The 72089-nt window shown below is 34.7% G+C and overlaps 2 protein-coding genes and 1 non-coding gene across 4 annotated transcripts; 1 reads left to right on the top strand and 2 right to left on the bottom strand.

Moving 5' to 3' along the window:
- Window positions 1-34664: 34664 nt before the first annotated feature.
- Window positions 34665-34736, top strand: TRNAD-GUC (transfer RNA aspartic acid (anticodon GUC)). The gene has a single exon. It is a non-coding gene; the product is annotated as a tRNA-Asp (tRNA).
- A 7835-nt stretch (window positions 34737-42571) lies between these two features.
- LOC105046676 (UDP-arabinopyranose mutase 1) lies at window positions 42572-46056 on the bottom strand. Of its 2 annotated transcripts, none has more exons than XM_073259817.1 (4): window positions 45592-46056; window positions 43527-43777; window positions 43266-43449; window positions 42572-43098 (listed from the first exon to the last, which is right to left on the bottom strand). In XM_073259817.1, exons 1-4 carry the CDS (start codon window positions 45919-45921, stop codon window positions 42760-42762), a joined length of 1104 nt encoding a protein of 367 aa, XP_073115918.1. In that variant the 5' UTR covers window positions 45922-46056; the 3' UTR covers window positions 42572-42759. The 2 variants fall into 2 exon arrangements, with proteins under 2 accessions (XP_073115918.1, XP_010923637.1); XM_010925335.3 differs by having other exon boundaries at window positions 43266-43434; window positions 45592-46055.
- A 9272-nt stretch (window positions 46057-55328) lies between these two features.
- Window positions 55329-59249, bottom strand: LOC105046675 (cytochrome P450 85A1). The gene is made up of 9 exons (XM_010925333.4): window positions 58963-59249; window positions 57600-57921; window positions 57170-57319; window positions 56838-57086; window positions 56643-56729; window positions 56463-56541; window positions 56226-56332; window positions 55993-56117; window positions 55329-55684 (listed from the first exon to the last, which is right to left on the bottom strand). The coding sequence occupies exons 1-9, from the start codon at window positions 59151-59153 to the stop codon at window positions 55597-55599; spliced, it is 1398 nt and encodes a 465-aa protein (XP_010923635.1). The 5' UTR covers window positions 59154-59249; the 3' UTR covers window positions 55329-55596.
- Between the last annotated feature and the right edge of the window lie 12840 nt (window positions 59250-72089).

Raw genomic sequence — 72089 nt, 5'->3', positions numbered from 1 at the left:
AGGATCCTACATCAGATGGTAACGAAGCTTTTCTTTCCTAGGAGTGGTAGGCATGATTTACTTTCCAGCAGAGATGTTTGTATCATGTTTCATGTCATCACTCAGACCCCCCTGAACCTCCCTGCACTTATGATAGAGGCCATGAGAGAGACTTTGAACAGATCCAAGGCACACTTGCCTTATGGTATGGCCCTTACTCGAGTATTTAAGAGGTTTGGAGTCAGCTGTGAGGGGGAGGCATCTACTAAGCTCTCTCATGTGGACACTTTCAACCAACACACCCTGCACCGAATGGGATTTACAAAGACTGATGGTGGTTGGATCAAGAGATCTGAGGAGAGAGCTGAGGAGAGAGCTGGGGAGAGAACTGAAGATAGAGCTGAAGACAGAATTGAAGACAGAGCTGAAGAAGTAGGTCCATCATCTCCTATTCATGACTTCAGGGCAGCATCACCAAATATCCAGTTCATTCCTGATACAGAGGCTGGCCCTTCAGAGTTTACTAGGATGCCCACACCAGTGTATCAGCCAGAGAGCAGAGCACCTCAATCAGAGTTCAGACTGGCTGACGATCAGATCGAGCAGATATCACAGCGTGTGGCTTCTTTGCTATCTAGTCAGTGGAGCAGTACTATTTTTGCACCAGGAGCCACTTCTTCTGATCAAACCATGACTCCCCACATATCCACTGTGTTTCAGATGATATCAGATCAGTCCATCCGGATTCAGCAGCTTGAGGACACTGTCTGGAGACTGACTGGCAGAGTTCTTGACTTGCAGGGGCAAGTCCTTGCTTTGGCCCATCCTCAGCCACAGGAGTCCACTATTGAGGTCACAGACCTCACTGCAGAGGCTGGCAGGCTCAGAGGAGCACTGGAGGGTGGATATGAGTTACTGAGGAAAGAGATCCGAGGATCGAGTGAGCATGCATCCACTCAGTTCACTGCTCTACTTCAGTCTATTTTCAGAGCACTGAACGTACTTGATTCCATCAGACTCACCCTTTCTGTTCAGTCCTTAGCCTCTCAGCATTCTCAGCCACCCAGTTCATCTCGCTCTCCTGCTCATGCAAGAGGCAGACGGGGTAGAGGACGCACTTCTGATCGAGATCCATCAGCTTCTCATTCCATATCTGATGACTCCGATCCATGACTTGTCTTGATCATTACTAAATCCTAGGTATTAGTGTCTTGTTCTAGGATCTGTATTTTGGGGCCATGTATTGACAATTAGCTGGTTGACTTTTATATTATGAACTATGTATTGAAACAATTATGGTTTTACAGTATCATCTTTTACTTATATTTCTACCTTTTGTAATGATGTCGATCATATTTTGGTTATATATATTCTCCTTGTTGAAATATTGTCTTCTCTTTGTTGTTGTTTGCTGTTAATAATTGCTGTATTAAGGGGGAGCAAACATCTGTGATAAACTCTAAAGGGAGAGAAATTAAAGAATGTTTCAGAAAAAGGAGGAGTTAACCATGTTTGATGATATCAAAAAGGGGGAGAAATTAAACAAAAAAAAATTAAAGAAAAAGCAATCCATCAAAAGCAAAACCATAAATTATGAGCAATTAAAGAAAAAGCAACCCATCAAAAGCAAAACTATAAATTATGAGAAATTAATGAATGAATTGGAGAATTTAAAGAACAATATCAAAAGTACAATGCTAAGTACAATGCAAATAAGTAACTTTTAAATTACTTCTTTACATATGCTCTGATTTGCTTTAAAAATTTAAATATGCTCTGATATACTTCAAAATTTCAACTTGCTCTGATACATCTTTTGAAATTTTATTTACCTTGATACATCTTAAGAAATTCAACTTGCCTTGTTACATCTTAAGAAATTTAACTTACTCTTATACATCTTAAAATTTTTAACTTGCTCTAATACATTGTAAAATTTTTTTTCTGATAACATTGTAAAATTATTTTTCTTGCTCCGATACATTGCAAAATTTATTTTTCTCTTGCTCTGATACATCTTAAACTCAAAATAATCTAATACACTTTCCAAATCAACTCTTAAACATGCTTTGGCACACATAATTATTTTTTGTATCAAAAGTAATTAAAGCACATAATTATTTTTTGCTCTGATACTAAAACTAAAATCAAATGAGAATGAGCAAATTTTCAAAATACAGCTTGATCTGATAACAAAAATAAGTTTTCTGCTCTAACACCAAAATCACATAATCCAATGAGCATATCTTCAAATCTTTAAGCAAATGGGCAAACTATTCTTGCATATGACCATTTATATCACATGCCAAAAGAATCATACTCTTTTCAAGCATATAAATCTATAATGCATTCACATAAATGCTTTTGTTCAAGTATTTTGTCATCATCAAAAAGGGGGAGATTGTTGCTCCTAGATTGATTTTGATGATTACAAAGCAGATTGAAGGGATACAAATATTTTTATTTGAAAAAGTCTTTATGCTCTTCAGGGGCAAAATTATAATTTTATCAAAACTCTGATTTGATAGTATCAAATGATAGAACAAAAGATTTGTGATCCAATGGTGAAAATTTTATTGATTTTGGACTTGTATTTTGAAAGTTATGCATGTTTGAAAATCATGAGTCGACCCGTGAGTCAACTCATGGCACAATGAGCTGATTGGCACGCAGATTTTTTGTTGGCACACCCTGTGAGTCGACCCCATGGGGTCGACCCCCAGGCATGAGTCGACCCTCATGAGTCGACCCCTACAGTTTTAGGCCAAAAGTTGCAGAAACTCATTTTCTGGTTGTTGCAACAGAGGTCGACTCATGAGTCGACCCCTGAAGCATGAGTCGACTCATGAGTCGACCCCTGCGATGAAAATTGTCCGCAACGACTAGTTTTTTGCCCGTTTTAGTTGTCTTTAATGCTCCCTTAAAATGCTCTAACGGCTCTTTTTCTGCCTAAAATATTTTCTCTTGTTTCTTAAAGCTATAAAAGGTTTCAAAAGGTGAAAAACAAAAAGGGAGATCCACAATATACACGAGAGATACAAGAGATCTACAATATACACAAGAGACATACGAGAGATTTTGAAAGAGAAAAGTAAGAGCGTTCAAAAGGGCTTTCAAGAGCATTCAAAGAGAGGGTTTTTCAAGCCAACTTTTCAACCTTGATCAAGAGCTCTTTCAAAGCCTTCAAGAAGTCTTCAATCAAAGTTCACCTTCTCCTCAAGCGTTCATTCAACTCTTCATCCACCTTGAGGAAATCCACAAGGGGCTTCTTCATTTGAGTAAAGTGTATTTAATATTTTATTCGCTCATTTAAGGAGCTATTCTTGTACTTATTTGTGCTCTAAACTGTCTTACTCTTTGTGAGTAATTGCTCTTGTTTTTGGAGGGTTTCCAAAACAAGAGAAGGTTGATCCGAACCTGAAATCGGAGTATTTTGGATTGGCTTGTACCCGGAAAATAAGTGGACTAGCTTGAGATAGCTAGTGTCGGAGTTTCCGACGTTTGTATTCGGGTTGAATACAAGTATAGTGGATTGGAATACCCAAGTAGGAGCTTGGGGAGTGGATGTAGGTGCAAGGTTGGCACTGAACCACTATAAATCCTTGTGTTTGTGGTGTGCTTTATTGTTTCTCTTTATTTCTTTATTATATCCTTGCATTCTTGCTTTAGGTAATTAATCTTGAACTAAAGTCCTTCTCCTCATTCATCAAGATTTTAACAAATACTTTTCATAAGTAATTAGTTAAGCTTAAATTTTTTAAAACCCAATTCACCCCCCCTCTTGGGTTGCATAGCTGGGCAACAGACAGTCATTAAGGTGTATCCTCAAAGAAATAAAGAAGGATTGATGAAGCTCATCATGGATCGAACTATATCTAATAGGGTCCAATTTTTTCATTCTGAAATTCTGTTGAGCTAAGATGTTCCAAGTAGAGTCCATTGAGAGACTATACCATCTTTCTTGAGATAACTGAAAAATTTTTTACTTGGACATTCTCCTCCTCGATCTAATCGAAGTACCATAAGTGATTTCTCAGTTTGCTTCTCTACCTCACATCTGAATTCTTTGAACTTTCAAAGACTTCATATTTGTGTCTCATAAAAATACATATCCATACCGTATAAAATTATCAATATAGATGATGAAGTAGAAATAAACTCCTCTGACCGGCACATCAAATAGGACATACATGTCAGTATGTATCAGAGCCAGTACCTCAATAGTCCTTTCTCTGTGTTCCACAAAAGAAAGCTTGATCATTTTTTTTAGAAGACAGAACTCCCAGACTGAAAATGACTAATCCGAGAATGAGTCTAAAAGATCACCTTCCATCAATTTATTCATTATTTCTTCTCTGATATGACCTAGCCTAAGATACCACATGTACTTCAGGTTAACCTCATCTCTGGATCTTTTAGATCCAACGACACTTATAGTTTGATTGGATAAATTTACTAACACTACACGAAAACAATATTTTTGTGATAAAATTATTCACAATGAAAATATTTTCATCCCCAGTAATATAATTTATGATGATAAAAATATTCATCATAAATAGTCGCTTATTAGCGATAGAAAAAAAATTTCATTATAAATGCTTATTATTTGTGAGAAATATTTTTATTATAAATAATGTGTCATTTATTTTAATTTTAAATTTTTAAATATTAGTGATCAAAATATTTTGATCATAAATAATTAAGTATTTATGATGAAAAATTTTTTTCATCGCCAATAAATTTATTTGCAATATAAATATTATCGTCGCCAATACTTAAAAAAAGAAAAAAATTCAAAAATTATTGATTATTTATGATAAAAATTTTTCATCATAAATAATTAAATACTTTTGATAAAAAAATTTATTATAAATACTTAATTATTTATGATGAAAATATTTTCATCATCAACATTTAAAAAAAATTAAAAATTTGAAAAAATCAAAAATTACTTATTATTTACAATAAAAAATTTTCATCATAAATAATCAAGTATTTTGATAAAAAAAATTTACATCATCAATACTTAATTATTTATGATGAAAATATATTCGTCACCAATATTTAAAATAATAAAAATTTAAAAAATTAAAAGTTACTTATTATTTGTGATGAAAATTTTTCATCATAAATAATTAAGTATTTATGATGAAAAAAATTACATCATAAATACTTAATTATTTATGATAAAAATATTTTAATCATCAATATTTAAAAATTTAAAAATTTAAAAAAAATTATAAAATTTAAATTTTTGATTTCGTATAAGGCAACTACATCTTTTTTTTGTAGCAGCTGTATACATCTTTTATCTTTTTACATGGTAAAGAAATAAATATGAGTTATGATCTAGATCAAATTTTTTGTATGAAAAAATTATATGAAAGTGGGTGATATTCGTAGAGTAGAATGAATAGATCTTTTTGAATGAAATGAGCTATATATTTATTTATGACGTAAAATTCATTCGTTCATCGTTGTTAGTGTTACTAGTGATATCAATGAATCTTTTTGATGGAGCGTCTATCCTAAGCTGTATGAAAGGAGCTTCTTTTTATGCAAAAACTATATAATTAAGCAGTGCATTCTAGCATGACTTCTATGATCTCGAAAGATACCATACTTTTCGCATCGATCGACACTCAAATGTATCTCTATAGGAGTTTCAATTATGAGAAGACAAATAATACGAACACTCATCTTCCTAGCAATGCAAAACATAAATATGAATATGTGCTTATAACATAACTTGCACTACCCATAAGTCTGCTTTGATTTTGATTAATTGCTCTTTAATGCTCATATAATTCCTTTTGAATTTCTCAAATTCGATCCTCAAATGTAATATACGAGCTTCTAGACCTCTAACTTTCTGTCCCTATCCTATCCTCCAAATCTTAATCTTGATAGATTTCTCTCGCGATCTCAGAATTACCGTGATATTTTTGTACTCCAACCTTTAGAACGAAGACTCCAAGAAGAAGACGAGCTTTTTAGAGATTGAAGACCTCAAAGCTATCAATCTTCTATAGTGCCCATTCATTACGAAAGTCGAAGAGCTGTTCTTATAACAATTATTAGCGACGTAAATTAAATTTTTTATTATAATTATATTTTTTATAATTTTTTTTTGAAAAAAAAATTCTTTTTAAAAAAATTTTAAATTAACTATTTATATAAAATTTTATTGATTAATAAAAAATTAATTTTTTTGATAAAATTATTTTAGAAAATTTTTTTAGATCAAAATTTTTTTAGATTAAAAAAATTAATTTTATTTTTCATCATGAGAATTTTTTTAATGTCATTTTTTTGTTAAATTTTTTGGATGAAAAATTTTTTTGGTGGAAAAAATCTAAAATTAATTTTTTTATGAAATTATTATTGAAAAAAAAAATTAATTAAAAAAATTTGGAAGGAAATTTTTTTTAATTATTAGCGACGTAAATCAAATTTTCATCTCAAATAGTCTTTAATTTTTTTAAAAAAAATTAAAAAAATTTATTTGTGACATAAATTTATTTTTTATTGACAACCATATTTTAAAAAAATTATTTTAATCAATTTTTATGAAGAAAAAATTTATTAATGGAAAAAAAATTTATTAGCCATAAAAAAAATTTTATCGATAAAATAATTTTAAAAATAATTTTTTTATTTTTTTGAAGAAAAAATTGTTATAGAAAAAAAAAATTTTGGACGGTATTTACCAACGATGAAAATCATATTTTCATCTCTAATGACCTTATTAACAATGCATATTTTTATTTATGTCGTCAATAATTTATTTCATAACTATTTTGGATGAAACTTTTTTTAAAAAAAAAATTAGTTAGAAATTTTTGAAGGGCCTTATTGACGAGAAAAATTACTTTTCCATCACGAATAAGCATTGTAGCGACAAAAATTTTCATCGTTAATAGTTGTTTATTTACGACAGCTCAAGTTGATGTCGCTTTCCTTCCCGTGGAGCTTCGTAACCCATCACTTCTCTTCCTACGAAACCCTCTCCTTCTCCCTCTCTGAGCTCTCCCCCCTCTTCCAGCCAACGACCGCATCTCCATCACTATCCAGTGCAGACTTCCACCATCGTGGGGATCCACCATCGCGGGCTTCTACTGTGGGCTTCCACCGTCACTTCCATCAGATTCTCCACTACCGTCATTGCCGTCCATCGGAGGTAAGGGTGCTTCCCTCTCCCTCTTTTTAATATTTAAGAAAATTTGACTGCCAGAGGGAAAGAAAACAAAGGGAGGAGCGCAGAGGGGGGGATCGACAAAGGGGTGCGGGTGGGTGAGGGTGGCGGCACCATGGGAGTGAGAGTCGTAAGGGGTCGAAGAGGGCGACGGCACTGTAGGGGGTGGGTGAGGGCGGCGGCGTCATGGGAACAGGGGTCACGAGGGGTCGGTGAGGGCGGCGGAGGGTCGGTGAGGGTGGCAGCACTGCGGGAGTGTGGGTTGCGGGGGATGGGTCTGAGCGGCGGGGGTGGGTGATGGCGGTGGTGCCGCAGGAGCGAGGGTCGTGGGGGGCGAGTCTGGGTGATAGGGGATGGGTGACGGCAGTGGTACCGAGGGAGCGGAGGTCGCGGGGGCCGAGTCTGGACGACGCGGGGTGGGTGATGGTGTCGGTGTTACAGAAGCGGGGGTCGTGGGGACAGAGTGCGGGCGGTGAGGGGTGGGTGACGGCAACGGTACCGCGAGGGTTGGGTCAAGCCATGGGTGGATGATGTTTAGTGAAAAAGTAATTTTTAGAAAAAAATATTTAGGATAAAATATATTTAGTGGAAAAATAATTGTTAGGAAAAAAATATTTAGAAAAAAAAATATTTAGAAAAAAATATTTTTAGATAAAAAATATTTTAAAAAAATATTTTTAGATAAAAAATATTTTAAAAAAATAAAAAATTATTTATTATATATATAAAAGTTAAAATGCAGATTGCGTCGGCTCTAGGGGTTGGGCCAAATGTTTGCCTGAGCCCAGTCTAATGGCCAAACGAGCCCTATTTTTTTGGCTAGAGCCCAGCCTGAATGGTTTGGTGCCAAGTCTGAAGCCCAGCCCGATGGGCCTCTTGGCGGCCCGACCCACTTCCAGCTATATTTGTAGGACTGCCTTCACGGTGCTGCTTTTGGTGAATTTGGAAGATGATGGAGAGAAGTGGAGGATATTCAGTGTAGGATTAGATTTCGTATTATTATTTTATGTTAATATTATTTTACATGCTCAACTACTTATAGTTTATTTTATATTTATTGCATAAATTTTTTAGTGTTACTGCTGAAATTTATAATTTTTTTATTGTTCCACTAGCACAATGCACATTGCTTTTGCTTGTTACAATTTAATTATTTTATGTATCATTTTGTATATTTTTACTTATTATAATTAGATATAAAAAATATTTTTATTTCAGAGAAAACTCTACTGAAATTTTTGATGAAAAAATTTCAATACAGAATTACTCTTTTTTGATAAATTAAAAATCTATCTCTGAATATATGTTCAAAGATGGTAGTTAAATTGCATTGAGCCATAGATTTTCGTTCAAGAGTCGATCTTGATCGAGATTGACTCTTTGATATCTCGTATTCAGACTTTTTAAAAAAGTAATAATCTTATTATTGTTAATAGTTGATATTTTATTTTATTATGTGATAGTCAGTAGTTATTTATCCACTGTTCTCTGGATATATGATGGATAGGGTGTGTAGGCACCATATTCACATCGTATATTTGGAGAACTATAAGAAGATGCTATTGAAATTTTCACAATAATGAAATAAAATATCGACTAATAACAATAATAAGATTATTATTTTTTTGAAAAGAATAGGACCATACCTGTTAGTAATGATTTGAAATGGATAAAATCATGCATTTTTGCTTCATTAAATTGGTCGAAAGAGATTTTTTATGTTACTATTCTATCTGTATTTTTTAATATGTGCCTTTTGTATAAAATGATCCGTGTCTGGATCTGGATCAGGATTTGGTCCGAAATCTAGATCGAAATCCGATCCGAAATCTAGATTGGGATCCGGTTCGAATGAATACCACTAAAAATTTTTTTATTGTTAATGATTTTCGTGTTTGTTATTAGATGGATATCAACAAAAGTTGGATGAATACCAAAGATATTTTTTTATCTGAATATTGAAAAGGTGTTCAAGATTTTATTGAGTTTGCACAGCATAAGGCAGACAGTGCTAGTCGGATAAAGTATCCATATAAGAAAAGTATTAATATGGTATATCGTCATATAATACTTATTGAGGAGCATCTGCTACATTATGGTATGGACAAGAAGTATACTCGTTGGATATGGCATGGGGAGGATGATCCGAATGAAGTTATGTGTGACGATGATGATACTGAAGATGATAGTGATGCTGCTGAACCGGTCGAACATGGTGATATAGGAGAACTATTGATTGAGTTGGAAGTGTTCTTTCAAGAACTGTGTTGTTGAAAATTGAAGATTAACTTACTTTAAAAATTTGAGAAGGATATCGTGCTTATTCTTTGTAAGTTAGAAAAAAAAATTTCACCATTATTTTTTGATGTTATGGTGCACCTGGCTATTCATCTTCCAAAAAAAACTCTTTTGACTGGATCGATATATTATCGGTAGATTATTCTATCGAACGATAAAGAAATTATACGTATTTTATCATATCAGTTATAAGATGTAAATATATTTTTAAAATTTAAATTTATTTTTATTTATAGATTCCTGTGTATCCTAAAAAGTATGTGTGTAATAAAGCACAGTTTGAAGGATCTATAGCAGAAGCATATATAGCTACAGAATGTATCACATTCTACTCAATGTATCTTGACGATATTGAAATAAGATTCAATCATATAGATCGTTACGCAGATCATGAATGGGGTGACAATGAACTGACACTGTCTATATTTAAACAAACGATTCGATCCATTGGTGAAATGAGATATGAATTTATAGATGTGAATGAGCTATCCAAGGCACACTTCTACGTTCTAAATAATGGTGAAGAAATTAAAGATTTCATTGAGTAAGTACCATCTTAGCATACTATTTAATATTCTAAATAACGTTTTCATATCGACGTAAAATTAAAAATCATGACTTGTTACAGTGAGTACAAAAGTATACTATCCAGAGAGAACAATACGAATGCTGATGATCGATATAGGAGAAAATTTACAAAATGATTTAGAGACTTTGTAAGTTACACTAGTAATATGTTATTTTTAATAATTAAAAAAATAAATATTTGCACCAACATAATTTTTTTTGTTATGGTGTAGATGAAATATAAGTATTTCAATAAAAAAGAAGATGCGATCGATGAGTTGTATGATTTAGCATATAGTCCCAATCGAAGGGTTAACCACTACGCATCCTATATCATTGGAGGAATGAGATTTCACACAAGGGAGTTTGAGATACAATGACGGATTCAGAATAGTAGGATTGCTACAATAGGATATGAAGAAGAAGAAGAAATTGAATATTATGGTGTACTGATAGATACATAGAACTGAAATATTGGTCCAATAATTCTGTATTCTTGTTTCAGTGTGAATGATGAGATATTAACAACAAAACGATCAGTATTCATATCGATCCATATTTTATCAGTGTAAACTTTATACAGATATGGTACCAGAATGAGCCGTATATATTAGCAACTCAAGCAAAATAAGTAATATATTTGAAGGATCTAAAATATCGAGGTAATTGATATGTCGTATAAAGAATAATACCTAGAGGCATATGTGACATACCAACCCGACTAGAGATGAATGAAAATTCAGATTTACATGAAAAAAAAACTTTTTAAAAGGAAGAACAAACATTAGCCAAGCTTTTTGTTGATGAAGAACTTGTAACAACTCCTTTGAATGGGGCTAATCTGCCGCCCAATGAAATTGAAGCTAATTTTATATTTAATCTTGATGAATCAGAAGACGACGATCCGTTCATAAATGATGATAAGATAGAAGATGATATATTAGTCGATTATTATGATTTGGAAGAGGACCTACACATCGAAAAAAATATGGATATTGATGAGTAGATCTATATTTTTTGTTGAATCTTCTCTTGCAATCATGATATGCTATATAATTCTATTCATTAGAATGTAATTTATTTTTTACTATTATTATTCAATATTATATTCATTTATATGTCAAAAATTGTATGTATGGCACCAGGAGCAGACGACAATGTTTGTGTTCGCAACCTACCCCTGAAGCTAAGGCACCTTCACCCATTTCTACTGCCGCACCAGCAGAGTCGCCAGAAGGTCCTGCACTGACAGGTCCCAATGAGACAAGTCCGAGTAAAGCGGGTTTGAGTGATATTATTATACTTTCTATATAATAAAATTTATTTTTTTTATCTGGATAGCTATCATACTAATGATTTATTTATTGTTGTTTCAGACTAGTCTCTATCAGTGGTGAGATGAGGACGAGGTCCATCGAAGAACCTCGCTCTAGAGCATTGAAGATGCGAGCACCCAAGACTGCATCTCCATATTAAGATACCACCCGGCTATACCAGGCTTACTAAAAGATGGTGCGAGCCATGACAGACCGAACTGGGCATTATATGCCGCAGCTATGCCCCTGTGATATTTTTCGATTGACGTCACGTTATACGGGCTCAGAGAGAGATTTTCTCTATCTAATTATAGGTAAAATAAATTATACTATGAATATTTAATTAGCACGATATTCTTTTAATATTTATTACTGACAGAGTGTATTTAATATTATTGATTTTGAGGAGAATCGCATGCGGTGAGCTGTAAACGTTCATTTATGCTTGCATTCCAAAAAGTATCGCCACCGCATTCATCAGCACTGGTATCATGTGACACAGGACTATGGGGTGCAGGTAGTGTGGCAGCGGCCGTATGACAGCATCACTATGGATGATTGAGCTCTCGTATGCCGACATTACAAAGATCTGGTATATCAGGTTACACATCCAAATTTTTTTTAGAGTTTAATGATTGAATCATTTATTCTTAAATTCAGTTTGTTACCTACTAATTTGACTGTTAACTATACAGAAACGATGTGCCCAAAACACCATGAATCGAACGAGACAGATCGTGTTACATTGTAGGGGTTCGAGATCGTTCGCTCGTCATATGGAGTAGATGGTAAGTAATTTCTAATTAACATATTTTAACTCTCTAACTATTTAAAATTTTTTAATTAATTATTCTCATATTGCAGAGAGATGCAGAGAATGACGAGCTTCCTGGTAGGATCGATATCTACCAGCGGATCCACCAGCGACAGTCAAGGGAGTGGACGAGGGGAGCCAGAAGCTTTTTGTAAGTTTTTTTAATTATTTTTTTATTCACAGTTTGATTTTCAGTACGAAATTAAAATAGCTATAACTTTAATTTTTAGGATCGTATGATAGGCATCAGATCCCAACCTACTCCTGAGGACACGACTGCACCCACAGATGACGAGATCTGTGATCAGATGCTTGGTACGAGATCCTATTATGTTAGGGGTCTAGGACATGGGATCAGTGCTCCCTTATCCTCCCACTCGTCCAGGGCTGACATCTATACTGTCTGCGATGCTTGGCTGGCAGAGATGCAAAGGCAGGCTACTGAAGATCGACAGCGGGCTGAGCAGCGAGCTGATGAGTTGGCTGCATGCGTCGACAAGTACCAACTGCTTCAGACCCAGATGATGGAGTGGATGGCGTAGATGGAGTGGATGATTCAACTGATGAGGTAGCAGCAGGCCAGTCCGAGCTCTTTCGAGCGCTCTCCTTCTCCAAATCGTTCTCCTTCTACAGATGTCGACACTTGATGGCCTGTTTATGCTGCTTTTTATTTTTATTTTAGATCTTTTATAAATTTAATTTAATATAATAAATAATAAAATTTATTTATAGATTTATTGTCTAAATTTTTTATTTTTATTTTATAGATTATAAATTAAAAATATTATAAATATAAATTAAAAATATATATTTATAAATTATTTTTAAAAAATTATGTATAAATTTTTAACTATGAAATTATTTTCAATGAAATTTTGGTCACCAAAAAATATTTTAGCGAGGAAAACAATTGATCATCAATAATTTTTTTAATAAATTTAAAAATATTAAAATTTTATATTAAATTATTAGTTAAAAAATAGCTTCATCGTAAATAATCACTAATTTAGTAGCGATGAAAATTTTCATCAACAATTATCGTATTTGCAACAAAACTTTTACGTCTCTAATATTTTTTTTATAAATCTAAATTTTATAAAAATTTTTAACTAAATTAATAATGATAAAAGTATTTCATTGCAAATAATTTTTTAACTTATTTTTTGATTAGTAACGTAATAATTTATCATAAATTACTTTTTTTAGGATGAAAATTTTTCGTCATGAATAGTTTTTGAAAAAAGATTTTTTTAACGATGAAAATTTTTGATCGATAAGATCAATTATTGGTGATGAAAATTTTTTTTCATTGTAAAAAATTATCAACGATGTTATTATTTATGATAAAATATCAGTGACTATAATTTTGTCGCTAATAACTATTATCGATGAAAATCTAGTATTAGCGATGAATTTTTTATGTCATTAATATCCTATTCTGTTGTAGTGTGATTCATCTGCATCAACATCCAAATGATAGAGACTGTTGATTAAGTGACCACGTGCAACCATCTTATCTTCAAAATAAATGATATAATAGTTCTTATTGAAACTAATTTCATAATCATCCTATGCTAAGGATGAAATAAAAATCAAATTACCGCTCGCATTAGGTATACAGTAATAGTCTCTTAGCTCAAGATAAAAATTAAATCGTAGTCGAAGAAAATAGGTTCCTACGGCCACAACTGTAATTCTTACTCCGTTGCCTACTCATAGGGTCATCTCTCCTAGTCTTAACCTTCTACATTTCTTAAGATCCTGCATTAAAATATACAAATATATACTAGAATTAGAGTCTATTACCCAACTGGTAGTAGAAGAACCATAAGGTTAGTCTCAATCACAAGCAGGTTCAATGTATCTTCTAAAGGTGTGTCCCTTAAACTCTTCAAGGTTCCTAAAGGTATTTTCTGATCTAAGATACAACCTAGCTTTTCGGAATTCAAAACATCTTTCAAGTCCCTTAGCCAATTCTTACAGTTGAACCTGATAATTGGTTGATTTTTAAAATGTGAGCTAGACTATTAGAGGCAGACAATTTTCTATAGAGAGAAGAAGTTTCTAGTTAGATTTTTGTAATTGATTTTAGTTTTTTTTAGGAGATTTATTTTAAAAATAAACTTAGCTCTTATTATTTCTTCAGATCCTAACACTCCTTGAGTTAGGAAGTGAAAATCTCTTCGCAAGTTAAAGTTCCTAGTGGATACTGGGGTCTCACTGATTGGCACACCACCTTACCTAACAGATCTTGGTGAATGTGTCAATCAATAAGTGGACAACTCTTGTCCAATGCTTCTTAAGCAAATTACAATAGACTTGATCTTTAGGTCCTGAGATCTCATCTGACAGATCTAGACCTCATTTCTTAGTTAAGTCAGATCCACCATTGAGCGCAAATGAAGCCATCATTGAACCCTCATTCGACAGATCTTGGGCCCAACTCTATCTCCATCCTGCTACAAATAGAGTGGTTGCTTCTCTCCTGATGCAACCGAACCTCTATATCTTGCTGAGAACAATCAACATCGGAGAGGGCACGACACTCTACAATAGTGGAAGACCCTTTGACTTAATATTATTGAGGAGATTTCTAATTTAGGTCTTCTAGGTTTAATTATTTTCTATCTCTCATGCAGATCCATAATTAAATTGGATCTACTAATGAGATCCTGATTTGGCATCATCAAATCGATCCCATGGTGCAATGCAAATTGAAGTAGACTCAACCTTAAGTACCACAGAATCAAAATTGATCCTCAAAATGATCAGATAAGATAAGATGTGTGGGAGGCTCCTCACCATCTGTGGCAACGGTTCTAATTAAATAACCACTATCTATGTTCTTGTCTTAGACACCAAATTGATCCACTAATTCGAGATTGAGTTGGCTTTGATTCTCCACTACAAATTGCAATTGCAATCATTTTTAATTTGAGTTCACGATACACCCTACATCAAGGGTTGTAGTGATTTGATGCGACCACTACATTTATCAGTGAATCACATAAAATTTAATTGCTTTAATTTTAGATCCTTAATTCTCAATTTTAGATATCTTAATTAAGTGTATTATGAAATCAGATTTAGTTTAAATGTTGAAGCTATTTTATATCCAAACATCTAATTATGCATCTCATACATAACTACATAAAATTCTGATTCATATTCAGATCCTAAATGGTTTCAGATTTAAGGATTTGCACAAAAATAAATTTCTTTTCTTTTCATGGTTCTTCCTCTTGATTCGTACAGACACCCCTTCCACTATAGTCTTCTATAGCAGAACGATCTTTACTACGATTTTCAAAGAGTACTAGGCTACTAAAAAATCAATCTACATCTACATATATCATATATACATAAAAATTTTATATATCTCATGTATTAGCAGGATCTAATCCATCACATATTTTAAATTAGATCTAATATTATTATTAAATCTAATTTTTAGATCTAAACATACACTTCTCATGCCATACAGATCAAGCATACATTGCATATATCATATAAAAATTAGATCATAAAATATGTATTTCACAGCTATACGTCTCATGCAAAATAGATCTAATATAATCCGATCATGATATACATCTTATGCATCATATAAAATCAGATTATAATCTCATGCATCATATAAAATCTGATCATAATCTCATAAAAATCAGATCTGAAAATTCTGATCAACACATTATCACATATATTCAACGATCGTTTTAGAATAAACTTCTATCAAAACGACCTCGAACATTAACAAAAAAATTTTAGATCTATAAATCTGATTATCAGATTTAAAGATCTAATTTTTAGATCTTAAAAATACATGTAAACGATAACCCATAGCTCTGATACCTCTTGAAGGATGTCGCACATCCGGAATCATGCATAAAGAAATTAGAACATGCAAATTTTTAATTTTTAAAAATATGCATGCTGTGAAATAAAATTTGATCTAAATTAAATACTTTAATCTAAATAACATGTATGAAGTAGATATAATCTACATGCAACAGGATCGATCATATGCTTTTAAAATATTAAAAATAAAAATTAGACTTAAACAAAATCACAAACTTGAAGATCAGATCACCATATCTTTGTACGGATCGATGATCTTCATTGCTGATGATCACAGTAATTCGATGAGATTCTTGCAAAGTCGCATATGTGTTTGACCTTTATGGATATCCACATGAAGTCCTCGATCTGATCAAAGATCCTTGATTTCATCGGGATGCTAGCTCCCTTACAGAAATCATCTCTTGATGGTTGATTTAGATTTTTTCTTCAGATCTCTCAGCCTCTCTTAGATCTCTAAAGAAGAGCACAAGAGGAAGAATAGGGAGGAAGATGATGTGGAAGAAGAAGAAAAGTCGTTGAAAAAACTCATTTCTCTCTTCCCAAAATCCTAGATGAAACCATAGGGATCTCATGCCCAAGAGGAGATGCCTCTCCTCTATTTTCCACACACACAAGAATCCACACCCCTCTATGTTTCTCATGGCCTCCCTAAAGATTTTTCATGATAAAGTTCATCCTTTTGTCGCACAAAAGAAAGGCCCTTTTAATAAGTGGCGGCTAAGATGTTTAGATGAGGTCAAACCTCATTCAAGCTATGGATTGATTCTTATCAGGTTTAACTTGAATTCAAATCAGATTTGAACTCAAATTCAAATTGATTTTATTCCATCTTTGAATGTGAGATAGGAATGGGTGAAACTCATATTTGAGTGAATGTTCTCCATGCAAAAATTAGATTTGCATGGAGAAGGGGCGGCTTCTATATGGGGCAGTGAAGGGAGAGAGTCCCAGTAGACTGAGACTCCTTATTTGGTGCAAAATAATTTCTAACCAATTTAAGAATTGGTTACACCCAAGAAAGAAAAAAATTCTAATCCAATTAGAAATCTAATCTCCTCAATAAGATCCTAATTTAATCAAAAAATTAGTTGAACTAAAGTCCTAATTAAATCAGGAATTGATCACCCTTGCCATTAGGTTATCTCATAACTCAATTAAGCTTGATCTAATCAAATTCAAATTAATCTAAATTAAATCTAATTTAATTAGACTTAATTTTATCTCCATTATTAATCAAATTGAGCCAATTAGTAATCTAATTACTAACTAATCCTCCTGTAACTCACTAATTTCTAGCGAATTGCTTTATCGCAACTTGCATTGGATTAATTATCAATCATATTGATGATTAAATCCAATAGCAATTTATAATCGCTAATCAATCATCTAATCGGACAAAGATCACTTTTATATGTAACTCCATAGGTTCTATTCTATCTGATAGTAAAATATACTATGATTCCTATTATAATATTATCAAAATACCTTTCGATGGGTTGGAACGATTTTAACTCTGCTCATCAAGTGTCATCAATCATCAAAATGACACTCAACGAGTCTCACGATCTACCAATGATGTTTAGTAGTATGTAGTAGTAATCCAGCAGAATAAAATATTGAACATCTAAGTATAGTTACCATGTAATTCAGCTCTTCTGTCATGCGTTCTGACAAGATGCAAGTCAAAGAAGACTTATCAAATCCGTTCGTCCATCATATGTCAGATGCAATCGACTCGAGTCCATGTGAAATTTTATGAAAACTCTTTTCTATCATTCACCTATCATGGCTATGAATTTTAGGACTCAGTCTCATGAACTGCATAAGATCTCTCCCTATCTATCAGGATTGATAGATCCCATCTTGGTGCGTATTCAATTCCTACAATGGACCTACTGTAGTAAATATATACTATAAGATTCTGAATGGCTAGGTAATCAAGTAATTGTGCAGCCAAACTACAGCAATCCTACTGTGAACAGTCGAGATACCATAGGTCTAAGAATTATCTACACCACTATAAGTTTGAACAAGTCACCGATGAGTGGATAGTCATCCCAGTGACTTTTCGTGTTAGTCACACTCAGTATCCTTGATCTCTATCAAGTACCTGCACTCTCGCTCCAGTATCTCCACACTATAGATTCGAAACTCGTCTATCCAAGAAGAAAAGTGATCTATGCACTGATCTATCCAGATCAGTCACTGTTCCCACGATGATCTATTGATCGGGAGCATTTAGGAATTAATCACTAATGACATGTGCCTCAAATTTTTAACTCTTGAGAATACGTGTCATCATCCATTAATTTCTCAGATAATTCATGGACGTAATTTAAACACAACATGAATGAAAAATAACCCAAATTTTATTTATTTCAAAATTTCAATTACAAAGTTATGCTCCTAGAATGTGTACCTATGTCAGCCAATCTGACTTTTAGAACATACATCTAACATATTGCAGTCAAGAACTAGTATTTTTTTAGACCTAATTAGATGTGGCTGATCGCTAACACTTGCTAATGGGAGCATATTTTTCAATCTAATATCAAAGCTGATTTTCCTTCCGGACCTCTAGTGAGATGATAACTAGAACATGATCGATGGATGATATGTTGTAATCAGAATCTAGTCTTTTTTGAGACTAGTTATAGATTAATCGTGGTCAAAGTCATAGAGACTAGAAGAGTTAGAGTGGATAGTCGACCCTTGATTGTTTGAAAATTTTATTTTTTTGATCAGATATATATTTTGAACCTATGTTGATTGATATGACATGTTTTTGTACTCATTGAAATATTTTTATGAAAAATCATAAAATTTGAAAATCTATTTTTCTTGTACAAAATGTTTAATTGAATTAAGGGCTCGTGTGACTTATTGAGTCCATAAAGCTCACTCTCTTTTTTTTAATTTTTTTAAGATTCAGAAGAGCATATAGAGCTTAGGATGGAGTACTGAGGAGCGTAAGATTTTACATACAATTTGTTTAGTTTGATTTTTGAATTAATATCGATTTATCCCTATTAGTCTTTAAGAATCATTTTTATTGAATAAATGTATTAGAAGTTTACTTTTATCACCACTATCTGAGATTGATATGAATATATGTGAATGAGAAGGCAGCTCTTGCATATCTTGTGGTGTTAAACCCTAAAGATGTGCGGCCATCTATTGCATGCTCAAATTAGGCCATCAAGCTGGAGTGTGACAAAACTAGTCTTGAATAGTTATAAATATAGGTCTAGTCCAGTCTGTAAGCCTATTATCTAACCAATTTTGCTATCCCAATATATGAATTCATAGGATTTTAGCCCATTTTCTCAAACAGACTCTTATGGAAATATGATTTTCACATTTCATGAGAAAGAAAAATCCATATGCGATATGGAAAAGCCTAATTTTCATTACAAATTAGGATATTTTTTTCAAATATGTTCCAAAGCTTTTAGATAGAATGGATAAGGTCTTCCCCTTTATTAAGGATATAATAGATATTTTATATAATTTTTTCAGAAATGTATATGCTAAACCCAACATATGCCATTCTGAAATGTGCTACTTTTTCATAGTCAACCAAATATAGAAAATTTATTTTTTAAGACATCATATACATATGCATCGGCTTTCTTGAAAAAAAATATTTTGATGACGAAAATTCTTCCTATAAATCGAAAGAGTCCTAACAATATTGTAATAAAAATAAGGTTTACACTTATGTGATGGAGGTTATCTACCATCCAACTCAACATCCCTCTTTCGATTACAATTGAGCACTGACCGATAGGGCAACCTTGAATATCGAGGAAAGATTCAAGAAACTTAGGTGAAGCAATGTTACATCATCAGTTTCTAGCCGACCTCCGAATCACACATTTACTGATCCCAAAGTTGGGATCCTATCGATGATAAGGAACGATTCGTGTGGCCATTGGTTCAAGGTAGAGCCTCAACTCAACACCGATCTCAGGACACTGATCCATTCACCCACATGGTAGTCCTTGAAATTTCTCAATAACTTTTAGAACATGGGCATGACTCAAGGTTAACATTCATAACTAACAACTCTAATTTGTAGGTTACTAGGCAGATTTTCTATACTAACAATTGTCTGATTGAGATCTAGCAACCTAAGGAATTAGGACCTAATGGCCTATCAAGTTTTAGCATAATAACTTACAGCTTTGCCTATATAAAGATGTAACAAGAGGATCCTTAGATAAGCTCAACTCTAGAAAACACCTCTGCGCTCTTGCTCCCTCTCACACTCTCTTTTCTCTACTGTTCTCAACCATTGACTGACTTAAGTATTGGAGGATTCCCTCCCAGGAAACTTCCAATGAGAATAAACTTTTGTCACAAATTTTTCTTAGTGTCCAAGCCCTCAGATCGATGCCGAGCACCCAACTTAAAAGGAGTCAGACCTCAATCACATCTACTTCAAATCGAAAACTTGCAACAACAACTTGTTTGGCAATACTCTTTTCAAGAAATGTAGCAGCACTCACTACATTATGTTGAAAAAGGAAAACAAAAGTTATCTAATTGATCTTGAGGGGAAATTTCTCTACAGATTAGACTAAAATATAACTTGGGCAGGAATGCCTACCATGGTTTGAGGAAATTAGTGCAATTCATCAAGTCCATGTGACCTGATCAAGGGAGATGGATATAGCGAAGTAATATTTAGAATGTTTGTCTTTTTTATTTTTTAACCCAAAAAAATGCCAAGTAAGATGTTATATCATAACAAGAAACAGATATAGATTACATAATATATGCAAGAGGTACTACAAGAATATTAAATAGTAGCGACGATATTAGTGATGAAAAAAAACTCCATCGCTAATAACACCTTTTAGCTACCACAAAATCGATCAAAAATCTTATAGTCACTAATACTATTAGGCGATAGTAATATAATTATTAGTGATGGTGTTTGCCATCGCTAAAAATATTTAAATTTTTTAAATTTTTTTACGATATTTAAACATAAAATAATTAATAGCAACAGTGAATTGGGGTTATTAGCATGGAAATATTGTCATCACTAATATTTTTTAAAAAAATCTAAAAAATAATTTGAAAAAATAATTTTTTTTTAAAATATTATTAGTGACCGACTTAGTGACGGTGATATTTTTTCATCATTAATAATTTAAAAAATAATTTAAATTTAATTCAAATCTAATTTGAATCCGATTCGAATCCAATTTGAAATCCTATCAAACCTAATTTAATTTGACTTTAAATCTAAATCCTATTTGAATTATAAAATTTAATTAATCTCAAAATAAGATAAGATTAATTAAATTAAATTTGATTTAAATTAATTTAAAAAAAATTATTTTTAATTTAAATTCAATTCGAATCTAATTCGAATCTAATTCGAAATCCTATCAATTCTAATTCAATTAGACTTTAAATCGAAGTCTTACTTGGACTGTAAAATTCTATTACCTTCAAAATAAGTCAAGTATAATTAAATTTAATCTAATTTAAATTAATTAAGAAAAAATAATTTTTAATTTAGGTTCAATTCGAATCTAATTCGAACCTGATTCGAATCCAATTTGAAAACCTATCAAATCTAATTCAATTAGACTTTGAATCCAAGTCCTAATTAGATTGTAAAATATAATTATCCTCAAATTAAATTAAATCTAATTAAATTTAATTTAATTTAAATTAATTAAGAGAAAATAATTTTTAATTTAGGTTCAATTCAAATCTAATTCGAATCTGATTCGAATCTAATTTGAAATCCTATCAAATCTAATTTAATTAGACTTTGAATCTTAGTGCTATTAAGATTATAAAATCTAATTAATCTCAAATTAAGTCAAACTTTCTTAAATTAAATCTAAGTTAAATTAATTGAAACTTAATCCATGATTCAATTCGAATCCAATTCGAATCTGATTCGAATCCAATTCGAAATTATGTCAAATCTAATTCAATTAGACTTTAAATCCAAGTCCTACTTGCATTATAAAACTTAATTAGACTCAAATTAGGCCAAATTTAATTAAATTAAATCTAATTTAAGTTAATTAGGACTTGATCCATGATTTAATTCGAATCCAACCCGAATCCAATTCAAAATCTTGTCAAACCTAATTCAAATAGACTTTGAATTTAAATCCTATTTGGATTATAAAATCCAATTAGCATCAAATTAAATCAAGCTTAATTAAATTAAATCTGATTTAAATCAATTGAGACTTGATCCATGATTCAATTCGAATCTAATTCGAATTCGATTTGAAATCTTATCAAACCTAATTCAATTATGTTTCGAATCTAAATCCTACTTAGATTATAAAACTCAATTATTTTTAAATTAAGTCAAGCCTAATTAAGTTAAATTTGATTTAAATCAATTAAAACTTGATCTATGATTCTATTCAAATCCAATTTGAATTTGATTCGAATTCAATTCAAAATCTTCTCAAACCTAATTCAATTAGGCTTTCAATCTAAGTCTTACTTAAAATATTAAAATCTAATTAGCCTCATATCAAATCAAGCTTAATTAAATTAAATCTAATTTAAATCAATAAGACTTGATATATAAATTAATTAAATCTAAAAATTAATATTAAAATTAATAGTATTAGAGATGGCATTAGCGATGGAATAATTTACCGTCACTAATAATTTTAAAAAATATTATTTTAAAAATTTAAAAAATTAATATTAAAATTTAATATTTTAATAAAAATTTAATAGTATTAGCGACGGTGAATGGATATTAGCGATAAAAATACCATTGCTAATATCCTGACACGTAAAATAATATTTTACCGACCGTATTACCGACGGTCGTCTTGCCGTCGGTAATAGTTCCACTAAAATACACCCCCAGCCCATCGAAGGGAAAAGAATTTCGCGCTCGTTCTTCTCCTTTCCACAAATCCCCTCTCATTCTCTTCCTTCTCAATTTTTCTCCACCTCATCAGTGCCTTTTCCTAACCGACGGTGACCCTCCTCCCCGATGCATCCTTTATGACGTTCCCCACTCCCCGCATGTCCTCCTTCCTAGTATCCCGATCGTGCTGTTGCCTCCTACGTCGCAGCTCCGAGCCCACCACCTCGGCCCTGCCTCACCCACAGCCGTCCCAACCCTGTCAGTGCCTCCTTTGCCATGGTCCTGAGCCCGCCGCTCCAAACATGCCTTGCCCATGCCGCCCCGACCCCATCGGTGCCTCCTACGGTGCCACCCTAAGACAGCCACCCCCGACCCCACCGATGCCTCCTACATCGCAACCCCGAGCCCACTGCCCCAGCCCTATCTCGCCCATGGCTGTCCTGACCCCATCAACACCTCCTACATTGTGGCCCATAGCCAGCCATCCCGGCCCTGCCGTACCCACAGTCGCCCCGACCCTACCGATCGGACCCTGCAGCCCCTGCCCCATCGGCTCCCCATGGCCCCATCCCCGTCGGTGATCGTGCAGCCCCTGCTCCGCCACCTCCAGCCCACGGCTTTGAACCTATGGCCCCTACCCCATGGCCCTGTCCCCGCATCAGTGCACTATTGTGAGTATTAACAATGACATTAATGATAGCTAATGTTGTTTAGTATCAGTAATGACATTAGCGATGACTAGTGTTGTCACTAAAAATTAGTTAAATATTAATTTAATTAATTTATTAGATATTTAATTAATTAATTAATTAATTAGATGCACGGGACTTGGGTCTCAGCATGCAGAGTGCTCAGATCGAGAAAAAGTGCCGGACAGCATTGCAAATACGGGGCTGGGATGTACCCTGCATGCTCGAGCCTCGGGTCACAGCTGGCATCCAAGGCATCTAGCCCTCGCGCACCTTGTGCACTCAGGCTGGTGAAAGATATCGGATAGCATTAATTATATATTAATTTTAAAAAAATTTGCATTGCATGGAGCGATAAATCTATCAGTTGATTGATGTATATATTCTAATATATTTATATATTTATTTATTTCTGTACGGATGAAAGAATTATTTACATTGATCAATTGATTATCCACTATGGATAGTTTAAAAAATGTAAGTAATTCTATAGGTCATTACAGTAATCAAATGGTACACTGAGGGTTCGAAAAAAATTTTAGATAGTATTTTTTTTTGTTATCCCTACATGAAAGAACTAAAAAAAATATTGTCGAAATTTTTTTGACCCCTGTTGCATATCATTTGATTACTATAATAGACCTATAGAGTTAATATATTTTTTGAATGGGATAAAATGTATCTTTACCTATTAGTTAATGATAGGATGCATTTACTATATAAGCCATTTTGAATGATAAAGTAGTATTTAGTAATTGCCTTGCATTTATATATATGCAGAATTCTTAGATAGTCTGTCATAGACCGTAGTTGAGTAGACCATTGAGTAGTCGACGAAAAGATTTTTGCTGAATACAGAGAGGGAGTAGAATACTTCTGTGATTTTATTTTTAAAAATATGGTATTCTTACATCAAGGATGGGATCGTTGCCCTTGTAATAGATATGTTAATAGAAAAATATTTGATAGAGATATAATTACTGTTTATTTGTATAAGAGTGGATTTATATCTAACTACAAGCATTAGTATCAGTATGGAGAGACGTGAGAGAAAGTTGTAAGGATTAGAATCGAGCAGGACATGGACACAGATAGAATGATAGATATGGTTATAGATGCCACTGGTCTTGAATTTAACTGAAATATGGAGGATGATCCAAAAGCTGACAGCGGTGATTTCTATCGTATGCTGATAGATACTGATGAATCACTATAGTCGGGATGTGAAACACACACTATTCTATCAGCTGTGTTAGAGTTATTGAACTTGAAAGTCGAATTTAATATGACAATCAATTGTTATAATAGAATGAGAGCAATAATAAAAAAAATATTACTGAAGGATGAGAAGCTTGTTGGGAGCTTTTATGCTTCGAAAAAAATAGTAAAAAGGTTGGACATGGGATGTGAGAAGATAGATGCATGCCATAATAGTTGCATGCTTTCCATAAGGAGGACCAACAGAAAAGCTCATGCGGCATATGCGGTGCAAGTCGATTTAAGTCGAAACAAGAGGGTAGAAATTAGGAGGATATACCATACAAGATTCTTCGATATCTTTCCATCACTCCTCGACTTCAGAGGCTCTACTTATCCAAGAGTACTGTCGGACAGATGAGATGGCATAAAAAAAAGACCACGCAAGCATCCCGATGTGATGAGTCATCTGTCGGACAGTGAGGCATGAAAGTAATTTGATGCTTGCCATCATTTATTTACTCAAGAATCATGTTATATCCAATTGAATCTATCTACAGATGGCTTTACACTGTTCGATCATGCAGCAGCCTCTTATTCATATTGGCCAGTCTTTATTACTCCATACAATCTGCCGTCTGAGATATGCATGAAAGAACATAATATCTTTCTTACATTAGTCAATCTTAGACCACAACATCCTAGTAGAAGTATTGATGTATATCTAAGGCCTCTTGTTGATGAGCTAAAATTGTTATGGTCCGATGGTATTCGTATTTTTGATGCATCGAAGAAGTAAAATTTTGTAATGAAGACTGTGTTGATGCGGACCATTAGCAATTTTTCTGTTTATAGGATGCTGTCAAGATGGAGCACTCATAAGAAGCTAATATATCCCTATTGCATGAAGAATACAAAATCATTTCAGCTGGAGTATGGTCATATGCAAAATTAAGTCTCGAGCCATTCATTATGCACTCGAAGAAGAAAAAGAGCCCCAATTATCAGAATACTTTCAAGAAGATGAGACAGTAGGAGTTCATTAATCCTTCGATGATGTGAAATTAAATGCTCCAGGAATTCTCCTACATGAAGATGGACAACATGAAGAGGTAGATCCAACTAAGATTGTTTTAAAAGACAATCCTCCCCAAGAAGGGAAAGAAGAGGAAGAAGAAGAGGAAGAGGTGGAAGAAGAGGAAGAATCGAAAGAATATTCCGAAGGATACCAAACATCTGAAGAGGCTGATGAGTAGTGCTAAGTATATAATTCTTGGATCATTTTAATTACTTATCTTGCATCAATTTAAATCTTGCATTACCATCCATAATTGTATAATTAATTTGATGAATCTATTTATTTTTATTTTTAAAGAGCATACATCATATCTTCCAGAGATCGGAGCCGCACCAGTCGAGGATAGAGCTCTCGAGGAGAGTGATCATGCGATCAGATTGCATGGTTCTACACCTCTCACATCAGGCGGTAAGCTCTAACACTTTATATATTCTCATTTATGTTATTTTACCATTTGTTAACTAATACAATATTTTTTGTATTAGATGTTTTGTGCTCAGATTTGAAGGATAGGGGGACACCATTGACCCTACAGTTGTATGCTCAGGTTCGTACATTGCATCATGGTCGAGGACCTGCCTGGTTCGTGGCACCTCCGACTCGATTGGAGGATAGAGAGATCATCCACATCCAGAGCCGCTCGTAAGTACTACATGCTCAATTAATAAGTTTAGAATTTAGTAATTTTAGAGTTAATATTTATTCTTCGAAATTAATTTTGTAACACATTCAGAAAGCCTTTTACATCTCATGTCGTTACCAAGATCATACGCTGATTGATGCCAGGACCAGTGAACGAGTTCTCGAGTTGGCCGTCGGGAGCTCATGATGTAGCCTGAGAGATATTTCTGATAAGTCAAAACTAGTTTAATTTTTAAATTGTAGGTACGTTGATATTTTAATTTCATATTAATACACGCTTGCTTCTATCTTGTAGGAGTATTATTGATTCGAGGCTTCTTAGGATGAAGAGGTTGGCCGTCGGATCTTCGAGGAGGTGGCCACACGGAGGCTTTGAGATGGTCTCTATAGCCTTAGACAGTCCACCATCCAGTACTCTGATTTTCAGTCATCATTGGACTGGAGGTCCTTCACAGATCACTAGATATGGGCGGACATATAGCAGGCCCTCTGTGACGAGTGGAGCAACGAGGAGTACTCCGATAGGCAGCAGAGGGTGCAGTAGAATCGGATCGCCCAGCAGCATCCGATCAGGAACATGGGTGGCTCTGTCGGCATACATGTTGTGACCGACAGATTGATAAAAAATCTATACCAAAACTCTCCACTGAAATTGTAAAAATTTTTATATGCATGCTTTAATTAATTTAATTTTATTATTTACTTATTGTAAATACAGCAGCTGGATCGTCCGTCAGACCAGCTGCAGTTGTGACAGACCACACACTAATCTAGGAGGACTGGTGACTATTTAGATTCTACGTCACGATAAATTATGATAAGAACTTCAAACTTTATTTACTAATTAAGTTGTTACAAGATCTGATTTTTATATTAGAACTAATATATTTCTAAACTATGCATATACGTTACACGGCATATGTTGCTGAGAGGTATGGCGATAACCCCTCTTTTCAACCCCCTTTGACCTTGAGGGATGGCTCGGTGCCATTGGGGGGTGAGTAGGAGTCGGTCATAGGATTTAGCCACAGCTTTGACCCTCTATTGGCTCGATATCCTTCGACATCCTCATAGGTCTCGATGTTCCAGACTTGGAGTAATGCGCACACAAAGGAGGTCATGTAGAGGCTTCTGAGCTGGTGATCTCAGAGCCTCCTGGATACCATCTATGATATAGTCGTGGAGCTTCTCTGGGACCTGCAGCTGTATGATCGATTGGCTCATCATCCCAGCCATCACATCAGATAATTATATTACTAAATTTTTTTATTTATTTTAAATTTTCATATTTAGAAACTTCATATATTTAGGTTTGAATCTAAAAAGAAGATTTAGGGGCTAAAAATTAAATCTAACTATCCAATCGATGGACCGAAGGTGTCTATAGTTCCGTATCATCGAATGAAATATGTAGAAATAATCTATTCAAAAATCGAAGGAGTATATTGAAAGATACACATTCGTATCGAAAGATACGCCTCTATATCGAAACTTATTAATATTATTTTATTTTTTTTATTATAGGATGCTGGGACATCTGGTTCTCATCTATCAGTTGCTAGAGATGAGCAGGCGGACAATGATAAGGATCAGATTTGATTTTTTTTATATTGCTTATAAAAAAATTATATAATTTATATTTTTAATATAATATAATTAGTTTTTAATTTTTGATTGTCATATTATCTTTGAATTTTAATTATAACATGTATTAGGAACCATAATTTATTATGGTTAATTAAAATAAATTTTAAAAAATATTATTATTAATTTTTTAAAAAATAAAATTAATTATTAGAGACAATATTAGCGATGGATATGCCGTCACTAATACTTATTAGCGACGGTATTAACAACGATAATACCGTCGTTAATATTTTTTAAAAAAATTTATTTAATTTAAAATTTAAAAAAAATAGAGACAACATTAGCGACAGTATTATTGATCGCTGATAATTATTAAAGATGGTATTAGCAACGAAAGTATCATCACTAATATTTTTTAAAAAATTTTAAAAATTTAATTTAAAAATTAAAAAATAATTAGTGACGAAATTTTTTCATCGCTAAAGCCGTCGCTAATAGCCTTATTAGCAACGACGAGATTATTAACGATGGCAAGTGGACTATTAGCAATGGCAACCGACCGTCACTAATAGTCTAGATTCTTATAATGACTTTAATGATAAAAAAGAAAAGATTAGATTCTGAATGGTGATGCCAAGCTTTCAAGTCTCTTCCAAAGGCTCAATACCTCAGAATTAGTCTTAGATAGATAGAGAATACTCCAGCTTCTCAAAGAATAGAGGATGTTTTGCAAAATAGAGTAAATAGACCCTTTCTTGGTTAAGAAGATGTACGCATCTCTCCCTTTGTATCTTCCAACAAACTGCAGCCATAAGCATATCCCCTATCCTGTTGTCCAAATAATTTATATTCTTTTTCCTCCAACTCGATCGTCCCAAGGTCAGGAGATGAAGATGACCTTCCTTTTAGTCTCAGCTGCAGCTTAAGAATATTCTATAGACTCCGAGCGAATGTGCATCTAAAGAAAAGATGATTAGATATTTCTATATTTAAGCCCCATAGAGCACAACTATTACTAATATTCCAACCCTTTTGGGCAAGTATCTCACCTGTGTGTGTAGCTTATTCCTTGTTGCTAACCACAAAAAGACTTGGATCTTTTCAGGAGCATAGATCCTCCAAAGTACTTTAGCAAATGGACATTTCAAGCCACCATAATTGAGAAATTTATAGAAAGAGCTAATGGAGAACAATCCATTTTGAGTTAGTTTCCACACCGGCACATCTACAATATGAGAAGGTCTGAGAGGGGCAAGAGAGACAAGCAAAGAAGCTAGTTGATTAGCTTGAAATTCAGTCAATGGTCCCCATGCTCTAATGCACTAATCCAGCTTTCTCCAACTCCAAAATGATGTGATGGGCATATTTGTTTTCATCATTTGAAAATAATTAGCATCAAAGCGAGAAGAAAGAGGAATCATATCCATCCAAACATCCACCCAAAATCTAATAGAATCTCCATTCCCAGCTTTGTACGCCACACAATTCCAGAATGTCAAATTTTTTGAGCACACATCCTTCCAAATGGGAGAAAATCCAAATGTATCTTTTCTTGACCTCATACTGAATCTCCTTTTCAAGTAGTAAGCGCATGCAATCTGCCATCATCAGGAGTTGGGGGATCTTTGCAGAAACTTCCGAGCCTATTTGGCCAAGAGAGATCGGTTCATCTGAGTCAAGTTCATCACTCTAAGCCTCCTTGCTCCTTATATTTACAGATAATGTCCCAATTTGCCAGACAATGAAATCCACCCATAGAATCGGAACCTCTTCAAAGAAATGCTCTGTGCATCTTATCCAGCCTATTTATGGCCCACTTTGATAATTGAAAGACAGACATGTAATAAGAAGAAAGCGTAAACAATAACGAGTTGTAAGATATTGTTATATCAATACAACTTTTTAGCAAATTGAACAAATGGCTCGGGTTTGATGGGTCCTTTTACCGAGTCAGGAGTATATTAAGTGCCAATCAATGTGAAATTGCTTGATCCTGTGATATCCATAACTCTAGGTTACTTGTACAAATACTTTCACTCAAAACAAGTGGAGTGTGAACACTTTTTTTATTTTCTTTCTTCTTCTTCTCTTTCCTTTTTGTCCTTCTTTTTTTTTTTGTGGGGATGGGGAGATGGGATCTAGTAGAGAACAGATTAGAAGTAGATTATCTATAGTGTATTATACATTTGGATGGAGAAATATGATACATTGTTCAATAGGAAGGCTGATGATTCTAATAACCTTGCATCATGTTGATAATATCTTAACATAAGTTTATACTTATGAAATATTGGCAAATGCAAAAACAATTAGGGCATGTTAATTAGTGCATGGTAAGAATATTCTTAGAATTTGAAGCAATATTTTTATCTATAGGTGCAAACAAGCTCATATAACAACTTGATTGAAAATTCTTATTGTTATGGACACATGAGGTCGAAAAATTATACTTTAGTCTTGCCTTGCTAAAAAATGGATTATAGACCATTACAGCTACAAATTAGTTTCCTCATTGAAATCTATGAGAAAGTAAGAAAAAATACAAAAAATGATTTGGACGGCAAGTTAGTGCATGCAAAGTTTTGAAGTCCATATATTCTTTATTTGATAACTACGTCTTTGGCCAAGATTTTATATCCTGATGAGATGGAGGGCATCTCAATCATCCCATCCCATTCTTATGAGAAAACGAGATTGGGGCAGGATCGAAGGCAGGATCGAACTTTTGAACCCATCCATCCATGTGAGGAAAAAAGAAGAAAGATGAAAGAAATAAAGGAAAAAAGATGATGAAAAGGGAAAAAAAAGTTAAATAAAAGTAGAAAACGAAGGGACATGGAAAAGAAAGAAAAGAAGGAAACAAGGAAGAAAGGCAAGAGCTAGAAGAAGAAAAAGAAAAAAAAAAGAAAGAAAATAATAAAAAAGAGAAAGACAAAAAGGAAAGGAAAGATAAAAGAAAAAGGAAAAAAGAAAAAAAGAAAAAAGAAAAGAAAAAGGAGAGAAAAATGAAAGAATATCGAGATGCATAACCAGAATCGCTATCTAGATGGAACGGGATAGCAGGATGTCCCATTACATAGAGAAACTGGAACACCCTATTGCATGGGATTCAAAGCCTCATATTGGATTACTTCAATCTATGGTTATAATTTATACAAGAATTTCAATGTATTGCTATAATTTATACAAGTATATAGCAAATTTTTTTTTATTTCCATTAATTTTATAATAATATTTATCATAAGCCATTATAGCTATACATTTAGATCCATCGTTAGAACACATAAGGAAAGTTTATAAAATTTGAAGAACATTTTAGAGTGATTACGTAGTGCAACTAAAATGTTCAAAATATCACAAAGGACTAATTAATTTTACAAATCTATATTTAATCATTCTAATTTATATCATAGTGACTTTGCAAGTTGCACCATATGTAGATGGGGATGGCAATGGATTGGATATGAATAAAATTATAGTTCAGAGAGATCATTATCTGTACTTCTTTTAATAAAATTAGATAAAATTAAAAAATATATATTATTTTTATAAAAATTAAATAAATAAGAAAATATTGAAAAAATTTTGATGTGTCCAATATGCAAAACACCCTTGCACTACTCATGAAAGTTGATTACGCCAGTTTGTCATGCAACAAAGAACTGGTGCAGTGTGCAAGTATACACATGGCGTCACAGCATATATTTTGTCCTTGCCCAACCATGCAATTCTCACGGCGGAGCCAAAAGATATATAAAGATGTCCCACCCACAAGACTTTAATTCGTCAAATCAATAGACATGATATATTGTTACATGTCAAGTCAGTCGATGTGACTCGTGATCAAACAGTGATAGATACGGAAGTATGACACACTGTACAGTACTTTCCTCTCTGTGCCTCACGAGCCAGCATTTGTACAAGGGTCCAGAGGCCTCAAAGGCCACAAGCGGAGCAGCTGACCAGGGCGCGCGCGCTGGCACCTTGTCCCAATGCCGCACCGGTGATAGTCCGGAAGCAGACGGGCATTTTCAGAGATAATATCTTGTCATCCCTACTACCGTTGCCGGAGTACAATGGGACAAGGAGAAATATTAAGGGATTTACACTTGAAATAAAAATTTATAGAAAAATTTTATAATCATTATGAGTTGGATTCGGAAGAAGATCCATTCGCTATTTTATGATATTTAAAATTTTTTATATAATTTTATCATAATATCTGTTAAATATATTTTTTAGAAAATGAATAGTATGATAAATTATGTTACAACATATATTATCAAATACATCGTATAGATTAGATCTGAAAATAGAATGAGGTTTGCTTGCAGTTCTTACGGTACTTTTTATTTTTTTGACTATTTAAGATGTACTCATGTTAGAATAGTGTTATCACTTACATGTATCAAAAAAATATATATTTGTTTCTATTCAACCATCATTTTGTACGATATGATATTATTATCTAAATAAAAAGACAAATATGTTCATGTCTTTTGGATAGTTTTTTCATTAATAAAAGACTTTCTGAGGGTCCATCTTTTTTTGGATAAATATCATAGAAAAATTGGCTGACTTTCTTATTAACTAATTTATCCATATTCTCATATTTTTCAAAATAAGTAAATTATTTTTCATGAATAGTATTTACCTATAAAATAAGAAAAAAATCTTATCCACCTAGAAAGTGGTTAAATAATTTTTTTATTAATTAGTAAAATAGATATTTAATTTTATTCTTAAAATATTTTATCCTCATTTTCAATGTTTCAATCATTTAGTACCTAATAATAGAGTCATTCACTTTCTTCAAATTTAAAAAACACAAAGAATGTTATGAAAAATATAGATAAATTTAAGCAACTTATCGAAAAAAATAATAATACAAAAAAAATATGGATAACAGAGTTTGAAGCCCCTTTCTCATGCACAAAAAAATATAAATAAATTATTTTTTTATTTAAATATTATTTAAAAAATATTTATTCAAAAAAAAGAATTTTTTGATAAATTTTTTATCCATAAAAGAATGACTCCAAACGGTGCTAAAGAGAGGGAATAACATGGTTATAGGGATCCTAGGTTTGACTGAAATTTCATGGATCCGCGGTTCCACCCTCTTAAATGTGCTTTTCAGCACTAATTATACTGGGATAACACTCTTATCCCAAGCGACATCTCATTATCCCCGAAATCATCGCTGCCACAAGATTCAAGCTTGAATTCTAAGCAAATCTGATGGTAACCAAAGCCTAAACTGCCTAAACTTGTATTTACCGGAAGACCGTGGTGTTCTTAAGTTAGATGAAGATTTTGTACTTGGTCAAAGCTTGAGACTCTTGCAACTCGTGACACAACAACTCGCTACGTGGTACCACTTTGGAGAGTTCAAAAGATCTCTAATTTTACATCATGAATGCAATATACGAAAAGCTTTCTTGACATTGGATGGTGACCATAATGACATGATTTACTTCAATTGAACTCAGTCTAGTTACAACTTTTAAAGCAGCTGCACCTAGTTTTAGGCTCAAGTCAGTCTGTTTAACAGGCAAATTTCCCTCAGCACAGCACAAGCCAATAAGGTCTTGGCTGGCAGGAAGATCACAAGTTATCAGGTCTCTTGGTCATGAAGAAGGAGATGTTCCATCTGACCTGGTATCACAGGAAACAGATTCACAGATCAGTCAAGAGGGAGATGAGCCTAGTACAATAGCATAAAAAGATAAATAGTGTCCTATTAGAGAGCATGTTCCATTAGGCAAAGGTTTTTGCAGAGCCATTTGCACAATCAAGCACCTGTAAATTGTAGGGTTGCTGCATGGTATCATAGGCCTGAAATTGCATGATTGAGTAGGATTTTGTTGCAATATTAACACAAAGTTGTCTCATTCTAATATATAAGCAAGGAAGCTGGAATCTTGCTTGGAGCATGAGGAGAAAGTTGTAGGCCAAATGAACTTCACACTCACACAGTAAGTAGTTTGGTCTTTATTTATGAGTGGTTTGTGGTTTATTAGATTATGAAATTTTGTACATTTTAAAATCTCATGACCTGGTTGTAGGAGTTGGTGGCTATGTGCAAGATTTTGGCACAACTTCATTTAGACAGATAGCATAAGATAAAAATTCTCTATATCATAGCATTGTGATGATGACACCAAGTTGGAGTAGACTGTCTCGAGGTCTAATAGGAAGTGAAGAAGGGTGAAGGAGAAGAGAGATGCTGATGAGGAGTTAAAAAAGCGAGCGCGACTAATCGGTGGAAATCCTAAAGTTATTGAATGTATGTTGGCGTGAAGGAGAGAAGTGGAAAAGAGAGAGAAAAGGAACCAGCAAACTTGGCTTTCTATATATATTCATCTGTTACATAGGTTTATTAGAGAAAAGAGAGGGTGTTTTAAGAATTTCAAAATGAGATATATGGTGTGCCAAGGGGCCTTCCCTAGATGATATACTTTGATGATCTCATTAGAGGAATTTTTACCTTGGTAGCATAAGCTTCTGTATGTGGTTTTATAAAGAAATAAATATAGAAACTTGAGAACCTTAGACATCTTGGTCGTTGTAGTATAGTGGTGAGTATTCCCGCCTGTCACGCGGGTGACCCGGGTTCGATCCCCGGCAACGGCGTAAATTTTTTTTTTTTTTTTGGTAAGAGACAACTCTTTGTTGTTTTTGTGTTCCTGCTCTATCTAGAAAAGCCTTCCCTGTTTAATATTTGCTCTCTCTTTGTCTCTCTCTCCCCCTCCCTCCCCAGATTATCCCGTGTAATCATCTGATCTACATTTTGATTTGAATAAAAGCTGGGTGGTGTTAACCTCCCTTTTCCCTCGGGAAAAAAAACTTGTGATGGTGCATCATTTCGGTTCCTAACCCTACGTACCGTCAAAATGTTGGCATTTTGTTCTGCACTGATTCCTTTTAGAAGTCTTGCAGCTAAGTGTGAGGACTTTGGATGAATGGGTTGGAAGGGAAAACTCTTGGTTTTTGAGGTAGAAAAAATTTGCATTGGAAGTATGCATCAATGGGAGCCCGAGGGTAGCACTAATATTGCCGAAGATCTCAAAGGAAGTAGTTTTGTTGTAGCCAAGGATTTGTAGCTCGGGTCAATCGATCTCCGCTTCCGCATAAGTGCGGTATTATCGATTTCGGTCTCTGGCTGTTATAACACAGGATTTCATGATTATATCCTTCAAAAGTTACCTCTTAAGATAGTTTATTGACTCACAACTAATATAGAACTAATGATGCTTTCCCTCCTATACCACAACATAGCCCTTCAATTAATGGAGACTCTATGCAATGTTGTGGGAGGTGCACCACAGTCTGCTAAAGGCACATAGGTCCTTCCTTTAGTGTGAATATTGCAGTCAAGAGCTCATGGCTCGGACGGATCAGTATCCGCTTCCACATACATGAGATATTGTCCGTTCTAGTCTTTGGCCGCTATAGCACAGGATCTCACGATTTTATCCTTTAAAAAGCATCTCATGAAGTAGAGAAGATCCCATCCCATATAAGTCAAAATCTCCATTAACTTACAATCAATGTGAAACTAATGATGTCCTTCCTCTTATACCATAATAAGTTTATTGATTTGAGATGGCTTTAAAATGAGAGGATCTTGATTTAATTAAGAGGATTAGAAAGGATGGACGTAAAAAGTTTTGCAAATAAAAATAGGAAAAGAAAGATCTGATGATCATCATTATTATTTATTATATGTTGTGTAATTGAAGATGAAGTACAATATAGTATTTTAAGGCATGTTGTCAAATCTTAAGAAGGATAGTTGTATTTGTGATATATCTCTATGCCGACTGCTTAAAGTCTCGAGATGCAGCATTTTGAGACATACAGGTTTTATGCAGCCATGTAGTTTCATTCAATTCAGAAATTGCAATGAGGACGGATAAGAAATGGTGCATATCATATTGTTATGATAACATATTGGTACTATTTCTTGCTACACTATTAGACTTATGATCCATGTCGATTTAACTATTAACATTGTGACTATGGATGGTCGTGCATTGATGATGAGAATATATTGATCGCCATAATCCAATGTTAAGATTATATTGGACCAGATCGGTTTTAAGATGCTATCTCAAGATTATTATTTAAAAAAGTGTGGCCACATATTACTTTTCTATGTTATCAATCCGAGAGTCCGTTTTCAAAGAAATAAAATTATTTTCAACAAAATAATTAATGTAGCCCAAGTGGGAGAATGTTAGAAAAATTTCTTAGGTCGGCTTACATTAATTGATTTATTTATTTTATAAAAACGGGTTGATGGATGGTCCATTGAGTTGTTTGTCCAATTTGTTTGTGATCATGTTGGATTGGGCAGTAGCATCTTTTCTATAAAAATCTAGCCGGATGGTTAAGTATAGGTTTGGGTCTTATTGAAACCCATGATGGGAGGGCCCAGTAAGACATCTATTTATATTGATGCTAGGTCTCCTCTTTAACTTAGATTGAGTTGCTTATCTCATTGAGAGCCGTCATTGAGATTCTAGGTCATAAAGAGGAAGACCAAGTAGTTACACTGCGAACAACAACGATTTTGCACCAACAATGGCTCAAACAAATATGTGCATCTGCCTTTTCTCATAATTTTTGATATTCTATTTAACGTATATACGATCATGCATACATTGATTGTTCGTAAAATTATTGTTACACCTCCCTGCGAACTTGATCCTGTTCAGTAAGGAATGTGGCGAGGCAAGATGGATTGTGACAATATGCTCATTTACAACTTATGATAGGTGAGGCCCCCACAAGGGATGTTGTGTGAAATGTCTTGAAATGGTGAATAGAAGCATCAAGAGATGTCGGTACACATGCATTGATTGAGAAACTAGATGGTTGTCGGCCAGAGCATATTCTTTGACTATCTAATGCACAGGCTAAGAATTTCTATATCATTCGATTTTTTTATGGATAAGCAATTTAAAGATAATTGATGATGTCCAATGACTCGGGCTATTAGTGTTAGATTCTCATTATCCAATTAGGCTGGACTATACTCTAGTATTAGGATTGAGCAAATAATCGAAATTCAAAAAACTCAATCTAATGTAACTCAATAAATATCTATTTCGGTCGGTTGAAAAATATAAATCGGATGAAATCAGATTAGAGTTTGTAAAAAATAAATTATTTATGATTGAATTTGGTTCTTACATTTTTAACCCATGAAAACGAACCCAATCGATGTACTATTTCACAAACTCACTTTCATTTTGGGATGGCGTCGTTTAAACTTCAATACTTCATTTCAAAAAATATCCTGTCACCCATTTGAATTCAAAAAAATATTAATATTTAATTATTGATGAAAGTATATTTATTTGAGATAATTTTAAAATAAAAACTTTCAGATGTAATTACTTTTAGATGAATAAATTTTTTTTCTATTTTATTTTGTACATATTCAAAAATAAATTTATAATTTATAAGATTTAAATTTTTTTTATATTAAATCGATAAAAAAATAAATAAATTTAAATGAGTCAATATTGGACTTAAAATTAATATTTGATCAACACTGAAGTTCAAACCGATACAATCCATCCGAACTCATTATAAATTGTTCACTTCAATTTTAAATAATTTATAAATGATAAACGATCGATAATGAATTAATTTTTTTCCAATTTAATTAGATATGATTGAGTAAAATTTTTTTCAATTCAATCAAATCTGATTCATGCTCAAATCTATCTAATATGGCCAATTAGTTTCTGTCAGCTCCCTCGCGCTTGGATTGGTGTTGATCTCCGGTAGTAGGAGAGTCCTCTTCCCCAAACTAGAGAGAGGAAAAAAAAAAGAGACATGATACACTGCTAGCACCTGTTAACTAATGAGATGTGACACGCTGTCCTCTCGTCTCTCTGGGAAAAAAATTCAAGCTACGTCCCACCACAGTACAGAAGAAAAGCATGGAAGGAATAAATGGTTGCCCAATGATAAATAATAACATAGAAGTAGTGAACACTTGCATTCTTAGGGATAAGTAGGTGAGATCTCATCTCTACTTTCCTGCTTTGCAGAGATAGATAAACACTTATCCCTCAAGGACAAACAAGAACAGATGCACGATAACCAATTAGTCTCAATGGGTAAACACCTAGTCAGGTTGTTAAGCATCAAAACTACAAAAATAAGCAATACATAAGGGGGGAGAGGGAGGGAGAGAGAGAGATTGCTCGACAATAAACACTAACATGGAAGTAGTACATGGTTACACTCCAAGGGACAAGCAGAAAGAGTGAGATCTCATCTCTATCCTCCTGCTTTGTGGACGCCAATAAACACTTATCCGCCTAGGATAAATACCAAGAGATGCACGATAAGTAGTTAGTCTGACTAGATTAATACCTGCTTTGGGATGGTAAGCACTCGAGCTACACAAATAAGCAGTACATGAGAGGGGGCAGAGAGAGAGAGGGTAAGGGAGGTAGCTTGGGTTCTGTATCGAGAGATGGGCGTAGACGGCACATCGCATTTGATTAATTAACCACACCTGTCCAGAGGTGAAGAGCCAACAAAACTTGGGACTGGCTGCCATCATGTGTAGCCAAGTCCATCTCTCTCTCTCTCTCTCTCTATATATATATATATATATGGCTTTTTGTTCTGGTGCCTTCTCAGGTTTTGAAAGTTGCATAAGCTTGAGTTGAACTTAAGACGTATTTGATGGAGAGGAGTTGTGCTTTAGAATGAGAATGAAAATGAATGATTTTTGTTCAAACCGTTTGATTGGAAGAAGTTTTTTTTCTATTCTAATTTCAAAAAAAATACAAACATCCCAATCCTTTAAAATCCAATCATGACTCACCATTTGTATTCATCTGATTCTGATTCCCACACAAACCAAATCCATCCATTCTTATGTTTATTACAATCCATTCTAATTTCGATTTCGATTCTGGACGTAAACCAAATGCACCCTTATTTCAATTGGATCATACTGATTTCTTACACATTAGTTAGAGTATGCTTGTTATAATATCCCCGTATGGTTATATAGCACTCCGCATGCTCTGAGTCTCTTATATTGTTTGCAGGGCTTTTGCACTAAACGCCTCAGCTGATCATGGGACCATCCGGACATTTGAAGGCCTTTTGTCCAAGTGGGAATTCTCTACTAGGAAAAAACTGGCCAACATCCACTCTTTTAAATGTAAGTTATAGTTTACACCCCCAAAATTGCAAGTTATAGTTCAGTGAGCTAGTCCATAGAAACATTCACTCAATAAACCAATTGGATTGGATCTGTTGCGTTTCCTAATCAGATAGCCCAACACCGACTAGAAATTTAGGGAATCCTTTTACATAGAAGATTTTTCTAGTTGTTGATTGTGGAACAAACAACCGGTTTGGCATCTTTCCAGTTCTGAGTTCTGACTCAAATTTCTATTCATTTATAATTGAAAATTCCGGTATCAAAGGTTTCCCTTGCAGCCATTTATGCAAGAAATTATCTATAGCTATTATTGTTCTCAAATTTTGCGAATATTATAGATGATTGACAAAAGATCACTCTAGAAATGGAGGCTGATCACCAACTTCTTTTTTTCAAATGTCTCAGTTTCTTGCTGTTCTTACAGCTCACATGCTTGAAGACATGGAATTCAAGTTTCCAATAGTGGTAGAAGATGGATATCCTATCTTTTCATTATTATTATTATTCCAATATGTTATTATGCTGTTAGGATATATCTTCACTTTTCATCATTAATGTTTCTGATTGCTAAACAGAGGAAGACATATCTTAACACTGTGCGATGATTTGCTGGTGAATTCGTTTACTTTGAACACTTCTAATAATGTTGCAAGCAGTCAGCCACCACTTGCACAACAATGCACAATCTTGGATACAGGAAAAATTAAGGATCACAATTACATGAATAACTTTTCTGCTGATATTCTCTTTCATGGCAGGTGGAATTGTCTCCTGTATCACAGCTGATGCTTGGTCAGTTGTGCTGGCTGTGGCTGGTGATAAAATTCCAGTTGTTGGTTTATACTCGACATCGAGGGAAGCTGCAAAGCTGACAAGTGGTTCGGCATATCTGGCGATTGAAGAAGGCATTTCAAGGGGCCTGCAACCAAGAGTATGCTGCAATATAGAGGAAATACAGCTTAAAACAAGAAAAATGAGACAAATAATGTCTTATTCCTCATGAGAGTTTGCATGGAAGCAGTTGTTCTGAACTCTTGTTTCTTTGAGGAGAAGAGCCTGAAACTTTCCATCCCTATCACTTCTACTAGTAAGAGGTCCTAAAGGAAGAATTATCATTCATGAGCTGGTAAATCTGTTTATTAAATCCCTACAACAAGATCCATTGTGATGGAAAGAGAGGGCCATGCAAAACAGTGTTCAACCAGATGCTGTAGGTTTTACCAGTCTTATATGGCTGTTGCTGAAAGCTTAAAGCTACCCTTTTCCATGCCTTGATGCTTGCAATTGCATAGAATTCAGTTTTGTATATCTTTGTCATGCAGCACCACTGCGTCGCGCAAAGTAGAGTGACAAATGTAAATGAGTTTCACTAAATTTTCTAGATATCATCACTATTACCTGTCCAGAATGACATGATTCTGCTGATGACTGAGTGAATGTCAATGAGTGGTTCCTTATTGGAAAAGAAGACAGAAATAAGAGTTGTAAGGACAGGTGGTTGTAACTCTAACTAGCCTACTTCGATGGAGCATTTGGTTTATGACCAAAATCAGAATCTGAATAAGAATGGCCACATCCTCTATTATATTTGGTTTGCGATCAAAATTGAAATTAGAATGGGATGGGAAGCATAATTATAGATGTGCATCCCAATGCATCATAATCAAAATTCACCAACTGGTCTATGAAATCCTGACCGTACACTTTCAGTAAGTACTGTGCATGGCATATGATAGCAACAAAAGCATCCATTGTTCATATCATCATAGAATCAGGGTTATCCATAAAACCACACATAAGTACTGAGCATACCACATGCTTCCAAAGCAAATATACAGTAAGCTACTTGGCAGGCTCTCAGCCATGCACAACAAGGAAGCTTTTAGTCCTTGCTTGACTGTTTATAGGTAGGTATGTCAGGATCGGGTTCCGGTTTTCAGCATATTCGTTCCCAAAATTTGAAATATATTTATCAGATCCAAGTCCATACTCAATTAAAATTTTACATCCACGTAATTTTGAACCCAAGGAAGGTAGAGTATTGGATCTGAGTTTTGCTATATTTAAAAGTTATTTAACTATATTTTAGATTTTTAAAATATTCAATGTACTCATACTCATAATGTTATCCCCTGCTTTCTGAAACATGAAAAATTATATATAACGAAAGGCTGAAAGTTATATCTACGGGGGGCTCCTATTCAACTATTATTTTTTGTATCTAACAATCCATGCAATCAAAAGAAGACTTAATTATTTTAAAAATCTTAAATTTTTTAGAGATTTTTATTTTTATCCAATCAGATCATCAAACTTCAACTACTACTTTCATCTAATGACTGTGATGATGAAAATAGTCATGTACTATCACAGGACATTCAGTAAAAACTAATATAATATAAAATAATTGATGTATAACTTTTATAAACTCTTTCTTTCTGACCACCACCACCACTAAGGCCATCTCCACCACTATCAAATCCACCACTACTACCCCCCATAACCCTTAAGAAATAAACCATTTTCATAGAGTATATATGCTATGGAAAACAGATCTCTCTTACACAATAGCTTGTCAAAGTTACGAAACTTCTTCAACCATACTAAACCTATATGCTTTTCTCCTTCCTAAACACCTAAAAAAGGAGGTACAAATGGTGAGAATTCCAGAGAAGATAGTCATGAATAGAAATGGAGGAAAATAGAAAATAGAAATCCTAATTAGAAGAAAAAAAGAGGAAGAAAGATTTTAAATCCTAATTAGAAAAGGAGGGAAAAAAAGAGTTTAAACCCTAACTACTAGAAGAAAAAAAAAATCAAAAAAGAAGTTCAAACCCTAATTAGAAGGAAAAAAAAAATTCACATTAACTAATTCCATATCACATCAATTTTCACTATATATCATATGATGGCACATAACCATTTCCATAACCATTTCCATTTCGTTTACGTTCTTTAGATGAAAATAGTAGTCAAAGAAAAATTATAATATTTTAAAAATTCGATGATTTAATTGCAACAAATCAAAATTCATGATTGTTAAAAAAATTCAAAATTTTTCAAATAATTAAACCTCAAAAAAAATAGGAACAAACAGATTCTGTAATAATCTAACTCGGTATAAATATTAAATCACAACAAACATATTACAAAAAATGACTCTAACAAATGGCATGTGGTAGAACAAGATGCTAAAATGATGATACCGTAAACAAATGACCTTTCATGCAGCAACCACACTACCATGCTGATGAAAAACCCAGACTGAATTTAAAGACAGCATAAAATATTTTATTGACGCGAAGTATGTAAAAGATTACAATACCAATTGCAAAAGCACTCCGAGCCTCATAATGAAGCTTAAAAAACAATAAGAATAACATCTAAGGTCAAAGTCCATGAATACTAACAATAAAAAGGAATGGTAGTGACGTCCATATTGTCTACTCTATTTCACTTGGCTGGGCCATTGGGTTTTTCAGCAGCAGCTCCGGATGGGTTGAGCTCATCCCAAGCCTCAATCCATGTAACCATGGCATCTGCAAGCTTGTTGAAGTAAGGATCGATCTTCCCGAGCTTTTCCCTCACTTGCTTCGACAGTTCAATATAGCATTTCTGAACGGTGGTGCAATCCTTTGAAAGGACAGCAGATTGGAAGAACGGGATCAGCTCTTCTTGCCAGAATATACCATTATACTCCTTCTTCAAGTTCGCAAACGGATTGCTGGCCTTGCTGTGCCAGATGTAGGGCAGTCCAGTCTTCACACCCAAACCCAAGTGGTCACAGATCACCTGCAAGATCACCAATTATAGATTACAACTGCAAACAACAGTATTGCTTTTATTTAAGGGAGATGCAGAAATGCCAAAGTTTTAACAACTTTAGATAAGCTTCTGTGGTAAGAAATAGCACTGGAAAACAGCAGGAGGCATGTATTACCATCTATAGAGCAACTTACCTTGGTACACCATCCCGCCCACATATCATCATAACGCCCAATAGGTTGTCCATCACCCATCAATCCAAAGTACATTGCAGGGCCTATCAGTTCACGGTTGAAAGCCAGGTTCATTCCACACATTGGAAACAAAGTCCCCTTGGGGACTGTAAGTACAGCGTCCACGTACCTGGTAAACAAAACACTGCGTAACTTAACAATTAAGTTGGTATTCAACAATTGTTCATCCATTAATGGCTCCTCCATTATATGCTTTGCTACCTGGTGTTCCTCTCATGAGGCTTGACAAGCTGAGTGGGAGCATCATAGTCAGGAATGTTGAGCCAAAGGCCATGAGAAACAGCAGTTGTAACACCTTCCCGAAGGCTGAAAGGATAACCACGAACAAAGTCTGCACCATCTCTAAACGGATCATACAGTGTGTTAAAGAAGAAGGGGGTAGAAGGGGTGAGGAGATTCTTTATGTGCTGCTCAAGTGCATTGATCTGTTTGCCAGATGGATCTTTAGCAACCTGTATAAGAATACAATCCAGTTGTTTATATGCACAAAAGCTCATACATCATCTAACTCAATGGGCTAGGCTAACAAATTAATTACACAGCATAACTTAATCATGTCAATATCTAAAAGTATGGATAGCATAGCTAGGCAAGATGGACATTCAAAAGTCATGTAGATTTCACATGCAACCACTGTTCTCTCAAAAGTAAATCAACCTAGTCAATTTACACTAATGATGTTCATGCCAACGACGTGGCAGGTGCAGTTATACTGAAATTAACAATCCTGAAACCTTGAATCAGGGAGATGTAGTTGAATTGGTTTTTCATCACAGATCCAGAATGCAGGGATTATGATTTTTAAGTTTTCATGTTCACGTAGCTAATTGGAATGTGATAACTCAACTACCAATCAAAAAAGTCTTAATTAACACATCACAACAGGAGCCCGTGCTTCCTGATGACAAGAGACTAAAATCAAATCGTATCAAAAGTTGGCAGACATATCAATCAGGATGCAGCCACATGCTAAAAGTCAATTACCGATCCATGCCATCAAATGATGCTGCTAGTCCACCACAATTACGTTTTTTATGAGAAAGTTTTAAGCCTATTTACTGACAGGACCATTTGAAGTAATGTAACATGAGGTTGGTAGGATTTTTTTCTGTGCATAACATTGCCAACTATAAAGACCAAGTAATAAGGATAAAAGAGAAAGCTTAAGCCGCTTGCTTTTAAAAAAAAAAAAAATCAAACACCACCAACACTCAATGTAAGAAGAAAATATAAAAGAAAGAACTAAAATCTTGTATAATTCGTAAGCACCACAAAACTCAGTTTCAAAGCATATACAAAAAATTGTTTATCAAAAAAAAAAAAAAAAAAAAAGAACATACTTAAAATCTCATACTAATATGTGGCTTGTTTTAAAGCATGTATCATTGACATACTTTCGAAGAATAATGGCATAACATCAACGTTTGTCGGCGACAGATCTGCAATTCTTAGGCACTTTACAGAATCAAAACAACTAAAGAACTCATGCCGGCAAAGATTCACAATAAGATTACAAATCCATCTCATCGCAAGAAGCAGGGTAAATAGTTCAGCTACATCTCATAGAGATCAGCAGGAAGCAACGTCAGCCATTCAAAGAAATCCATGGAACTACTAAGAGTCCCATGTTTCTAGTCCAGGAAAGAAACTAGAAGGCTAAGATTTCGACCCAACAGGACCGAATCTTTGTCCTTCAAAAATCGAATCTAAGAAAAATCATTACAAAGATTTAGCAGACAAACAAGGTAGATCTAATCATAATAAAGATCTAATACAAAAAAAAGATAAATCTAAAACAAAGAAGATCGTGGAACAAAAGATGCTAAAGAACTCTTTTTTTTTTTTGTGGGAAAAAAGGGCTAAACATCCGTGCCAGCAATACCCATGGATGGAAACGAGGCATGGAATAAAATAATTTTCGGAAAATGCTTTAAAAAAGCGTTGCTCCCCAGATCCGAGTCCTAACATCACGATCATAACCGACACTAAAATCCAACTACCAAAAATTTCTTAAGAAGGATGACAATAAAAAAGTGAAGGAAAACGAAAAATCCACCGCAAAAACTCCATCTTTTTTATGCTAAAACAACACAATGGGGCCCACCAAATAGATCCCCACATCCAACAACAGATCCGCAAAACCAGCCAGGATCCCAGCTTCCCCCAAATCCCCAACCGAGACCTAAACCCCAGATCCAAAACCCACCCCCACCCCCCACCCCCAAAAAAAAAAAGAAAAAAAAAAAGGAAGGAAGAGATCACTCACGAAGCAGTCATCATCGATAGTGTAGATGTACTTCTTCTTGGAGATCATGTAGCCGAAGCAGCGGCAAGCCGAGTCCTTGAAGGAGATGCACGAAGCCTTGGGACCCAAGATCCGGTTGATGTCGTTCCGGTTGTAGAGCTCGTAATCGAACCCCTCCGGCACCTTAATCGTCTTCGAGGGATCCCCATCCTGAACGATGATTAAGTGGTAGGGCTGGAAGAAGGGCCTCCACATCTCCAAGAAATCCAGGTTCCGGATCGTCGGGATCACGATGTCGAGCTCATCCTTCAGCAATGGCGTGTTCGGGATCGAACTGTAACCCTCCGCCATTGCTGTCTTTTTCTCCAAGATCGAGAGATTAGAGGACGAGAACAGAGGAGAGAGAGAGAGATAAAGGAGCCCTTTTTTTTTTTCCTCCCTCTCTCTTTATTTTGCGCTGATGCAGCAAGGGTCCAGGGGAGAGAGCAAAGGAGACGAGGGTTTATAAGGATGACCGGCACGTGAAATCACGTGCGGGGGCGGCACGGAGAGCTTCCGACGCGATCGTGCCCGTGCCCGCATAAAGTATCCCGTGGGGACCGGTCGTCCCGCTGAATGAGGCGCGGGCTCGGACGTGATTAGCCGGTAGATGATGCGGACGTCCGCACATGAGATTTATCAGTGACGACCGACGCGATCTGCGTCAGCGGCTTTTGAACTTCGCGTGTTCACACAGGGTAGTCAATGTCGTTTAGAATGACGGGGCGGTGACCGGATCCGGAGTTGTGGTGCGGTGGTCTTGGAATTGGATTCTAATATTTCGTGGCCGGTCTGAAACTCCGGTATAAAACGATTACCCGTTAAGAATTTATCGTTGCTTTTTGGAAAAAAAAAAGAGAAAAAACTGAGTTTCGGATCATGCCCGTTAACACTGTCGGCAAACCAATCGTATGGGAAGTGGTTTCAAAAAAAAAAAAAAAAAAAAAAATCGTATGGGAAACGATCTCTTTTGAAAACTCTTCATGCGATAGGTATGATGAGTTCCAAAAACGTTTCCTCTGCGGTGCCATGCATTGGGACGGTTGTGCATGAAAAGATGTTGATTAACTTGGGGAACTATAATTTCATTGTGCAATGATGAGCCTATTTGTCTCAAGCAATTGTTACCATCCTATGATTTAGGGTTATGGAATCATCACGTGAATTGTACATAGGCAGCAAAATTATGTGCTTATTTTTTTAATAAAATATAATTTATCAATGAATTGAAAAATTATACTCTACACCGAATGCACCACACCAATCATCTCATCTCCTTTCTATGAGCTCCATTTATCCTTTGTTCATCTTAGTGATTGGTCACAACAAAGATACAAGGTGATTAGATGTATATGGTATCCTGTCATATTTGATGCATGCAATGTAGGATATGATTTCTCTAGTTAAACTATCTAGTGCCACAATGCTCCGATTCGAGGAGTAATCATAGTTGGTGCTCATTCGAGATGGAACTCGAAGGTCGACAAAGGTCTGAGAACGATTGAACACATCCAAATCTTGAAACAAAGGTCCAATCATCAAAAATTCTTTTGTAGAGGATCTTCCGATACTTATGTTAGTTGGAGCTTTGGGAATAGTAAGACAAAAAATTGGCAAAAAAGTATTTTTGGCTATTAGAAAAACTTATCCAAAGACCCTTTTATGTTTCTTTTTTATAGAAAAAAAATTCATTATTTTGTTAACCGATAACTGTCATGGAGAATTAAGGCTATCATCGATGGTGGATAATAAGTAGCATTAACTAGCATACCACGTTTCGTTATAATCATTCGAAAATTAAAAAAAATGACTCCGATCAATGTTCTTCTTATCGGTTCAATACCACTAGATTCTAAGAGTTGTCGGTCTGGATTCAACAGTGGGGTCAGCATGAGCCCAACCAACTCGTCGAATCAAAACCAAGGACAATGCCCAAAGATGAAGGGAGTAATCTCTCTCCTCCCTTTTTTTTTTCTTTTATAGCAGAGCTTCTCTTGCTTACATTTTCAAGAGACCTAGTTAGATGTGGTATAGAGGAATATGCTGTTGTGTTTTAAAGAAAGTGATTCCGCATGCAAGCCTTCTTTATAGATGGAGGATTACTTCTAATGGAAGACTTTGCATGTTACTTGTTGAGACAGACGACTGTGGAGATATGAGCCTTGGTGGGTCACGAGGTGACAAACAGTTGTGATAACTAAATCTCATATATAATGGAATATAAGGGTGTGGGGTATTGCCTACACATTGGTACTCCCTCGGAGTAGACATGTTGCTATATATTTTAGTAGAAATTGCTAACGCATTTTAACTAATCGGAGTACACATGACTCAAATTCTTTACCCCAGTACATGACCACCAGTGTGACGCTTCTAGCATTCCATGGCATACAAAGTCTAGAAAAAACTCGCGCAGTGCCAAATTAACTTGCAAATCTGACGGCGAAAGTAGCAGCGTTTGGTAGTCATTCTCTGACCGACACACCGTAGCGGCTGCCACCGAAAACAGGGAGCGCGTCAGCTGTCCTTCTGAAGGACATGATATCGCCGCAACTTTAGGAAGCAAAGTTCATACCACCACTGTCGTGTATCAATGGATTTAAATTGCATGCAGGTAGTTTACCAAAAAAAAAAAAATTTGCATGCAGGTGGGGCCTTTAAGTCTCTGATTCGTGCAAAAAAAAAAATTTTCTGAAAATTTATTTTTTAAAAATATGGTGCTTAGGATATAATTTTAATTCTTTTGATTGATCATACAAAAATGATATATTACAAAATGATTTATATTTGTTTGGTCATGTATTTTTTTTAAAAAAATGATATAAAATATTTATTATATTTTTGATAAATATAAAATTATATTTTTCTATACCTAAATTTTATATTAATATTAATGTAATATAATATTAAATCATAATAATTTATTATATTAATATAATATCAATAGTTTAATGTAACAAATTTATTAACATAGACATTAATATAAATATTAATATATTAATATAAATATTAAAAAATATTAATATATTATTAATATTATAATATTTATAAAGATAATATTAAAAAAATATTTTTGAAAAAAAAAAAATTCTATCATTTCTCATCCCATTTCCGTGAGAAATTCTAAAACACACCTTCTCCGTGTGTTTACACTTCCCAGAAAATATCTTTTCACAAAAAAAAGTTTTTAAAATTTTCTCCAATTAAAATTCCCAATAAAATGAGAGGGCTTCTTTTCCGCTTCACTTCCTGCAAACCAATAGCTGACATAGTGACTCTCGTGTCACTCCCATCACTCCTTCAAATTAGCATCAATACATCAGCTGAAACGGTGGCAGTAGCTAAGACTGGTCCAAGGATCCCACTTGACAAATACATCAGTTATAAGCTTTCTAATAAGACAAGGGATGTGGCCCCATAATTTAAACATGAAATTCTTAAATAAATTCTGGCAGGTAGGGAAGGTGATGTTCACAAGAGCGAAATTTATTCCAACCAAGAAGACCATACTTGCCGCTGAAAGCCAAAAGTCATTGAATTTTGTGTGCCACTTGCTAGGGATGGATTAACCACTCAATATGTTTAAATCCAGCGTAGATTAAATTTGACAAATCAATTAGGTAAAATTTGATAAATTTTTGATCGATCCTATATAATCCGATCCAACTTTATTATGAAAAATTATTGATTAGAATAATTTCACCATATATATCTTGGATCAATCAATGAGAATTGAGAAACCATTATAATATTTAAGAAAGTGAATTTTTTTTCTATTTAAAACAGCGAAAGTTGCTAGCTGACCGATCAGTGAATTTTTTTTTTTCATTCAAAATTTTCAATCGAACTTAAAAAATAGTGTATCTTTTTTCAACAATAAATGATACGGTGATTTCCTGTTGATTGGTTCAAAATTTTCAGTAAGTTTTTCTTGATTGCCACCACGTTGCCAACATGCACGCCATGGGGCAGCAGTGTGGACAAATGGAGTTGTTAAAACGTCAAAAGTTAGGTGCAATGCATGAATTTGTGACACATTGTCTTTATATTCAATGCCTTTCTATTCTATTGCCATCATTTCTCTCATTTTCTCGTTCCAGCTTCATATGCCAGCGGTGCCACCGCTAGGTTAGCAGCCAGCTGGAGTTTCAATGCACACCACAAGCCTTGAAATCTTGGTAGCTGCACAAAACGAGAATATGCTCTCTTTCTCGTTAATTAATAGAAAGCATGGGGACACTGGTTGGGCATCACAAGAAGAGAGATCTATAGCCATTAAAACCTAGTTCAAGGACAAGGTAAGTAATTCACAGCTCTCAAAACCTGGTTGAGGAATTGCATCTGGTTCTTGGTGCAAGAGTTTTAATTTTTATCGCACATTCAATTTGAGGGAAGAAGCTGTAATTGATGCTGAAAACATTCTATCTGGGTATAATGGGCCTCACCCACCACTAAATGCCATCAGCCAAGTAATTAGCTGATGAGACTGAAAGCTTAGTGAGACCAAACCAGTTCATTAAAACATGGATTGTACCCTCGCTCGTACATTTTTGTTTTGGCTGCATCCGTGGTTGTATCCCACATTCATATCTGGTGTCAATTAATTAATATAATATTGCTTCTTTCTATCAAAAAAAAAAACATGGATTATACGGATCGATTTCCACCATCTCCTTTTCTTGCATCGCGCCACCACCCTCCAGAGTCCAAGTCCTTGCATTTTGTCACGTGGTAACGCACCGGCTGAATTGCCAGCCACAAAACTATTGCAATCATTGAGCTGCACAAGTCGAAATTTGAAACACCAAATGTGAGATTCAAAATTAGGGGTGGAAGTTTGCTTCGTCCGATACCTGGCTTGATACGATCCACAACAGAACCGGAGTGAATATGGATAATGATAAAATACATCTTGAATCTAACTAGTAGATATATAACTCTGCATAAATTTTTTTTTTTTTTTTGAGAATGTTGCGGATAAGGGCTCACCCGATTTTTTTTTTTAGAATGTTGCGAATAAGGACTCATGTGAGGTATTGTCTGTTCTGAATTATGGATCTCAAGATATCTTATGCAGAAAAAAAAAAATTTCTTATAAAAGTGAGTCTCCCTTGACACATTATTAGAACCATAATATTATCCGCTTGAATCCATAGACCTCACGATTTTATCCTTTAAAAAATTTCTCGCATGAAAAAGATTTTTTTCTCTTTATAAGTACAAGTTTTTTTTGACTCACAACCAATATGGGATTATTGACGTCCTCCATATTATTAAAACCATAACAGAAAAAACAAAAATTTATATAAGAGAAATAATTCTTATCTTGATATGATTTATCTAATTTTATCTATCTCGTTCCAACATATAAGGCTTATCTACTCCTCATTTCAAGATAGATAAGAAGCAGATAAAAGTAATGATTTATCCGATCCATTGCATCTCTTTCTAGAATAAAGAGATAGGATATTTTTTAATCAAATAATGATATTTCTAATCCACATTAGGGGTGGCAAAAATCGATCCGATTCGCATTCGATCCGTCTTAAACATGTTTGAATTTAGATTAAATGGGTTCGGATCGTAAACAGATTGACCTGTTTAACTTATTTAATAATCGAATCGGATTCAGATTTTAGACAGCTGACCTGTTTAACCCATTTAATAAATAGATTGAGTTGAATTAGATCAGATTGTAACATAACTCGTTTAACCCGTGTAACATAATCTGTTTAAAGCCTCTACAACATGGAGCGCACTACTTTTTTTCGAATTCGCCGGCCCGTGTGTGGGAAATTGGACCGTATCCATATGAAATACTTGCATCCCATCGATAACGTGCCACGCTACCCTTGATTTTCTGTTCCCATCCTGCAGCCCTGCATTTTTTTTCTCTTCCCCTTGGCCCTCCTCTTTCTTTCTTCACACCGTCAAAGGCTTGCCAAAGATGAAGACCATGGAGGCCAAGACCACAGCTACTGGGGTTTTCTCATCCCCTCCAAGAGTTCGCTGATGGGGGGTTTTGTGCAGGGCACAACCGCACGGACACCAGGCCAGTCTGAAAACACCGACGGTCGCGGTAGAGGAAGGACCGGTTGAGGAGGCAGGGAATCAGAGGGAGAGGTGGCGGTGGAGGAAGAACCAGTCGAAGAGGGTGAGGGACTGATGGAGACGACCGAGAAGGTGGAGCCGATTGGGGAGGGGGGAGGGATCTAGGGTTAGGAGGGCGCGTTAAGGGTCAGGCCGCGGGTGGAGCTAGAGGTGATGGCTTTCGGTCAAATCGCGGGCGGAGCTGGATGCATCTAGGATTCCGGTTAGGCCACTGACGGAGCTGGAGGTGAGGGCTTCCAATCGAATGGAGCTGGAGACAGTCGACAGTATGGTGATTGGGCAAAGTGGAAGCAGTCGACTGCACGGAAGTCGGATAGAGTGGGAGGAGGGCGATCTGACGAAGATCCGACGGGACAGAGCCCTCTCAGATTTTTATTTTTCTTTTAAATGGGTCTAGTTGGTCTGTTTGATTTTTTTTAATAGATTATTATCAATAGGTAGTAAATAGGTTGGACCGGATAACCCATTTATTAAGTAGGTCAAATTTGAGTTTTAAAATCTGATCCATTCAAAATATTTTGAATCAATCTATGTCTGATCCGATCTACTTATATCTGATCTGATCTGAGTACCATCCTAGTCCACAAGACTCCCTTGCCCCCTAAGCTTTCATGTGCAATATGATACAAAGAATTAGTGCAATTCACAATGATTGGATTGGTTCACGAAGATTTTTTTTTTTTTTGATTGAAGTTCGTGCAAATGGCTCCACATTGGCATCAAAGACGAATGGGTGATGAAACATTTTCTTAGCATTCTTCAGTTAGCAACAACTTGTACTGGCACGTGCAATACATGCATCTCCGAAGGACAAAAATATGATCGCAAAATAGTGTCCAACTAGAATTGCCATATTGTTGCCCCTTCTACCAGGTTTCCTTTTTTTAATTTCTCTTTTGTTTATAGTTTTCTATTTATTCTTGTTGTAGTGGGACTCGGGCACGACTTTCAATATTTTTTATTTTGAATGGCACGTCTTTTCAAAAATTAAAATTTGCTTAAGAAGAAAAAGTCCTGGCTATGAAAGGGACAGTCACGTGTCTACTCCCAGGGTAATCTCTACTTCTCCGATCCTATTATTTACTTAGACGTCAGGAGTGCTTGATTAAGAGGGATGGAGGTCTGAAATAAAAATTAAAATGGATGGCTTTTATTTTAATTATTTGATAAAAAAATTATATTTTAATTTTAATTTTAAAATAAATAAAAATGATTCAATTTATTTTAAATTTAATTTTTATTTTTTTATATAAATTTAAATTTTTATTTCGATCTTGATCACAAATTAAATATTTTTTATATATTTATCTACATATATATATATATTTATATCTTCCTATGGACGTTTTATCCTGTTACTCCGAGATCTTCCCCACGATCACAGGTAGCTTCTCTTAGAAAAAATAAAAGAATTTAGAAGCGTCCGTCATGTGGACTTGCTGGGATCTACTAGTTTTATCATAATGGCGGCATTGAAGGGCTGGAAATTGGCCTACTTGGACGCAGGAGGGCTGTTAGGAGATCCTCACTATAACTAGCTTGGGCCAAATAAATACAGGCTCCGTGAGTATACACAGATATGTGTATGTATGTGTGTATGTTTAAAATGTTGGTGCTAACTTTTTAAGATCGTAAATCATTTGTAATCATCCCACAAGTATACTATCTTGTTGGCATCAATGATTAGAACTGAAGTACACTAGATTCAAACCAATTGAGCAAACATATATGTACATAAATTTAGTGTACAATGACCTTCTTCCCCTCTTGGTTCCTCATGCTTTGTGAGTGGATGAGTCCAACCACCCTCACTCGCGGCTCAAGGGTGCCAGAAGGACTTAAACTAGGCTTGAGCATGGTCCAAATGTTTGTGTTTGGTCTAAGCCGGCATTAAATTCTGATAGACTTGGAAATAGGGTTGAAACCAAATCGGATACCAGCTATCCATATCCATATTTATAATACAAATATGAATATTATTCAAATACAAAAATTTATATCTATATTGTTTTAAATGGATATGGATATAATTCGAATACTGAAAATATGGATATAATTACGGATGTGAGATGGATAATTAAATTTTATAATTATAGAAAAAAATATTATTAAATAGATGAAAAATCAAGTTAATAGCATATTTACATTGTTATATTTTTCTCTTAAAAGTTAATAAATATTATATAAAATTATATAAAGTGACAGGTAAATTTAGATATTCGGATGTAGATTGGATAGTTGTCTATCCAAATCCATATTTTTTTTTTTTTGACGGTTATGGACACGGATATGAATGTTAGTTGGATCCTTAAAATTCTGTCCATATCTGAATTGATTCGGATATAAAAACGAATCTGAATGGATATTATCCATACTACTTTCATCCTTACTTAGAAATCACCGATATAAGAACTAGAGTTCAGTTATAATCCATGATCATTGCTCACAGAGATATAATCCATGGTCTTGTTGCTCAGGAAGATGAGGAAGCACCATAGCAGAAGCCACTTCCCAAAACATGCTCATAATTTGTGCACTCAATCACTCCTCTTCTCCTAAGAAGGAGAGGTTCTAAGTTCGAGTTTCGGATGATGCATCTCTAAGTATCCGATTATGAGTAATTTGCAGTTGTTGAAACCTCTCCTCTCTTTCTCCCCAAACAAGCTAATGATGTTGTTTAGCAAGGCTAAGGCCATGCCAAGTAACATATGTCAACTATTAGAACCTGTCCATAACTGAAAACGCCATGTTGGTTGGTCTGAAGCAGCAAAGGATATTTTCTAATGGATCTGGCCTGGTGCTTGAACACCCATTATGAACACCCAGAAGGCCAAAACTTGGCTGTCTATTCTGCCACCTTATTCTAGTGGGCTCAAATCACCAGAGTTTTCCCTTCTTGTCTTCTCTTTTACAAACTTCATACCATTGAGAACATAGAAAGACATGCTGATGCCACTTAAATCTGTAAGAATTTTGGAGTTGTTTGCTGAGATTAACGAAAATTGTGTGTGGATATCGTTTGTCTAAATGTTGGTGAACCTGGTGCAGCTCCCCTTCTGCATACTTTTGTGGCCTATTTGTTGGAACATATGCAACAAATCATGCAGTTCTCCAGATATGGTGTTCTTACAAACTTTTTTGATCCCCAGCTTTCAAATTTTTCTGACAAAATGAATTGCTTTTGGGAGTGCTAAATATATACGAGTAGTCGAAGTATCCATTTCTTTAGGAGTTGGATTGAGAATAACTTGTTATCAATGTGACCCGCTGGTTCGTAGTATGTTGTTCATTGTAATGTCTAGTATGAATTTACTGGATTGATGGCTATCTCTGATCAAAGATTTTTCATGAACACATTAATTTTTATACACTTGAATAGTGCTGAAATTCTATATCTCAAATACCTTAAACATTAATTCCCTTTAGTAATCATATGTCTAAAACAAGCCAGAAAGAATATGATTCAGTGGTATGTTACCTGGATCCTGGATTGGCAAAAGTGGCTAAGGTTGCCCACATGGTGCATAAATAATTAGGTATTAATCCTTTCCTTGAAAACATAGGATTACAAGAAAATTCAAAATTAAATCAAGCTCAAAAATGTGCAATGAGAGAATAATGCTTTCCAATTAGAACACCAACTAAAGAAAAGCACTTTTCCTTTGATCAGTTGTTAGTAGGCCTACATATCTATGACCCTTCTATACCTAGGTACTCATCACACCTCTGTTTACAGGCAAACTTTTGACAGATGCAATGCATACTCTTTGATGACTAATAATATTTCTAATTTCTCACTGTTCAACAATAGAAAACAAACACTTCTCTTTGATGATTTGTTAGTGAACCTATCTATATCTGTATACAATACTAGTTTCAATAGTCCCAAACTCGGATATGGAGTCCATTGGGAGCTTCAACTCTTGGAAATTTCAGGATTTTATCTCCTCCAACTTCTTCCCATCTGCAACAGAAATATTTGAAGAACAATCAGAATTACTTTGTAGAGGATTTTAGTGAAACCCATACCAAAGATCAAAGGTGCTCTGTTACTTTAGTCATTCAACTCCAGCTGCATGAACTATATAAGACAAGCAGCAAAAACCATGCAACCATACATTCAGTCCAAAATCCCTGATGTGTGAGATAATGTTCATTATAAAATTTCATGAGTTTTTTTTTTTTTAATGACCTTTATCTCAAAAAAAAAAAACTGAAAACACAACAAAAAAGAACACTATGGAAGATCAAATACCAGAGACATAGACAGACCTGTATCTAGTTATAAAGTAGTGAAGAAATGTTGCGATTTCTGCTGTCCCTAATTCTTTCCCTGGGCACAGCCTACCTCCTCCACCAAACATCATAAAATGCTGGTGTGACTCCAGGTTCTTCTCCTGTATTTAATGAAAGGGTTTGTGGATTAGAGATCAAAGTTTGCATTAAATCAGAAGGAGGCATGCTGTACTTGAATTAAAGCATGTTTTAGCTTCATGCTTGCTCACCAGCCATCTCCATGGATTGAAGTTTAAAGGTTCAGGATACAAAAATGGGTCATAATTGATCTCCCTTGTGTAAACATAAATTCTCCACCCTTTTGGAATAACAAATCCTGAAGAAAACACAACACATATCAAACATTAAGGATCCAACTTTTTTTAGGTTCCAGAGACAACAAGAGGATAGTTAGCATAGGATTGATGAGAACCAAGCAAAATATGTTCCCATTTTTCTGAACCCACCTTTCATTTCCACATCTTGGGTTGTTTTCCTGAGCACCCCATTAACAACTGTGGCAATCCTTAGAGTTTCAAAAATTACCTATAACAAGAACAGCAGTTTTCTATTAAAATGTTTTACTGGAAATGTTTCAGATTAGCAGGAAAACTCACTGAAACTCGCTGCTGGAGTGATCGACTTACTGCTCGAGTGAAACTCAAGGACTTGTAATCATTCCAATCTATTGCATCCTCTGCTGACTTCCCTTTTCGGATTTTCAAATGTTCATTCTGCGAGAAAAAAATCAATTGATAAGGAACAACAAATATGGGATATTTAAACTATATAAAAATTTGGTTACAAGCTTAATTCAATTAATATAATAGCATTGTTTGTACCCTTAGTTCCTCAAGAGCTCTTGGATGATCATGGAGATATTTGACAGCCATCATCGAAGTTGTTGAAACAGTTTCATAGCCCGAATAGACAAGAGCGATGATCAGATCAACAATTTGCTCATCAGTGAGTTTTACTTTTGTGGTGTCATCATTCTTTAGGAGGGAATCAAGCATGTCATTGTAAGAGCACTGAGAAGCCCTTCTCTCCCCAATAATCTCTCTCAAGATGCCTACTAGTTTCTTCCTTGCCTGCAGCAGGAGTATGTCATCAAAAAACCAAAATCCTATAAATTGTAAGAGATGGTAAAGATGGCAAGAATATTTGGACTTACCTGGAATGCGCGGTGGTAATTTGTGCCTGGAAGTTTGATAGGCAAGGAAAGGGTACCAAGAACAAGTTGGAAGATCTCAGTTTTTAGAGCTTCAGAAAGTGGACCATTTTCAATGCTAGCTATTTGCTTCAGGGCTGACAGAAGCGCCATCTGAACATGAAGAACTAAATGGTTAATAAATTCTGAAAGGGAAATCTGTAGCCCTAAAAAGAAAAAAAAAGAATTATAAATAAGTTTCCTGAGCTTAAGTTCTAGTCATTACTTTCCCAGACTTTGTAGTTAAAATCAACAAGAGGCTGGGACTGCTCTGAAAACTTGCATGGTTATTTTTCCCAAAGTAGGAGCTGCTTGGGTATTGAAGACAATAACTATTGGAGAATAGAACACTAAACATGAAGATTAGAGTTTTTTGTATGGTAATTCTACAAACCTCCTTGGTTTTCTCTTGGATATCAATGACTTTCCCATTCCAACTGCAGAGGTGAGATCTCATGAACTCATCAATCTTGGGAAAGAGTTGGTCTCTGATCACTGAGGAATTGATGAGACCAAGCATGGCACTTCTCATAGCCTTATGGAGGGAACCATGTATAGCTGCAATGTTACATTTTCCCAATATATCCAGCATGGATTGTGGATAGCCAGGAACAAAGCCCTTCCCTTCATTCATGAGAATGAATCTATTGAGCTCTGGATCCATGCATACCACTGTAGGACATCCCAATATATGTGACTTAAACAAACTCCCATACCTGTAAAATTCATTAAGAAAAGAACTTAAGTGTGAGAAAGTACGAAGGCAAAAGAAAATCATGTTTAACAGCAACTACCCAAAACTTATCCTCTAAACTTTTAAAAGTTGAGCATATTTTACTTGTCTGTAAACCAGAAAATAAATACTCCACTGATATTTAGTATGCATAGCTTCCACCTTAGAAATTGCTAGTATATGACTCCTCAAAAAAAAATTTGTAAATATATGAGAATCATCATACTGACAATTTATTCCTGGAATCATTTTGAAGTAGCTAAACAGAGAACCTTTTATGAATGTGAAAAAAGCAGTGACAAATGCTAAGGCTGGAGAAGTAGACCCAAACGAAGCATTTCAGTGGCTAAAAGAAGTAGACCAAAATAGCTAAGGAAATGCAAAAAGGACAGTGATGTAATATCAAATAGCAAGTACTTGCAGAACCAGGTAAAACAGTGGAGAGAATTCCTTTTAGCAGACATGAATCTTGGAAATGGAGTTAAAGAAAAGGCTTAAGTAAGACATACCACTTTCCAGTAAAAGCCACTGAATTCAGAAAATCCACCTTTTAAATCATGCAGATGTTTCATATCGGATAAAAATTATCTTCCCTTTTGGAGGGTCATATAAATCATTGTTGAGTGACAAGGAACACCAACTAAAAGCCATCATTTCCAAATATCAGACTTTCTGAAGAACAGAGGAAGAAAAAAAAAATCTGTTGCATCTTATTTGCAACTATGTATCATGAGACAGTCCATTATGTTTTCCGTAAAAGGAAAATATTAAAAGGGATTTATCATTCAATACCCAAAGGTTTTTTATCCCCTCCTGAAGTAAAATCACATTCAGGAATAACCTACTTTCAAGCCATAAATTATTGATAAAAGAGTTCAAAACCTCATGCATGGAAAAGAAAAAAAAAAAACTCATGCATTGATAAAGAAAACTATAGTTCCTACAATGAGGACTTTCTTGTCTTAGCATCTCAAAATTTCCAAAGGAAGAGTAAGTCCAAAGGACCACTCTTCTCTAAGCTCACCTAAGTCTCTGGTTCCTCATGAAGCTGGGTCCTTGCTTCAGAAACTCTGTTGTCTCCCCAAAAAGTGGCCATCCCATAGTCCCTGGAGGGAGGCCCTTCTTCCTATACCTCACCTTATTCCATCTCAACAAGCCACTGCAGACAACCAAGAAACCCAGTGCCAACCCAAGTACCCAACCCAAGAGCACCATTGCTGCACTGAAGCAGGAGTTCCCCAACCCACCTTAGAGGCGTTCTAGAAATGAGATGGGTGATCTTGTTCCTCCTCCGTCCGAAGCGAGTGTGTCTTTATATGGGCCTCAGCACACCACAGAAGAAGATAATTACCTCTTCATGTGAAATCCCAACAACTCTGCAACAGTCAAAACAAAATATAACTGGCCGAGAACATTAAGAGCTTAATAATATATATATATATATATATATATATCTAATAATATATATATATATATATATATATATATATATATATATATATATATATATATATATATATATATATATATATATATATAATCCATGAGATAAAGTCTGATTTCACTTAATTATTTGTGGTTCAAAAAATAGCACTTTAAGCCATCTGAGTTCGGATCTGTCAGCTTCTGTTATGCTCCGTTATATATACAGGTCTTTTTATATTCCCCTTCCTTTCCATTCAACAACAACTCTCTCTCTCTCTCTCTCTCTCTCTCTCTCTCTCTCTCACTACACAGATTCTCCACTCCTCTTCTTATAAACCATTCCCTCCCTTCCTTCCGTTAGTTATCATTATTATTTAACTACTAATCTATTCAGGCCTCCCTCATGTAATAAGTTGGAAAAGATTGCCTCACCATTTCCCATCCTTTGCTAAAGAGAGAAAAAAAACAGTAGGACCGGTGCATGAGAGCTGGCGATGGTAGCTTGGGGCGGCAGGGGGTATTTCGAGATCGATGTGGAGACGCCCATGGAGCACTTCCAACACGGATGCTGAGGAGGACCATTCATTCTATATTTTATGGAGACTACAGAGCTAATACTCCTTTATCAAAGCTTCTTCTATCTAGAGCTAATATTGATGATGTTGATGAAGCATTTTGCAATGTGGAAGTAAACCGTATGATATTCCTTGTTATATCTGGTTCGTCCATTTGCAACTTCCACTTTGTGATCAAAATGAAAGGATTTGAGCATTTGGATCTCAGCTTCAGTAGAATGTCTGATAATTTAATCAAGCAAGTTGCGAATGTTAGAAGATCTTTGAATCTTAGCAATACCAAGCTCGCCATACATGGAATTTTAATATTATCATGCATCATGCATTTTAATTTGGAATGCCAGGTTTTGCTTACTGGGATGATTTAGATAAAAAAATACTCACTAAGCATGTTTCAAAATCTTAGTCACTGGGAAAGTCTAAACTTAAAAAAGACAAAAGTAAGAGATAAAACAATCCATCCCTTGGGATTCTCGAGGGGATTGAACTCTTTATATCTAAACAGTGATTTCCTATCAGATATCTCTTTGCATGCCTTGGCATCTCTATCAAATTTGGAATTTTTTAGATTTCATGGTGCTAAACTAACCATCTCTAGGTTTCTTCTATATATGCCTCCAATAATATTTCGGAGATGTTTGGTTAGGGGGAGTTGGGGTCTGAAATCGGAATGAAAATGAATAATTCTCATTTCAATCATGGGGTATGGAATCAGAATGAAAATTAATAATTCTCATTTCAATCATTTAGTTGAGAAGAATCCCATTGCGATTTCAATTCCAAGGCAGAATGGGAATGACTTAATCTATCTAAAACTCAATTTCTGCCCTTTTCTAAAGATTCAAATTTTTATTTCCATTCCGATTTCGATTCCGATCACGAACTAATCATTTCAGGGGATTTGACTATTTCGATTTCAATCCATTCCAGTTTTCATTCCGATTTTGATTCCAGTTGTGAACCAAATACCCCCTTCATATATTAAATTTGAGAGGATGCTAGCTCTTAGCTAAGGATATTGTTTCATCATTTTGAAGGACCCACTCCCATATTGAAATGACATGAATCTATTCAAATGATCCATACGGTTGAAAATGTTAGTGCTGGTTCATCCCCATTCCACATCAAAATTTAAATCAGAAGGGGGAAAATATCCTTGATTTGCTTTACTTCTCTTCCACACTCTATCTTGATTATAGTCATTATTTTTGATAATCAACCCCAGAATCATCTTTCAAAATTTCTCACCATCCATGATGCCCTCACAATTGATCTTTCTCCATAATCACATAAAATTTATCTATTAGTAGATTTATTGGTAGATGATGGTCTTGAAGGCATGGATTACAACATCTACATCACCTTATTTAAAGGGTTTTTTTGAGCAATCCAATAAGTTTCCAATGAAAAATAAGAATTGCAAAATATATTTGATGAATTTTTTCTTATTCTTCTACTTTGGATGGGTGGAATGAGGCTTGAATTCGAAGAAACAAGCACTGATTTGGAGATTTGGGGAGGAAAATAGTATGAAAATAAGCCCTAGACCTCTCCCTGAAAGATAAATTCATGCCTGTCAAACCACAAATGGATGATAGAGCATGATGGAAGTTGATATGTTTAGTCTTAGGTGGGTTAGATGCTACTTTTTGAATTACGGATAGACAGAGTGACATTAGACTTTACCACAAATAGATAATCTATAATTATCCCAAAAAAAATAAAAGTGATATGATATGTCATGAGACCCGCACTCGATGGGATGAGATGACATTATATAAAAGCTGTGCAAAGGTCTTGTTACAAAATTATAGGTGCAATTCTATTGATATGACAAAAATATGCCATAGCGACCGTGACTTGCCAACTATATAATATCAAAAGGAAATATATGACATGATCTATTTCCTTATATTCTATTATTCCTTTTTCATCGTAAGGAGATACATACCATGATTCATTTTCTTGTATGTCATTATTTATTTTTTTTATCATAAGAAGATATGTTGCATGATTTGTTTCCTTGAATGTCATTATTTATTTCTTTTATCATAAAGAAATATATGCCATAATTTGTTTTCTTGCATGCCTATTTTTTTTCTTCATCAAAAGAAGATATATGCCATAATTTGTTTCCTTATCGAATGAAGATATATACCATTATTTATTTTTTTTATCATAAAGAAATATATGTCACTATTTATTTTTTTTAAAATAGGAACCATAATTTTACGTTATAGGTTAATGAATTGAATTCGGAAACAAACCCCTATTATTGATGCAAATATAATTCTGGCTCTCCGACTCTTTCTCTTGACACCTTCCTCCAAACCATCTATGATAGATAATTTATAGGTCACCATGGTAGAAAGGCTACATTGACAGTGTATATTGCTTATAATATTTGGTTGGCTAGAAATGATTATATGTTTCAAAATAATTCTTGGAATACTAAATTCACTCTTGAAAGCATGCGCAGGTAGTCAAGCACAAGAATACATTAATGCTACTATCTCGGAGATACCCTTGATTCTTGAAGAAAATTATAACTCTTCTATTGCAGATTTTGTATTCCCTTATATGTACTGTTACTTTATTTAAGAGCTACCATTCTCTTATTTTTTCAAGTTTAAATTTGACAGTAATATGTTAAATGTTGGTGATTTAAGTGGAGCAAGTTTTGTTATTAAAAATACTAATGGTGTATTAGTTGCAGTAGAAGATTTTACATTGTTTGACACTACTATTGTTATGGTGAAATTACATGCTATATAGAAGTTGTATGTCGTATGCCATAAAGATTATGAATGCTTTGTATATTATCTTGAAAGAGGACTTCTTGATAGTTATTATATGGCTTTCCGATCTGACTACTTTAGACACTAATATCTATTCATTTTGTCAGGATTATTGGAGAATGATAGCAGCTCTTCAATCTTTTGAAGTAAAACATGGGTACAGAAAAACTAATAGTGTAGCAGACTAGATGCATCATATGGTGCTAATCATGCGGAGTCTATGTTGTGGTCGATGGTGATAGATACCTCTCCTAATTTTCTAATTTTCAAAGTTATATTTATTTTAGATTGGTTTAATATATTTTTGAAAAAATAATTAAAATGGCATAAGTTTTTAAGATCTTTCTTTGATCAAGACCCAATTTAGGTTAACTGTTCAAAGGGGTATCATCCATCATCCAATCCCTGATTCCAAGCCCATATCCTCTGCATGCGTGGTCACCTAGCTAGTTAGGGATGGCATCTCCAATGCTGCCTATGTATTTTTTTTAGATGGATGTTTGGTACATCACATGACAGATGTAACACAAAAACTTTATGTGTGGCAGGGGGCTGGGCTTGGATGTTTAGCCCAGGATCCTTTCAATAATTGAGTTGGGACATCGAGATTTGGGAAGAACAAAGACTAGATTAGCTACTAAAGGCGGTTGAGGTGGCACATGATCACCACACCATTGGAGGAAAGAAGAAAAGGTGGTGTATAGTACTGCCAACAGTAACAACAATAACAACAAAGGGGGAAAAAAAATGCAGGTCTTCACATGCCTGACCAACAGAGCTGCCTTATCCTATTAGATATACTCTGGTGGCCTACCTTTTGAATACATGCCAATTAAAATGATAAAAAATAAAAATAGGTCCTAAATAATTATCTTTATTTTTTCTAGTAATTTTTTCATGCATTTTTGAAAATTATTAACAAAGTTTTCCTATTCTCTTCTCAATAAAAACCAGATTAAAATTCACTTCAATTTGGTCCGAGTTTTTCTCCATGCAAATGTCTCCTCGTTGCATGAGGCAAAAAAATATGTATTAGTATGGATATTTTTTTCAAGAAATTGTTGTGGTTTTAGAGGAACAAAGATAAGTAGCTGAAAAGCGAAAAATATATGAAAATGTGAGAAGGATGTGAAAGAGTTTTTGAGAAAAGAACATATATTAGCATTTTGTGATAGTTTTTTATGGTTATTGTGAAATCTAGACAGGATCATCTCTTGCTTAATCAACATGTGTTGCTTAAGGGATAGAGTTAGTCTTCCATGAGTCCAAATTAAGGAGGATCTTTTACTTTTTAACTTCTTTTATAATGAATACTTTTTTAAGTTTATTTCATCAAAAAAGTAATATTTTTTTTAGCATATTTCATTGAAAAATATTATTCTAGTTGAAATTCACATAGCTAAATTTGGAGTAAATTACATAAAATCTTTTATCAATATGCTTCAACATTTTTCTCCTCAATTGCATATTGTTTATATTGTGGGAACCCCTTCCTGGGGAAAACTATTATAATTCAGTAATTTTGGAGCGAGACGCGTGAGTTAATAAAGCATTAGACAGACTTTGTAGCTCGGGTTAATAATCTCGTGGTAAACTTTAATGTAGGTCTATCATATTCTGTTTTGCCTGCTGGTTCTCCTTATCTTTTTGACTTCGCTTGAGGGGAACTGCTTGTCTTCAAGTGTGGGAAAAAGTTGCTGGGATTGTGACTTTAAGGAGGGCGTGGTCCCAAGGAGATCCTTGGATGGTGATTTGACAGCCAAGATGCTGTTGGTCTTGGCTCTACTTTTCTCTCCCTCTTTTTGCAAAGGGATTGCTCATGTCATAACACATTAATTGCCAATGAGAATTAGTAGCTCTGCAGACTCATAGGCAAAGCAAAGGAGCCTCTCTCCCCTGTTCTCAATGAATGCATAATAGCGTGTGTGTGTGAGAGAGAGAGAGAGAGACTTATCTGATGGATATGCATGACAATGCAAGATGAGAAGGCACCAAGAAGGTTGGCATCTGTGGAAGCATGGGCATGTGGGAGTAAGATGCAGAGCAAGTAAATTTATTAATAGATGCATCAATTTTACAATCAGTGGATTGGACATTCTCCATCATCCACAGTCCATTTGGGTGTACTCATCACAAAGCACAACAAATAAAGCAAGAGAAAATTATGAAAGCTTGGACATGAGGTGGCCAATTGTAAGCATGCCTATGCAAGGCCTAGAGCAGGACCTAGGTCATGGATAAAACTATTTCTATGTTTTGTGTTGTACAAGTTATGTTAGTGGTTGTGATGTTAGGCAGCACCCATGTAATTGAGAGACCTCCAAGTTATGGTTCTATCCTAGGAACAATTAATTCAATGGATGGGTATAAACAATGGTTGAACTATTACTGTTAAATTGAACCATTACAATGAGAGATTGGCTTTTATATGGATCACATAGAGGATTCTCGCATGGTTTGGAATTGCTTTGAAATTTGAACAAGTATTATCAGACGACAAGTTAGCAATCTTTTCATATTCAGCAAATCTCAATGTATCTACATTATAAAAATATGATTTCTACGTATGCATGAAAAAAATGATATAGAATTGGAATAGATCACACTTTACTTATGACGGCATCATTAGCAAAGAACGGAGAGAATTTAACCTACGAATCTTTGTTACTGCATGGCCCTTCAAACCTTAGAGTCGTGACAAATGGCATGATGACAATTTAATTTTTTAACTATTTTTGGCTATTCTTCTAGTGATTATCCAATACCTTTATGGTCATGTACCGATCTCATCCTAATTACGGGTCCAATGGACCCTTTTGATTAAGACCCATGGCAAAGGAATGCAGACAAATTGCAAAAGAGAAGGCGAAATCGAAGAGGGATTGATATGATACATCCACTCCAGGGTCATGATAGACGGACTCCTTTTTGTGGAAGGAGGGAGTACTCCAAGTGATGATTGGGGTGGGGTGGCATGCAAAAATGGGGAGTGGGGATATCAGATACCTTGTTAGGGGAAAAGGATAAAAGTACATGTACACGGGGGAAGAATGTCCAAGTCCCCACATGCCTGCGATCCATGAAATTATAATGGGAAAATGTTGGGGAGTGCATCAATCTTCGTGGGCCTATCAATCAAATCCCATTGCACGGGGGTCACTTCTTGTCTCTTTGTGCCTTGTCTATCCCATTGGGTACCTGTCCTTTTTCTAATTTGACCAATGCATTTATATGAAACAGAGAGAGAGAGGGATGGGCAAGAATTGTAAACTAGCTCTCACGAGGTCATTGTTCAACTAAAAGTTAAAAATTAAAAGTAAGACACAAAAGAGCTTGAAATAGGACCCTAATTATAATTTAGATATGTGTGATAGTACATCATATGTTTCCCTTTTTTTTTTTTTTTATGGAAAGCATTATGTATTTTCTTTTGCATTAAAATATAATCTTGATAATGAATAGTCATCCTTTAATTGATGGTTTCAGGTATTTAATTTGGAGAAACACCTATAAATGTAGAGTTTTTTTTTTTTTTTTTTTTGATGTAACGGGAGGCAAAAAGAGCCATATGATTTGTATTAAAGATAATTGTATTTATGATGGAAATGAGGGGCGGAGATAACTTGCATTGTTGGTGCAGGGAAACAAATGCAAGGAAAAAAAAGAAGCTGAATGGTTGAAAATCATAAATTTGGAATGATGCAATCCGATAAAATTGAACATCTTTTTATACACATTCGATATAATTGAAATGATACAAAGAAGATCAGCATGATCTCTATATAAGAATAATAAGTACAAATCAAAAAATGATGGTATATCAAAGTTAACATAACTATAGTGAAACCTTTGTATTCTTTGCCATGTCTAGCAACATCTCCGGTATCTATTAAAAAGAGAGTAATTTATATATTCTAAGAGAAAAAAAAGTACCATGGAGTCGCATACAAGTGATGCGGCTTTTTCATATAAAATTTATGAGTTGTACTAGCATTTTTAAAAAATAAAATTATCCTATCTCATTAATAGGATGTTAAAAAGAAAATTAACCTTATCTTTCATCTCATGAAAGAAGTTCTCAGCCCTCAACAAAACTTTAGTAGATTTGTAATATTTATCAATAATTATATCCAAGGCCATGTTTATCATCAGTTTCAATTCTTATGTTTATTTTTTAAATAATATGGAAATCAAGGCAAAAAAATGATGTTAGATAATCTAGATTCTATTTTCAGCAAAAACTCTCACTTTCTAAAATTATGCAAATTAAAAATTCTGATTCTAGAGTTTTTGAAAATCAAAACTATCATGAGTACTGCCGGAAGTTGGGTGTTGCTGTCTCTACCTCCCTATGCTATCACCTACCAATCGCCACTTGTTACCAATTATTAGCCACCATCTGCCATCTTATTGGTTACTGATTGTCAAGCATTGGCTATCACCATCACTGCCGACTGCCATGCATTGTCTGGTTGCTCATTGTCAAGCATGCTCTAAATTTTAGCTTTTAATTTAAAAAAAAATTATTTTAATTTTTATGAAACCAAATATAGAAATCTAGATATGATAACAAACACCACCTACATTTGAAATCACCATATTTTGAATGGATGTTACATGATTTGAAGAATATAAATGGATGTTGTAATCGCTTGATTAGAATGTTGTCAAATATTATCCAACCCACACCCAACCCTTATGTACTTGAGTTATCACAAGTGATCTTGCCTTGTATTTGTCAACTTATGGCCCTGCTCTAGTGGTCACACCACTATACCTAACAATTATAGGATTTATATACAAGTGTTGGATGGTGTCTCCAAGAACATTTCAACCTAGATTATTATAAATCTCTCTCTCTGTCTCTCTCTCCCATTCTACATGGAAAAGAATTGCTTTAATGTTTCCAATTTAGATGTTTTAATTTATTGATTTGCTTCGATCCAAATCTTGAATTGAACTCTAATCAAAACATTAAATGATGACAAGAACAAAAAGGAAATTCTCTGAATTGATTTTTTTTTTTCCTGCCTAGATTCATAGCACATGAGAAAAAATTTTTCTCGATATTGTTCTCAATAGTTTTTCCGCTCGATAGGAGAGAAGATCATTAATCCCCACGGTGGATCAAACATTTACAAGAGACTAAATGATTCTACGCTCGATTGGCACTTGCTAACAATTTATGATCCAATATGAATCTTAAACCAACAACTAATAAACATCTAGTACTCCATCATTTGTCCTGCTTGCAAACATGACAAGCAGCCCAACACCTAAGCTTCCAATGCCATTTGCCAACCACCATCCAAAACTTTCAAATGGTCCAATCATGATCAATGTGCCACTCACATTAATCAGGGAGGATCAATATATAGGTCTAACTGACCTAGCGTCCATGACAAGGACAAGGGAGGAGTATGGCAGGATAGGAATATTGTTAGGTCCCAGAGACACACGGGTGAGAGAATGGACACAAAAGAAAAAGGCTGATTCACACACTGTGCTCTGTCGTACGGGGAAGGAAAGCAGTGTTTATAAAGAGACAAAGAGTTTTCAGTGATATTAATAATAATAAAAAGAAGAAGAGAGAGAGAGAGAGAGAGACAAAGAGTAGTAGAATGTACGTGTACGCGAGAGAGGAATGTCCACCCACATCGCATCCTTGCTCTTTCCTTCAATTAAACCAAGGTGGGCCAATCAAACAGTCACAGCCCACTTCCACGAGGCCCTCCCCCCTTTGTCTTTTTCTTTTCCTCTCCTTTTCCATCTCTAACGCATTTTAATAGAAGACAAGAGAGGAGAGAGAAAGAGAGACAGTGTATGCGTGTCTGTTTGTGAATGGGTACCGGAGAAAGCTTTGTTCCTATGTATTATTGAGTTGTAATTGAAGGGTGAGAGATTGAAAGAATTTTGTGGACCAGAAGCCTTTTCATTTTTAAAAAATAAAAATAAAAAAAAATGGTGGTGGTTTAGGATTTCTCAAAAAATTATTAGTTGGATCAGATCCACCAATCAGTTGTAGACCGGTCCAACCATGAAAGGATGCATTGGTACATAAACAAGAAAGAAATAGAAAGGAAGAGAACAATACAATCATGTTCTTTTGTGGTTGGACTGATCCACCACTAAGTTAGTGAAATTGATCCAACTAATAATTTCGCATACTTTTCCGACATGATATATTGCCGATTAGAGATTCAAGATTGAAGTACATTGCATGGGAGTATGGTCATAAACCTATGGATATAGGATCTCAGGTTGTGCGATATAAGCCATTTAGCTTATCAGGTACCAATAATTTTCGCGGAGAAAAAATTGCAACTATTTGGTCTTGTCAAATTCATCCATATCATAATACTTCACCATCTATTCATCTTAATCAAATGTAGATAATAATAGAGATTAAGTTCATTGGGATCTTGCCACCATCCAACTTCTTTACTTCAGAAGCCCAATATCTTTCTTTTCCATCCTCACTTTGTCTCCTTCCAAGGGAACCAGGTATGTATTTATCTTTTATTTCTTTGTTGTGGTTAAATAAATGATGGTCTTAAGAGGATGACTTTGATATTTAGATGATAAGTGTTCTACCTTTCCAAACCACCATTGTAAAATGGGTGTCTCAAATAGCATAATGATACACTTTTGATAAAATTTTATCATGAAATCATGATATATTGTAGTTTTTTATTTATATTTTTAAAAAAATCTTTATCACCATTTTAGAAAAATATAATCCTTGATTTACATTTTTTTCTCATTAAAATAAATGAGAGTATTGTACTAGCTGAAAACTATTAAAGGATATAAATATCAAAAAAAAAAAAAAAAAAAAGCAGGAAATATAGTCATCTTAGCTTCCTTTCTTATGTGCATATAACTGCAATCTAGTTGAACATAATTAAAGCTAACAAGTGCTCCAATTCAATGGACATGAAATAAATCCAATACAAAGCTAGACTAGATTCAACATGAATAAGTCCAGGACCATTCCCTTTCAATCTTAGGGACCCAATCAATGAGATTAGCTTGGCCAAATGGACAAAAGAAGGACTCACTCTCACCTTTCACTAGCCACTAAGCCAGCATCCAACTCTCCCCTCCTCTCATCTAATTTTGTGATGCTCATAGCACCGACGAGATATCTCACCATTTTCTTTTAGAAGAAATTCTTGCAGCTGGGGCCTTTTTCTTTGTACCATCCTGATTCCCATGAGAATATGATCTCGTAGAGTTTCTATGCGAGCACAGACATCTACCATCTGTATAACAATCTGTGAAGAACCACGTTCATTGTTTCTTCTCTTCCTTTTCATGTATCAAAATAATAAGATCTAAAATAATTCCATCCCAAGTCCTTGACAGATTAGGTCCACTTAAAAGTTTGTTCGGTAAATTCAACAGGATTGATTTGGATTTTTCATAGAAATCGAGCTTGTTAGCTTACTCGGTCTTTTTTTTTTTTTTTTTTTTTTTTCTAAAGACCCATTCTAATTTCGGTGTAAATCTTATATTTGGATCAGTTGGGCAGCAAAACGTCAAAAAAGACCGATCCCTTCACAAGATTTAGATTGGAGATGAATTGGGTTGATATGAAACTTACTTGAATAAACTATATAATTCATGATTCTATAGTAAATCTAGCCTAATTTTGTTGGATTTTTTATGCAGGCTATTAATAATTTCTCCAACTTATGTAACGCATGATGCAATAATGATGGGAGAAATCTTATGGCACGCAGGCCAAGAGCTCTGAGACGAGTACACGTGAGACTCCCACGCCCACACGTGCTGCCACTCAGCCTTGGGTTAGCCCCCATAACAATGTGAAGATGATGGGTGAGAGAGGCCCGCTGGGGCCAACTTGGGGAAGCAGAGGGAAGGGTTTTCCCGGAAGCCCAAATTCCCATAGTTTGTCTGTTCGTAGCTTTTGAAGAACCCCATCAATTCGGAGGGGTCCACCTAACCCTTGATCACATGGGTGACATTTGCCATGGGCCAACTTACTTTGACTCCAAAGGTTAAGAATTTTTTGAGAAAAATTAAATATTTCTATTCTGGATTTTTTTTTCTTTTATCTTTTTTTTAAAGATTAATTGTTTGAAATAGGCACCATAGTTTGATGAGATTTTTTATAGAAGGTATTAGTCTAACCTAGTAGTGGCATCTATTCCAAGATGATTTTGTGGTGTTTGTGCATGTGGTGGTCTCTTTATGAGGTATCTCTCTCACATTGAGCATCGATACATCGATTGGTGACCAACTAGATCTAAGATATACGATATTTGTCCATTCTATAATAATTAAATCTTTTGCAAAGAAATCTACAAGATGTTTTGATAAGGGATTCTCCATTGGTGAAGGTTAATCATACAAAAGTATCGATGGTCTAAGCCCGATGAACTTTATACTTGGTATAAAAGATGCGACCATGAATGACTTTAGTCATTAAATTTAAAATACTTTAAAGGAAAAAATTCATCATTAGTAGTTATAAAACTTAATGTTTAGTGTTAGCCAACAAACATTATCTCATCAAACAATCTGGGCCGAGCATGAATCATCCAAGTTGGAGAATATTTTTAATCAATTCTTAACCAATACTCTCTCTCTCTCTCTTTTTTGGTAGAACTCAACTAATACTCTTTGGAGAGCATGATGGTACTCAAAATTAGACTAAAAACTTCTTTGAGAGAGAGATGGACAACTACAAGCTGAGCTAGCATTTGAGGAGAATAATAAAAGAAATAACTTTTTCATGAAAAAAAAAAAAAGGCAGTTAGATTACAACAAGATGCTGGTTTTGAGTAATAGGGACACCTACATCAGTAGTATTATATTCTAAACTATGTCATCTAAACTTGGAAAGAGTCCCCGGAAAAAAAAAAAGAGTAAAAACATGAAACACATACTTATAAGTTAGATAAATTGCAATTCAAAGTGCAACATTTGCAATGCTCAGGAGCATGAAGAAACTCAATCACACAGGATTAAGATTGGTTGTGTTGGTAGTGTTTTCAAAAATGTAAGCTTGGTTTATCTCTTTTAAATAATGTACGCTTGCAAAAGAAGTTGTTGTCCTTGAGAGCACAAGCAAACTAATGGGATTAATGAGCCATCGTTTTCTTTTAATTTTCTTTTTTATCTCTTTCTTAGGTCATTTAGTTTAAAAAAAAAAAAGAACAGAAAAGGGAATTTCAGAAGATAAGATTTGAGAGCATCATTAAAAAGAAAACAAAATAAAGAGATAAAACTACTTAAATCCATGATAATCAATTTAACATTCTTGAAAACCTTTCTTCTCCAAGAAGGGGCAAAAAGCCATTTTTCTCAAAATCTAGAGCAATATC

The sequence above is a fragment of the Elaeis guineensis genome, chromosome 6 (genome assembly GCF_000442705.2).
Source record: "Elaeis guineensis isolate ETL-2024a chromosome 6, EG11, whole genome shotgun sequence".
Taxonomy (NCBI): Eukaryota; Viridiplantae; Streptophyta; class Magnoliopsida; order Arecales; family Arecaceae; genus Elaeis; species Elaeis guineensis.
Note: the sequence above shows the minus strand (reverse complement) of the source record. Positions and strands in the feature narration are given on the sequence as shown.

Coding starts and splice junctions, on each gene's coding strand:
- LOC105046675 (XM_010925333.4), bottom strand. CDS start 59,153: ATGGTGCTCTTGGGTTGGGTACTTGGGTTGGCACTGGGTTTCTTGGTT. Junction 56,542..56,642: donor CCTTGAGTTTCACTCGAGCA/GTAAGTCGATCA, acceptor TTCTTGTTATAG/GTAATTTTTGAAACTCTAAG. Junction 56,333..56,462: donor CCAAGATGTGGAAATGAAAG/GTGGGTTCAGAA, acceptor TGTTTTCTTCAG/GATTTGTTATTCCAAAAGGG.
- LOC105046676 (XM_073259817.1), bottom strand. CDS start 45,921: ATGGCGGAGGGTTACAGTTCGATCCCGAACACGCCATTGCTGAAGGAT. Junction 43,778..45,591: donor CTATCGATGATGACTGCTTC/GTGAGTGATCTC, acceptor ATTCTTATACAG/GTTGCTAAAGATCCATCTGG. Junction 43,099..43,265: donor GGGCGGGATGGTGTACCAAG/GTAAGTTGCTCT, acceptor GTGATCTTGCAG/GTGATCTGTGACCACTTGGG.